Source organism: Thermobia domestica, chromosome 2 (assembly GCF_964235325.1).
Source record: "Thermobia domestica chromosome 2, izTheDome1.hap1.1, whole genome shotgun sequence".
NCBI lineage: Eukaryota > Metazoa > Arthropoda > Insecta > Zygentoma > Lepismatidae > Thermobia > Thermobia domestica.
Window position 1 is genome coordinate 188,941,332 of NC_137455.1, and position 65,444 is coordinate 189,006,775.

Sequence of the window (65,444 nt, forward strand, 5' to 3'; positions counted from 1 at the left end):
AACGTTGCCAGTTGGATTTCATTACACCAACAGTACGTCATTTTTGGAAAACGGACTCAAGGTTTTCTAGGTTCCCTCATACAACAATGTTCATTTTCTCCATGTTATTCTTGTGTGCCTTTATATTCCTTTTGAACAACCCGCTGGAGTGTAAAACTAGACTTCTTTTTTTATTAAGTTGAAAATAAGGTACCTTATAAGTGTGCAGCTCAAACGGCTGATGTACTTTACAACATTCACGAACTAAGATTGAAAACCATCTGTCATCTACCATCTATGATCTCATATTCCCAAAATTCCAGTTTTCCCCTCTTTCCAGTTTTTTTCGTATCCTTACTCATAATCTAGTTAGCCTACGGTCTCCGAGTTAGCATAGAGGCCTATATGTATGCTGATAGTAATCAAAATAATTTAATTTTATTCATATACTTCAACATATAATATTTACAAATTAATATTGTTCTTAGTAACCAATAATTGTTCTTCGAAATCATCACTGGGCAAGGAAGTAAAAAAAACTCTTCATTTTATAAGTAATGCAGGATTTATAGCCTATATGAAAAATATTAATAGGAATATAGTAGTAATGTATTAATAGTAAGGCAATCGGAATGGGCTCGAAACACCTTCATATATACGAATATAAATTGTTTAAAATTTCTAATATATATATATATATATATATATATATATATATATATATATATATATATATATATATATATATATATATATATATATATATATATATATAAGGCTTCATTAAAAGGTAAATGATAAATGCTACATTTACGAAAATTAAATAAAACTTTATATAACTTAAAATGTCCGAAATCGGACAGTTCAACAAGGTACATGAAAAATAATGGTGGATTAAATAAGGCTTTATGGGCTTACGGAGTACTGTGTGCAATAATTCCGATATTTATGGTTCAAAATTGATGCTTTTCTGATTTTCAAAGAGGAAAAGTGTTGGTTACGGATTAATTGGAAGAAATGCATTCAAGAGTTTTACTGTGTTAAAAGTATGGACATCGTCAGTGTCTGAAGTGATGACAGCATAGGGAACTTGTGGAATGACATCAATACACAAGAGGAATAGTGGGCGGAAAATCAACCAAGTAGTATTGTCCATGAGACATAAATTTGTCGTTTCGTCTCGATTCTCATCTCAAAAGGAGAACTACCTATTGAAATTCAGAACGAGACAAGAAATTCCACTACCATTGTGTGAAATACTTGTTACTCAAATCTTAGATCTCAAATACTATTTCAGTGTCACATGATTCATAGTATAAAACTATTAATTTGAAAAAGTGATTGTAAATATAGTGAGATACTCAACGTTTGAAGATACACAGGTCATTTCATGATACTTTCCAATAATACATATGTTTTACATGTTGTTATATCACACATGTGTGTACCTCCCATGATACGAAAGGATTCTGGAACGTCTAGATGTAACTCAGAAAAATCAATGAATAAAATTTGTACATAAATTTACAAAACAAGAGTAGAAAAAATTCTATACAAGATAAGAAAAGCTTTCTGCAAATCGTGAGTAGAAAGAATTATTGGCGACTGGAGACAATACTTCTACAAAATTTACGAGACAAAACAAGGAAACTTTGTTCCTCGTCTCGTGTCGTAGAGAACACTAGTACCAGGGTTGGAAGAATTGTGGAACATTGAAGAACATTGCCAAATAGAACCATAGATATAACGTCAGGCACAACTAACTGTAGAATCCAATAAGTATCTCAAACGACGTATTTCTACAATCACATACTGGAGAATACTGCATAATCACCATAGTCGGGTGGGAATTCTATTCTGAAACCTACTACCACATTACCAATACAATAAATAGTGTGAAAGATATGCTGTTGAGAACGTAAAACGTATCTATGCATATGACTGTTAATGGGAAAAGAGTACATGGCCTGATTGGTCATCTTTCTCTTTATTTTCAATAAATAGCAGAGTTTGAGTATGGAAAACCTCTAAAGGGTCGAACAACCTAATTCCTATCGTCAAATAAGGTGTTCTGTGTGCAATTCTCCAAGATGACAGTGCAATATTATGTACAGCCAGACCTGTTCAGGAATAGTTTGGGTAACATTAGGATACATTTCAGCTCCTCACTTAGCCCACCCAATTCTCCAACTTGAATATTATTAATCACTTGTCAACTAAAGAGCAGCGAGTCTAGTAGGTACTTTGTCTTCCATCATCACTCGTACAACTGAACGCTAACTGTATGAGAAATGACCCACTGTTAGCGAGAAAATAGGCTATATGCATCAACTTCATTACAAATATAAACTTTATTACTGGTTGAAAGTGTTCGAAACTTGAAATTTTGTGCTAATATTGAAAACAGGAAGTGAGACACAGAGGGACAGAATGGTTGATTTCTGTCTCTTATTAGTATGTAAAAATATATAGTCATTTACATACATAAGTTTTATAGAAATGTATATTACGAACTTCTGGTGGAGGTAACATAGGATTTTGCAAAATTAGTTTCTTAAGGGAAAGAGCCTTTAAGGGTAAGATGTGGTTGAAGTTTTCTCGCTTTTATCAAAAATACCAAATTGTTGAGGATAAGGAATTGTAATTTTTATAGCATTTCTGTTTCAACCATAGTCTGAGGATCACAACTTAATTTTGCGAAAGGTAATCTCTAAACGAAAAAGTGGGGGTTGAATGTTAACTTGCCTTTCATCAAATCTCCAAAACTGTTGGGCATAAAAAAAATGATGTTTCATGGGTCTATAGGTGTCCTAGTTCAACCCTAGACTGTGTATAAGACTGGACAATTTGAAACTAAACATCTAAGTGGGAATGTGGGATATTAAATAAAGGGTTGGTGCCAGAACCAGGTATGTCCACTTTCAGAAATCTTTCCAGAGCACCCTGCTTCTCGCTCTAACTTCACGATGAACACTGTATCTTCTTTTACATTATAACACTGAAAATAATCATCGGATCTACATGGTTCTTGCACACATGTAGAGTGGTTTTTCCTACTGGAACATGTGGAAATCTCAAATTCGCTATAAACAGGACTACCTGGCTCTTACATCCAACCCTTCAAATAGTTCTTTACCTTTCAATAGATCTCTGAAACTATTGAGACTAAGAAGCTGAAATACTATGTAAATGTACCTCATACTCCAGAACAGTTTCTCAAACTTGATACGCGTGCCACTAGTAAAACATGAGTCGCCCCGGGTAGTACGTACAACTTACGGTGGTACGCCAGTGTAAATGCTGAGAACCTCTATCCTAGACCATTTATTAGCAGAATCCCACTCTTTGATCTAAATGTTGATAATGCTTTTAATGTATTCCCACCAGGAATTAAAGCCGATGTATTTATAAGAAGGAATTTAATACATATTTGATTAGTTCAGGTCTCTTATTTTGCACCACTCAGTATATATATATATATATATATATATATATATATATATATATATATATATATATATATATATGTGGAAAAGTCTATATTTAGTATATTTTACAGTTACTTACACTCTGATTTTTAAAACCAAAACAATTGAGGATTATATTATAACGTACCTTGAGGGCCCAGCGTGAAATTAGTTTACCTATATATTTAGTTTGAAATATTCATATATGTACCTCTAAAAATACTATTTAGAAATTGAAACAATCAAAAAAAAATCAATAATGATATCCATCCACAAAAGAGGAAAGGTGAATATTTAGTGATGATTTCATTATCTCTAAATTTAAAAATATGATTCAGACATATTTAGAAGATGACATTTAGAAAATGTTACAATATAAATAACGCAATCTTATCACAAAAGAAAATCATTTTCATTACCTTACAGTCTAACGTCTAATAGTACTACATCATGGTCAATACCTATACCGTTCAACAGTAAGAAGTTTCTTGAACATTTTGGCTACTTTAGATTATAGTCTAAATGCTGATAGTTAATAAAATTTACCTAGATTACTTTTTCAAATATTTCGAATAAGTGTGTCAATACTTTGTAAAATTTAACGAATATTATTAATACAACTGAGAAGAGTTATTTTAGGAGAGCGTTGAAGATTAAATTAATCCAATATTCCATCAACCCTAACGGTCACGGCACAGCTGGTAGAAAGGAAAATATACAGAATAAGGAAATAACTACCCATTGTTTATTGCTCCATATCTTGATTAACAGCCACTTGATACTTTTTGGTATAAATACAGAACTAGCTTCAACAACGAAATCAGTTACTGCAGAGGACTCCAAGAGCAGATCCCAGCAAGGATATACAATGGCTACATTTAATGCAAGAGCTTTGGTAATCTAATTAATATTACTAATATTACTCTTGATACATATTCAGTAATATGATAAGTGGAATGCACTTTTAAAATAGTATGATTTCACCATGATAAGCGAAATGTTTATGAGTTGTTAAATATCAGATTAGGATGTACCCATATTATTTCAAACTGTAGCCTACTTTAATAATTTGAATTATTTACGTTTAATTGGTAATTTTTGTTCTTTTTGTTTATCTAATTTACAACTAAGTGTTTAAACATTGTGAAAATGTACATTCTGCTGCTTTGCTACTGCTACAAACTTGCAAGTGAGACAAAGGTAAATATTTGTTATATACAGAACCAACAATACTTCGGAGATAATTGCAGGAGAGAACACGAATTTCTTTCTCCTGATATCCTGATATCAGTGAACAATAGTTTGTAGATAACATTACAATTATTGTATATTATCACACGCACCAGAATGCATTTCAATTATTTCACTACTTTTAAACAGTTCTTTTGAAATTTCTTACGAAATTTTCTTAAAGTCTCATTAGAAACTACTGAAAATATTTCAAAAATTTAAAATTTGAATTGAAAGTTTGTGTGCATATTAACTAGCTTCATTCAACCTGATTCGCTGAGATAATCAAAGGGAGAAACAGTTCTAACTGAAAGTTTCCAAATTAGTTTGACAAAAACGAAAATTAACTTTACAAGGTGAAATAAAAAGAAATTTAAATAATAGGACGTAGTGAAAAGTGAAAATTTTATACAAAATGGTTGGTCTAATGATTGTCTTTTAGTATGTAGGTGCTCATTCTATTAAAATAAAAAAATGGGGCACGTGCACAGTAACTAGTCGCTGATTATCAAAGTGAAACAACAGAAAGAAATCTTGGTCAATTGAGGTTCAAAACGTCATTTGACATAGCTTTGATGTTTGGCTGGCCAAAAAGTCATAAATTTCGACAACAAAGCCTTTAAGTTAAATTAGCAACACAAATGAAAAATTAATATCAGGAATTTCTTGACAACATCAAAATCTAAGAGCAAATCGTTTACCAGAATTGTTTCCATTTTCAAGGTTCAAGTTTATTAAGGTGGAATGGAAAGTGATAACGGACCATTTTCAATATAACATGTCTTTCTTTTTTCTAGCTGCTGTGCATTTTAGTTCTTGGAGTCTTGGCAGTTACTTTTGGTGGTCACCTATGAGGAGTAAGTAGGAGTAAGTATCCCAGGAACATTGTGAAAGAGTGTTATAGAAGCATTCAGTTCTCACTTATCGACCTCTCAGGTATCGACCTTTAATCGCAGTTCTGTCTTCTAATTGTGTCCTCTTCAAAAACATGGCACTCTTATTCTTCTTTGGAAACCAAAATTAGCCTGTACTAGAATAAGATACAGAGTGTACTTATCCACCGAAGCAATATAATTGTCAATCTCATTCTCTATAGTCTATACCATTTTTAAGGCTTGTGTTTACAGAATGACTGGAAAGTTTAGAAACAAACACATCGTTGTTTGTTTATTTTGTTAGAAATTTATTTTTCTTTCTGTGCCTTTCTTATAAGAGCGAGTGTGCTGGAACGAAGATTTTGAGTAGCACTAAAGCTGTGTGATGAGAGTAGGAAGTATTGGCCCGGTGAATATCTTCTTTAGATTGATAACTGTTAGAAATTATAGCTGTGGGGTCATCATTGTGCAGAGTTTTGATCATTTATTAAAAGAATCAGTCGACAATATGTGCTTTTAAGTAAGTCTGTTGTAAATGTTAGGTTCAACACGTTATTTATCTCTCAATGGAATTAATTGCCAATTATGGTACATCAAACTAAACTATTTCAATTAAATTTACAACGAACAAATCACAATGGTACTACTCTCTGAGTTTCAACAAAAAATGTGTTATCTTTCCGGTAAAGCTATGTACGAGTTGCCTTATTAAATATATATATGCATACGTGGCTGAAAATTTTCTGAAGGTCAATCGTTATTCAACCTATCCAAATATGGTAAAATAGTGATTTGTTACCTCAAAGAAACGTTCAACTTTCTCATTGTATGACTTCTTCGTTTATTCTAGTTGGTTATTATTAGAATTCGTTTAACCTTAACTAGTCTCTTTTTTAGAGTTGTGATATAGCACTAAATTATTTAATGTTTAGAACTACTTATTCAAAAAATAAGACAAGAAAACTACAAAATATGGTTGTAAATAGATTATATATATATTTCGGTGTTTCAAAACAATACTGACAACGTTTGAGGGATGAATCCTGACACCAAGATAAGACGAAAAGTATAGACCAACCTGGGTGTACAAATGCTTCCTTTCGGAGTTACAGGCTGCCGAAAACATGCAAAATGAACTTTAAATGTCCATAGCTCCAGTACTATGGGACCTACCATAGTCGGGTCAAGACTTCACTTAAAGATCTAATATGTGCTCTATCCAAAAATCCATGTTTCAGAATCCTAAGGTAGTCACGCAACAATTTCTATAGAAGGAGTTTGACTACGAGCTTATAATTTGAAGTAGTCACGAACTACATATATATAGTAGTTTCGGCGATATAAAGTGTCGAAAGCGTGGGCAGAATGAACTTCAGAGGGCTGTAATTCCAAAACAATGCAACGTAGAGAGTGCGGTTTACAACATGACACTCGAAGTCATACCTGCTCGATTGAAAAATGTACGTTTCAAACCTCCACAAGATGTGTGCGAGGGATTTCCCAAAGGAATATAGGGATTACTTGCCAGATTATAGAGAATCCATAAGTTCCTTTAGGGAATACCTCACACATATCTTGCACAGGTTTAAAACATACATTTTTCAATCGAGAAGGTATGACTGCACTCTCTACGTTGCGTTGTTTTTGAATTACAGTCCTCGGAAGTTCATTTTACCACGATTTCGGCACCTCATACCGCCGAAACTATTCCTCACTGACCAAAGATCCAGAAGACTTTTTTGCTAGTCTCTGAATCGGGAATCAGCACGCGAAGTTTGTTCAAATAGTTTCTTACCACCCTGTATGAACTAATTAAAGCTGATATATATGATCAAGTTCAGTTAAGCTTAAAATATCATAAAAATACTGTAATGATGTTTAGACACGTGAAAACCTTTTCTCTTGTTCCATTTTTGATATAATTAAGATATTTTCATTACTAAATAATAATAATATTTTCTTAAATGAAAGGACTACTTCCAGAATCTTTTACAATGTGTGAATCACGCATTAATGTAAATTTGATTATTTAGGCCGATTAAGTTAAGATGTCATTGTCTTATTTCCAGACATAAGAAGCATATTCACCACCATCCCAAACATTATTACCACGAACATCCCTATCATCATCACCATGAACACAAACATGAACACAAACATTACGAATCTCACCACCATCTCCACCACAAGAAGAAGGAAAGCCATGAACATAAAAAGGAGCATCACCACCACCACCATAGCTGAGAAGAAACTCTAATAAACAAGTGAAATTTCAGGTGATATGAGAATCTTTATTCTTTAAACTCAATTCATCACTTCGTAACATCTCAAGTCTAATTTTGAATAAAAGTTAGGATATTTTTCTTAACTACGATCTATCCATATCAAATTGATTGATTTTTCTGGTTATAAATAAGGAAAGGCAACTATGAGTTACCAAAATATTTAAAATTTGATATTAGCCTTAAAATACTGGAAGTGTGATTAAAAAAACTTAGAAAATATTTTAGATTGATTATTCTTTTTTCATTTGAGAATATCATTATTAATTTAGATTAATAAAGTAGATTTATTGAGAGAGATAAGTTCGAAGTATATACGCTTTTCACGTCTAGTATTCGCTTCATAAAATACAAAACGTTAGATTTATATTTAACCTTCCAATAAATCTTCCTCAAATTTTCGTTTTATTTGTAATATTTTGACAAGATGTTTCCCTTCTAAATTATGACTTATAATATACTTATGGTATATAGCTAAAATATAATATCTTTATTCGCCTTTTCTCATTTTATTGATTATTTGGTTATTATTTGTTATTTTTTTCATTTATTTTAGGATATCCTACGTTTGAATGAAGAGTATGGATGTGTGGGAGCAAAAGAGATAAATATGTGAAATTCAAAGAATGTTCGCTGTTGAATCGGAGAGTATTGTTTTGTATTTTTAAATACCATTTTGTATTAAAAACAATTTGTTTGTACTTTGTGATTTTTATTAACAATAGTTGGTTTCTCAGCACTTCATAGCACGAAAGTGAAATGAAATCATTTTTTTATGTGCTATTCAGTGTAAAGAGGACAAAGAATTAACGAGAATGAATTACTGTGAACGAGTTACTGGTATAAAAATGTGAGAGGAAAATGAAATGTTCCGATAAAATCCAGGAATATAATATTGTTCACTGCCAATCATATTACTTGGAATCAACTAGAGACACAAGGGTGAGTGCTATACAACTAAGCTACTTGCCTCTCTCCACAAAACAATATTATTACTTAATGAAGAATAATTGTTTCAATATAGAGTATCTGCCAATTAAGAATGGGGTCCCTCTTTGTACAATGAGCAGTTAACATGGTTTCCACATGACTAGTATTACTACGTTAGATCGAGTTCAGTACCTTTCCTCGTATCCCAAACACACACACATATATATATATATATATATATATATATATATATATATATATATATATATATATATATATATATATGCAACCCACATTACACGTAACATTTCAACGAGTAGACGATAGTTGGTAAGATTGAGGAGTACTGAAACATACTTTTATTGAGCAGTTGATGCAAGTAAAATTTATCAACTTTAAGATGTATCTTCATAGTATGAAGCGTGCTGTCCAATGAGTACTATATATCAATGGCAATTTAATTCCTTTTATGTATAACGTTTTATATCACTACAAAATGTATGTGAAAGAAAGAAGAAAAACTGAGTAAACTTGAGATAGAAAAGCTTTGAAATGTATTTATTTAAAGTATCAAATCTGCAACAACTAAAGGAAATAAGTGTGTAAATTTTTGTTTCCATTTACGAACCTATGCCATTTCCACATCATGATCATATCTGTTTCCTTTCTCACATGGAAAAATTTTATGTATCATACTCAGTGTAGATTAAAATTGAAATTGAAGAATGTAAATAATTTCAAACCTACAGGGATTTGAATCCGCGTAGCCAGGATAAAACCCATAACGGCAACCACTTATCTGCGAGGATCGCTTATTTGATGTTGCACAAAAACATTGTTAGCTAGTTGAGAACCTTTAATGTAAGAATAGTCCTGGCCTAAGCCATATATGAAGAGATGATCATTAGTTAAGTTACACATTTTCCTCTTCTTCTCCTTAAGTTACACATCTCCTAACTGAACACTGAAACAGTCCAAATAGACCTTCCATCAGGCCCGTGTTGGCTCACCGGGACAAATATCACATTACAAATAAAAGCACTTTTTTATGTAATAAATTCTTACAGTAGTTATTGGTAAAGATTCCGTGATTTACATAAGGCGCCCTTTCGAAACCACATAGAAGATAAACGGTTTTATTTATTCGTTTTTTTATTTTAACGGTTTATTTAAACGGTTTTATTAAATGCGTTTTCAAAGTTTAGCTATTTACTTTACTAAACAAATTTGGTTTTAATATATAAATGGCGCCCGCACACACACACAGATATATATATATATATATCGTGTGTAATTTAATTAATATAACAAACGTCGGGAAGGGATTCCTAACACCAAGATAAAACGAAAAGTATAGACCAAAATGGGTGTAAAAATACCTCGTTTCGGTGCCTTAATCACCTGAAAATTTGTCAGAAAAATGTAAAAACAGACATAACTCAGGAACAAAACGTCGGTTTGAAGTCGAGTAAAAGGAAATGTCCATTATTTTTAGTCGTACATTCTATTAGAGTACAATCGGATATAGTGCAGTTTAGGCGCAAGGGTAACTCAAAGAAACTGGAGTATTCCTTCGAGTATTTTATCAAGCTTTGAAAGACGGAATTGAACACCAATCGAGTACAATATTTTTAACAACCTAGAATAATAGAACATCGTTCAAGTTAGAAGAAAACTTAGAATTCGAAACGTATTACAGTTGTATCTTCTAGGCTAATGGTGATGAATGATGAACGGTTTCCTGTCCAAGTTACGAGTATGTGAAAATGAAAAAAAAAAATAACTTTGATCCATATTAGGTTTAAAACGACTGTGTATATTACAGTCAGGCGACATGCAAAGAAACATAATATGTAGTATCCAAAAATGCAAAGATCGTATGTGATGAAGGAGTGTACAAGAGATTCTCCACATGATACAGGGATTTCCAAATATTGTGTGAATACATATTGGGCAAAAGGAAACTGCATTAATAGGTTTCTTTCTCGTATGTAATTCTATAGAATATGATACTTCTGTACTCAGAAGCATCAAACATGGACAAAACACGAGATGTTGTACAAGTTGCATAACGATACAAAGAAATGCGCTGGGACAGTATACTGAATTTATCCGTTAGGTAAATCTTTCAGGGTTACTTTCGAGGTCGTTTCTCCTCCCTTGGAGTTGGCAAACCATCCCTTACCCCTGAGTTACTAAACCCTACACGGCTTTTGTAAATACACCAAAATACAGTCCTAGTGTAGCCCACTTACATTTTGATTTTGTCAATGCTGGAGAAGCTTTCTAGAAGAAATCTCGTTGGAATTACAACCAAAAAATGGGGGAAGTCTTTCTTTCGACGTTCTAATGTACCTTGGAGCTGGATGGAATTCGTACATGGAAGAAAGAGAATGTTTCACATTTGAGTACACGCAGCAGCACGTACGTAGCTCATATTATTTTCATTAAGGGCATGATGCTTTGGTCGCAGACTAGAGAACTATCGTCCCTTGTGTGTCAATTGCGAGTGGCACGCAGAAGGCATCTTGCAGTGTTGTGGAATTGTGTCGATTAGCGTGGTTGTTTTGCAGTAGGCATCTATGCACCTTGTGAGTGATATACATAGTCCGATGTTCTGGTGTTACGTGTGGAATTGCTGTATAACAGGATAGGAAGTTTTGCATTCAACGCTAGAGGGTTGAGTCCAGGTATTCACGATCGTTAAAAAGTGTAGACATTGGTGTTTAAGTAAAATTGGTTTTGTTAATCTCTACATGCCTGCGCAATGGCAGATTACCTTGTCCACGAGCTGTCAGATATGCACCTCATTTATGGAGAGGAGAGGGGAAATAGCCCAAGGGCGAGGCGTTTACACCAAGCATGTTATAAAAAAGACGATCTAAACATACAACAAAATTGTGAAGACATACGTCACAGTTGCACCACTCTCACTTTGCCCGCTCCGCGCCAATTAGACCGCAATGTTTAGAGCCAACATTCATGGCGGAAAGTTGAGTAGCCAATCAGACTCGGTTGTTTTGCCGATGCTTGGTTGCTCTTGGCTTCTTTGAGGTAATAGAATGAAGATGCATATGGGCAGATCCTCTATTTTATAACATCCTTGGTTTATACCGTGACCGTCGCCCTCAAGGAGAGTAACTTTCCCTGTATTTTTCCACGCCTCCATATTTGCCTTCGAGATATAGGGTCACTTCAATTTCCTCTACATGAAATAGGAGGAAATTGCACAATGTGAACAGTTGAATTTGAAGACAGCATAGAGGGTACCCTCATAGACCGTTCTGAAACTAGCAGTAGCCACATGTAGGGCGTAAAAATCAACATGCAACTCTAGTGAACGATCAGCAGCAGAGATTCAATGTGAGCGTGCGGTGCCGTATAGTGGATAATTTTGTGGTAGGATCTTATTTATTATCGCCCCGCCTGTATGGAAGTATGATAAGTATCTTTTATTTTTACGTAATGGTCACCTAAAGTTGTTAGAACATGTGCCCTTGAATATAAGATAGCAGATGTGATTCACAGCATGACAGTGCACCTGTACACTTTGACAGGAATATGCAAACCTACCTAAAAGAAATATTCCCAGATCGTTGGATTGGATAGGACCTATGTTATGACCACCTCTTTCACCCTATCTCAAGCCGCTTGATTTGGGGGGGTACGAAATGCCTTGTGTACGCAATAGTAGCCATGGCAGCCGATGAACTTGTTTCTAGAGTTAATACAGCTGTGGCAGTCATCTACGAATTTTCGGGTGTTTGACCGCACGTGGGAACATTTGCTTCGCCGATGTTATCTTTGCAATGCGGTCAACGGTCGATAATATCAGTCTGTAAACTGTTCTACAGCCGTCTCTTGTACGCATACTGCTTGCGCAAATACTGTACAAGCTACCTGTGAATATTTGACAGTTATCCTATTTTATACGAAACAGAAAAACAGAAATCGGTAGTTTGAAACTGTACGAAACAATAAATCGGTAGTTCAATGAAACTTTGAAAATGTTTTGAGACAGATAACTTAACAAAATTAGTAATTTTTATATTATTTTCAGATAGCTCTGAGATATATATTTCTTTGCTAATTCCGTTCCAAGAATTAGCAGCAGCTATCCTATCTCCGTTTAAAATAGAAACTCGATAAATTAAATTTTGAAAATCCTAAGCAATTGGACACAGCGTGCCGAAGTTAAGTGAGAATAACAAATATCTCTCTCTCTCTCTCTCTCTCTCTCTATATATATATATATATATATATATATATATATATACCATGTGATTAAAAGTATCCGGACACCCCCAAAACATACGTTTTTCATATTAGGTGCATTGTGCTGCCACTTACTGCCAGGTACTCATTATCAGCGACCTCAGTAGTCATTATACATCATGAGTAGTCATTATACATCATGAATGGGGCGCTCCGCGGAACTCACGGACTTCGAACGTGGTCAGGTGATTGGGTGTCACTTGTGTCAGAATTCTGTACGCGAGATTTAAACACTCCTAAACATTCCCAGGTCCACTGTGTTTAATGTGATAATGAATTGGAAACGCGAATGGACACGTACAGCACAAAAGCGTAAAGGCCGACCTCGTCTGTTGACTGACAGAGACCACCGACAGTTGAAGAGGGTCGAAAAGTATAATAGGCAGACATCTATCCAGACCATCACACAGGAATTCCAAACTGCATCAGGATCCACTCCAAGTACTATGACAGTTAGGCGTGAGGTGAGAAAACTTGGATTTCATGGTCGAGCGGCTGCTCATAAGCCACACATCACGTAGTTAAATGCCAAACGACGCCTTGCTTGGTGTAAGGAGCGTAAACATTGGACGATTGAACAGTGGAAGAACGTTGTGTGGAGTGACGAATCACGGTGCACAATATGGGTATTTATATGGCGAATGCGCGGTGATTATCATCTGTCAGCTCGTGTAGTGCCAACAGTAAAATTCGTAGGTGGTGGTGTTATGGTGTGGTCGTGTTTTTCTTGGAGGGGTTTGCACCCCTTGTTATTTTGCGTGGCACTCTCACAGCGCATGCATACATTGATGTTTTAAGCGTCTTCTTGCTTCCCACTGTTGAAGAGCAACTCGGGGATGGCTATTGCATCTTTCAACACGATCGAGCACCTGTTGATACTGCACGGCCTGTGGCGGAGTGGTTACACGAGCATAACATCCCTGTAATTGACTTGCCTGCACAGAGTCCTGACTTGTATCCTATAGAACACCTTTGGGGTGTTTTGGAACGCCGACTTCGTGCCAGGCCTCACCGACCTACATCAATTCCTCTCCTCAGTTCAGCACTCCGTGAAGAATAGGCTGACATTCCCCAAAAAAACTTCCAGCACTTGATTGAAAGTTTGACTGCGAGTATGGAAGCTGTCATCAAGGCTAAGGATGGGCCAACACCATATTGAATTCCAGCAGTACCGATGGAGGGCGCCACGAACTTGTAAGTCATTTTCAGCCTGGTGTCCGGATACTTTTGATCGCATAGTGTATATATGGGGGAATTTCTATTTAAGATATTTAAGATATTTTTGCTTGCTTAACCCATAGAAAGACCAAGGGGGAGTCAATTTTGTTGGTGACATTTTTGTATTTAGTTTATATGGTTTAACATGTATTCAGGATTCTCTGTTTTTTGTTATTGTTCCATTTGATGATAGGTTCGTTGTCGTTTGTTTTTTTTTCAACTGGAATATGCTGCATTGTTTTTGTAAAAAAAATAAATATTCATGTTCTGCGGGCCGATTTGACCCCCTCCCCCTTGGTCGTAGATGATACCCATCATTGTCTTCCTCAAAATTCCTTTACTTTTTTTTCAGATATTCAAAATTTGTATTACTTTTAAGAATTTTACACATCTTCTTTATATAAACACTTAGGCTTTCACAGAACTGGTCCAATGTTAGTTATAATACTGTTTTTTGCTTAGTATTATAAGAAATTTGGTATAATATATAAGCAGTTTTACGCACTGTATTTATCCTCCTCTATATATATATATATATATATATATATATATATATATATATATATATATATATATATATATATATATATATATAAATGAAAAGCACAAATTCTTGAAAAGTTTCTCCTTGAAATTTAGTTCAACAATTTAACTCAAATTGAGCAAATATACTCTGGAAGTTATTAAAAACCAGCACTGGCAAATTTGACTCCCCCTTGATCCTTCAAGTAGCAGATGCGAGCAAGGAACTTCTAGGGTTAAACTACTATTTAAAAAAAAAGTAGTTAAGGAATATTAACTACTTTTTAGCAGCTTGAGGGCTCAGTGTGAAATTAGCTGACTCTCATCTTTATTTTGATATATTTATATATGCAACTCTAAAAAAAAATTAAAAATGAATCAAGTAGAAGACAAATGAATTTTTTGAAATATACTTCAGACACATCTAACAGAGGACATTTAGGTAATGCTACAATCTAAATAAAACAATCATATAATTAAGAAACACATCTTCATTGCTTTCAAATCGATCATCTAAGCGTACTATATCACGGTCAATACCTATCGTTCAACAATAAGGAATTTCTTGAATATTTTGGCTATTTTAGACTATCGTCTAAGTAGGCCCTACTGATAAATGATAAAATTTAACTACATTACTTATTTAAATATTTCGAATAAATGTGTCAATATTTTGTAAAATTTAACGGATATTATTAATACAAGTGAGAAGAGTTATGATTTTAAAAGAGCATTGAAGAATAAATTAATTCAATGCTCCATCAACCCCAACGGTCACGGCACAACTGGTAGAAAGGAAAATATGAAGAATAAGGAAATAACTGCCCATTGTTTATTGCTCTATATCTTGATTAACAGCCACTTGAGACCTCCTGGTATAAATACAGTACTAGCTGCAACATCGAAATCAGTTACTGCAGAGGACTCCAAGAACAGACCCAAGCAAGGATATACAATGGCTGCATTTAATGCAAGAGCTTTGGTAATCAAATTAATATTACTAATGTTACTGTTGAAACATATTCAGTAATATGATAAGTGGAATGCATTTTTAAAATAGTATGATTTCACCATGATAAGCGAAATGTTTATGAGTTGTTAAAAATCAGATTAGGATGTACCCATATTATTTCAAACTGTAGCCTACTTTAATAATTTGAATTATTTACGTTAAATTGGTAATTTGTTCTTTTTGTTTATCTAATTTACACTTAACTGTTTACACATAGTGAAAGTATGCACACTTGTACTTTCTTTTATCAAATTTGCAAGTAAGAGAAAAATATTACGAAGAACCAACAATACTTCGGAGACAGTTGCAGCAGAAAAACCTAATCTTTTTTATTTATATCTAGTGAACAATAGTGGAATACAAAGTAGAAACTGGATGCAGTTAGCTAAGGATAGAAGTCAGTGGAGAGCTTTTGTGAACGCGGCATTCAATCTCCGGGTTCCATAGGCCATAGAGTTAGTTAGTTAGTTAGTTAGTGAACAATAGTTTGTAGGAAAAAAATTCAATTAGAGACATGTATATATATGCCTTGGTTATAATTATTATGTGTTGGTTACAACCCAGGGCCATCAGACCTCGAATTTCAGGAGGCTATGTTGAGTGGGAGATCGTTATAGTAGGAAAAAGTGGAGGAAAATTCTAAATTAGTAAATTTGCATGTAAAAAAAATACTTTCTACTATTTTCTCGAGTTGAGTTCGAGTCAAAATGTTTTGGTCCAGTCAATGTATAACATTAAAAGTAAGAAATAAGAAAAGCCAAAACTGAAAAATTGCTGAGATAATGAGTTACAGGATTGCCATTTATTCTACAATTCATTTTCCACCTTGTATTTCATTCATTCTAATGTTAACTATCACCTTGAGGTATGCATAAAGCGCCTCTACCGTGATTGGGTATATACATTTTCACACTTCCGACCTACAGCTCAAAATATTCTACACAGCACGTGCCAGAACGTTCGCGTTCTCGCTATGTAACTACTCGAGCGCTGGCGGGGATCCATCCTGATTAGTACTAATTTTTTCTTAGATATGTCCATAATTTTCAATTAATAGTTTCGATAACATGGCTTTCGTTTCCTAATATATTTTGTTACCTAATATATTTTGTTACCTTATATGACCTTCGTGAGAAATTTTCTTAAAGTCTCAATAGAAATTACTCAAAATATTTCAAAAAATAAACTTTGAATTGACCTATATGTAGATCAGGAAATTCATTTACTGAGTTCATCAAAGGGAGAAAAAGTTATAACTGAAAACTGCAAAATTAGTTTAACGAAAACGAAAATTAATTTTAAAAGGCGAAATAAAAGTGGATTTAAAGAAGGGCATTGTGCAACAATGAAACTTTTAAACGTGGTTAGTGGTCTACTGGTTGTTACAATGTTGTTGGAGATCCTATTGAAAATATTAGGCATCGGTGGCTCAGTGGTACAGCGTTCACCTCTGGTGCATAGTTTGCATAGGGTCGTTGGTTCGAACCCAGCTCGCGCCAAGTGAACTTTGTGGTGGACAAACACCGTGTGTGTAAGTTTTCTCGGGGTTCCCCGTTTCCTCCTACTTTCTTCATTGCACCATTTTATAAATTTATCATCATCACCGTTTTTTATCCTAGCCAGCATAACTGTGGAACACAAAACATAAAGATTTCATTGTTCATATTGAAATTAAAACTACGGCAAATACGCAGTGCCCAGCCGCAATAATGAAAAATTTCCTATATTTTAAATGCAGTGAAGGGCTTAATAATAAATTATGTTAATTTATGTATAGTTGATTATCAAAGTGAAACAATAGAAACACATCTTGGCCAATCGATGTTCAAAACGTCATTTGACATAGCTTCGATATCTGGTTGGCCAAAGAGCTTTATGAACTTCAGCAACAAAACATTTAAATTAAATTAACAACACAAATGAAAAATTAATATCAGGAATATCTTAACAAAATCAAAATCTAAGAATGATTCACATATCTGCTCTGTTTCGATATTCAAGGCTCAAACTTATCAAGATGGAACGGAAAATGATAATGAACTATTTTCAATGCAACATGTCTTTCCTTGTTCTTTGCAGTTGCTGTGCATTTTAGTTCTTGGAGTCTTGGCAGTTACTTTTGGTGGTCACCATCACGAGGAACACGAAGAGTAAGTATCCGAAAAATATTTTGAAAGAATGATATAGAAACATTCCATCTTCATTTATCATTTTCTTTACTTTCGCAGGCACTTTACTATCTTTCATAGTTTGGTACTATATTTATATTTGTTTTATTTATTTTTTTTGAATACACTATATCTCAAAATTATAATGACACTTTTTTTATTTCAAAGATTACAAAATGACAGTGGTATTAATTTAAGAAATTCTTTGAAAAAAAACTTGATAAGCGTGCGAAACACTTTCCTGCTTTACGAAATTTAATACTCTGAGTTTTAAGTTGACGGTATCGGCATTCAACCGCAGTTCTGTTTTCCAATTGTGTCAAATACGTTTTTAACGTAAATAAGACAAATTTTAACATAATAATAATAAAATAAAGAATTGTGAATTCTTCAAATCTTTTAAATGCTCTAAGTAGTGAAATAGCTTATGGTAAAAATACTAAAATCTTATTAGTTGTTAAAAAGGATAAATATTTATCTTTTACGAATATTAAACATTGTGGAAAAGACTTTGAAAACTACAACTCAATACATTTCATTAAGTATCACGACTTAATCATTTTATTTAGCATACCGCATTATATTGTAATTTTAGAAACAAAAGTGAATATTAAAAGTTTACTTTGAATTTCTCCTTTTAACTTTCCCTATTTAATTAAAAATCGCGTTTTTATGTCAAATTGTATCGTCGCATAATTTGAATCGTATATAAAGGTAAATAATGTTTTTTTTTTTTGTTACGTATAGATTGTTTCAATTTGAGTCTATTAAGGGGATTCGTGGAAAATTGACGTACTAAGAAGAAAACGAACCTTTTATTTCTACATTTTATACGAAAAAAAAACTCAAAGTATCTAACAATAACCAATTAAATATTTTGCTGCTAATCCTCATACGCTATACTTAAGTCATTGTAAGAAAATTCGAACTCTATTTCACTGTCTTAATATTCCCATTTATATCATTCGCTTGACTCCGTTCTTCTTTATTTTCTTTAGACTTGAGTAATATCGCTAATAATTTACAATATAATATAATAGTATATTTAATGTTACCATATGGTAGGGTTCTTAACGAAATACATAGTCATATCTTCAGTGCACTTTTATTTTAATGCTATTTCATTCTTGAAAAATGAGATTCCTGTTCTTCTTAGCAAACCAAACTTAGTCTGTACTTACAATAATATACAGAATATTTTTATTCACGGAGACAATGTTAATCTCGTTCTCTATCTTTTATACCATTTTTAAAGTTTATTTTTATCGGATAACTGGAAAGTTTGGAAACAGGCACTTCATTGTTCGTTTATTTTGCTAGAAATGGATTTTTTTGCCTTTCCTATAAAAGAGAGTGCACTGGAATAAACATTTTGAGTAACACTAAAGCTATGTGATCAGTGTTGGAAGTAGTTGCCCGGTGAACATCGTCTTTAAATCCTTAACTGTTAGAAATTATAGCCGTGGGGTATTCTTTCTCACTTATTAAAGAAACTAGTAAATCATATGTACTTTTAAGTAGTTCTGTTGTGAATATCAGCTTCACAAGTTTACTTGCCTTACAATCGACTTAATTGGCCATGATGGCACTATAAAATTAACTATTGCAAAAAAAATTTTCTAAGAATAAACCAGTACGGTACTAACACTGAGTTTCAACACGATATATGTCATTTTGCTAGTAAAAGTTTGTAAGATTTATCTTAAGTTGTCTTATTAATATATGTATGCATAAGCGTTGTATTCAACTTGGTTCAAAATTTTCTGCAGGTCGATCGTTATCCAACCTATTAAAATATGGTAATGACTTCATATCTCTCAAATAACTTTATCATTGTACAGATTCTTTGTTTACTCGATTTTCTTACTATTCGTTCAATATTTTATTTTTTTTTCAAATAGAGAGGTAATTTAATAAAGAAACATTAATAATTGTTCATCTTGTATTTTATTTTCGGTATCTACATATTCGACTTCTTTTGTGAATTTGCTTCCTCTTACTTGTTATTCTGCATGCTTCAGTTTAGTTAAGCTTAGTGTATCATGAAAATACTGTAATGATGTTCAGACACGTGAAATCCGCCTCTTCTGTTCCACTTCATTCGATATAGTTTCTATATGTTCATTATCTAAATAATAATAATTTGAAAAAAATATAAAGGAAATACTTCACAACCTAATACCAAAGTGTGAATCACGAGTTAATGAGAATTTGATTATTTATTAACTTGAAACATCATTTTCTTTTTTCCAGACATAAAAAGCATATTCACCACCATCCCAAACATTACTACCACGAACATCCCTATCATCACCACCATGAACACAAACATGAACACAAACATTATGAATCTCACCACCATCTCCACCATAAGAAGAAGGAAAGCCATGAACATAAGAAGGAGCATCACCACCACCACCATAGCTGAGAAGAAACTGTAATATACAAGAGAAATTTTAGGTGATATGAAAATCTTTATTTTTTAAACTCAATTCATCATTTCGCAAAATTTCAAGTCTAATTTGGAATAAAACTTATAATATTTCTCTTAACTACGATGTATCTATATCAAGTTGAGTGTTTGATCTTGTTGTAAATAAGACAAAATCAACTGCGATTTACTAAAGTATTTAAATTTTAATATTGCAACTTTAAAATGCTAGGATTTTGGTTGAAAAAAACTTGGAAAATAATTTAGATTGATTATTTTCCATCTGTAAATAACATTATTAGTTTAGATTAATATAATAGATTTATTGAGAGAGAGAGAAGTTCAATATCTATACGATTTTCACGTATAGTATTTCTTTATAAAATACAAAAAGTTAAATTTATATTTATCCTTCCTTCTTAAATTTTTGTCAAATTTTCGTTTTATTTGTCATGTATTGACAAGATGTCTTTCTTCTAAATTATATCTTATCATATACTTATTATATTTATAGTGTAACTTGAATATAATACTTTTATTCGCCTTTTCCCATTTTATTGATTATTTGGTTAATATTTGTTATTTTTCACTTATTATAGAATATCCTGTTTGAATGAAGAGTGTACCTGTGTGAGAGCAAAAGAGGTAAATATGTGAAATTCAAAGAATGTTTGCTGTTGAATTGGAGAATATTGTTTTGTATTTTTAAATACCAGTTTTGTATTAAAAACAATTCCTTATTTTACGTTGCGATTTTTATTAACAATAGTTGGGTCTCAGCACTTCATTGCACGAAAATGAAATGAAATCAACTTTTTATATATGCTATTCCGAGTATAGTAAACAAAGCATTATTGGGAATGAATTATTGTGAACGAGTTAGTGGAGCAAAACTGTGAGAAGAAAATGACATATTCTGAGAAAATCCACCAATACTGTTCACTAAAAGTCATATTACTTGGAATGCAACTAGAAATATAGAAATGAGTGCTATACAACTGAGTTTCTCTCCACAAAACAAATATTATTATTTAATGAAGAATAATTGTTTCAATATAGAGTATCTGCCAATTAGAAATGGAGTCCCTCTTTGTACAATCAAGAGCTAACAATTACCCCTTAACTACTATTACTACATTAAATATAGTTCAGTACATTTCCTCGTACTACACACACCTAGATATATGCAACTCAAATTGCACGTAACATTTCAACCAGTAGACGATAGTTGGTAAGCTTGTGGAGCACTGAAACACGTTTTTACTGTGCAGTTGATGCACGTAAAATTTATCAACTTTAAGATTTATCTTCATAGTATGAAGCGTTATCCAAGGAGTGCACTATATCAATGACATTACAATTTGTTGTATGTGTAATGTTTTATGTCACTACAAAATGTATTTGAAAGAAAGACCAAAAACTAATTATACATGAGATATAAAAGTTTTGAGATTAATAAAAAAGTGAAATCTGCAACAACTGATGGAAATAAGTTTGTAAATCTTTGTCTCAATTCACAGATCTATAACATTTCTAGATCATTCTCGTATCTGTTTCCTTTCCCTCAGGGAAAGATCTTGTATATCACACTCAGTGTAGATTAAAATTGAAATTGAAGAATGTAAAAATATTCTGACCTGCAGAATTTCGAACTTGTCATCGGCTGGGTAAAAATTCAATACGACAACCACTTATCTACGAGGATCGCTTATTTGATTTTGCACAGAAATTGTCAGTTAGTTCAAAACTTTTTATTTAAGAATAGTCCTGATACTAAGGCATATATGAAGAGAAGTTCTTTAATTAAGTTACACATCATTTTTATTCTTGATTAAGTAATTTGATTATTGCGTTATTATTATTATGATTGTTAACAACCATTCCAAATCCTCATAGTTCACGGATTCAAACTATTTTACACAAGTTATTCTGACTTAAAATAAAATCCGATTTAAGTAAAAATAACTACATTTATAAGTTGCAAGAGTTGTAATCCCGATTTATTCCTTGCAAATTCAGTTATCTCTGACCGTAGGCCTATACAAAACCTATGCAATGCCCGATGATTAAAAAAGCCTGATGAACGACAAGAAAATAAGTTTCCAGATTTCACTGGAACCACATGTTTCATGGCCTCTAACTACATAATGAAAACTTTATTTTGAATATCCATTTGTCCATCCCAATCTAAAAATCTAAGAATAGTAGTTTATCAAGGCGGTTAATACTTGGACGATTTTCTCAAAACAGACTCAGTAGAGTTTCTTTATCTTTCATAAATATATGTTTCATTTATAACCTGAAAATTGATATAACTTATTTGTTCTGAACAAATCTACGATATGTAATGTTTTTGCTGCTCGGAAGACTTTATCAAAAACAATCCAGGTGACTTCCCAAACAATTAACAAATAGATCTTTCAATAATATTCTAACAAGAAGATATAATTAATTTGTTCTACAAAAATGATTAAGAGGAATATTCTACTTTTAAGTATGAGATTTTTGGACGATTTCCTGAAAACCAATTCAGGTGATTTTATTCATATTTCATAAATAAATATTTCGTTATTAAATTTTTAACCGTGAATAAATTACTCTCTACGAAAACGTCCACAATGCGTAGTTTCCTCTTTTAGTGAGTATCTTTTTCTCAAATACGGCTTAAATTATGCTCTGAAATTTACAGTTTATTTGTCATATTTGTAGTAAATCAAACACAAGAGAGTAAACTTAGTGGTGGTGAAAAATCACGCGTTAATGAGAATCACGTATTATTGGCAAGAAATTTGCTGTTGTAGTTCTGCTTATACGTAGTAATCATACTTAAGTCATTTCGGAATGATTTTTCCAAAGTTTGCAATTTATGCAGTCAATATACACCTTCCTTCTGCGACTTTATTTCAATGATTTTTCAAAGCTTTTTATTTTAAACAGGCTGGGTGAATCTCAGATCTGAAATGGAAAAAGATATAAGAATAAAACTTTCCAGTAAAGACCTGAGATCGGAAACACGTCTCCAAGTTGGTATTGAGGAGTCTTATTATATGCTACTGCATCTGGTTTCGAGACGAAAAGCTTGTGTTTTCTTATAAGGCAAAATTACTATTGTTCGTGGAAATGCAATTGGCTATCGTTCTTTCAGCGCTCGCTCCCAAGTTGTCCAATTGAGATTGGCATTTCTTCTACGGGTAAAATATTGCTGGATATCAATTGACCTCATTAGTGAGACAGTTCCTTCCTTGACTTTCCGGTCTGGTGTTTATGATATATTACATATAAATGGTTTGAAGCCGGTTAGGCTAAAGGAGACAGTGATGATGAGTAATGAATGAAATGGTGGAATGAAGAAAGTGGGAGGAAACGGGAGAACCCCGAGAAAACCCACGCACACGATGTTTGTCCACCACAAAGTTCACTTGGCGGGGGCTGGGATCGAACCCGGGACCCCAAGCACCAGAGGTGAACGGTCTACCACTGAGAGACCGCGGCCCCCTTTGTAGATATAGAATTCGTTCCTGTTAATGCCCTTGTTGTTACTAAAAATGGTCAAAGATATATATTAAGATAAGGTAGCCTCAGACGCTATATCCGTGTTGGATTATGTTCGTATAGAAACTCCATTTTTAAATATAGATAAAACAAAACGATTGCTTTTGAAAATAGAAAGGATAATAAAAATGTTACAAGACTTTACAGGACATATGTGTCCCTGCTAATAAAGATCATAAGGAATTTGACAGGTCAACCGGTATTATTCCTAAATACTAGTAAGTTGTCTAGTAATAGAGGTTGTGGTGATCAAAGGAATGACATAGGTGACATTCATTTCCGTACAATTTCTTATCGCTTGGAGAATGATATTGCTTTACCTAATAGGGGTCTTCCAATATGCACGAAGACTTTTTCAAATATCTCGTGTCTTGTGCCGGATTTAGGTTTGATTGGGCCCTAAGCTATTGAAGGCAATGTGGCCCTTTATTTTTCTAACTTTCTTTTTCAGCGATAAAATTTTGCATTTTTGGTTTGAATATATGTTATATGGTAATTTATGGACCTAATAGATATCTTAGTACGTTTACACGTAAAATATATATTTCGTTAACTTAACTTACTATGAAGCCAATAGCCGATCTTCTCTGTTTATTTTGGCGTCAACTATGACCAATGCTCCACTCCATGCATCTATATGTGGAGGTCGCATCATTTCTAATTTCAAGTTGTTTCTATTCAGTTTGGTAAAGTTTGAAACGTTTATAGGAATCCAATGTACGTAAATACTTGAGATGGCCACTTCTGGAATTTTTACTTTAAGGAATCCGGAAAGTAAAATCGGAAGAATTCCGACATTTCTACTGAATTCCAGAAGTTATCTGAATGCCGGAATTTTTCCGAAATCCAGATTCACAGGAAATTTTAGCCATCCGTAGTAAATAGAGTGCGAATATCATTCAGGTTGATAAGTACTACCTGAAGCTCAACTTCGCTCTCAAACAATCGTGTGAGCTTTTTCCAGGTCAGGTTACTAGACTAACTCAACATAGAATGTAACCCTCAAAGATTACACAAGGTGTAATACGACGCAAGTCACTGGAAACAGAAGCGAATCTAAAATAAAAAATGAGGGAGGGATCAACCAGAACTCAAACTGTGATAGGTGTATCGTGAGTTTACTAATAGTCGGGTCAACATGACGTCAGACTTTTCCAACAAAAGGTCTGTGAACGGTCTCTGTTTTTACCATATGTATTGATCAATAGAGAAAAAGTTTACCAAACTCTGACAACCTTAAGTGTGATTTTTCAAGATTTCCGCAGATAACCTAAAAATAAGCGAAATTCCTATGACTTCTTTATTTATAGTCTTAGAAGATTATTTTTCAACCAAACATCTACTTTTATATCTACCAGGTGTCCTAATCGACAGGAGAAAAGTCCAAACTAATCTGGAAACCGAAGTGGCTTTTTCAATATGGCTACCGACAGCTCGAAAATCAGCGAAATTTCTACTTTCTTGTTTTTAACTTTCTTATTTTTAATCCCAGAACAATTATTTTTCCAGCAAACTGACTGATTTAATATTAAAGAAATTCGTTTCTACCAATAAATGGTATCTATGTGATCAGAAATTGAAGGCGCCAATGATCAATATAGATAATTACCAGTTATTATGTCTCGTAGATACACAATACTAAATTGTCTATTTCATCGTCATGGCACCATTTGACTATATTGTATATATTACTGTACACCTGGTAGAGACAAATACGGTTTGCATACATGCTGCTCGAATTTGTTTTAGATTAGGGTTTTATTTATTTATTTATTTATTTATTTTTGCTAAATTTACCTGAATACATTACTAGTTTTCATTATTAGACACTACAATTTTCTATAAAACATCTATTTTACAAAATGCGTTTCTTGAAAATATGCAATAGATCGGTAGTAGAAAAAAGTTACAACTTTATTGTATAAATTTAATTGGGAAATGAATGAAAACTTACATCAATGAGTACATATCATGAAAGAAAGTTCCTTCAAATTTTGTTTAATGTTGGTAGACTTGAACGTGAGATCCATTTATGGCCCTGCACACGTCGAGACGATATTCCACTTCTTGCCACGTATTAACCAACATTTCAGGTGTAACTGTCCCAATCGCCGCGACGATTCTTTCCCGTAAATGATTTCATGAAATGTAGTCTCATCAGAAAATAGATTTTTTTTTTTAAATTGACATCATCATCAATTCTGTGTAGAAAGTCAGCACCAAACTTATATCTTTCGATTTTATCAGTAGATTAAATTTCATGTACCAGTTGGAATTTTGTAGGCGCGCAACTTAGGTTTTTTATGCACAACATCATACACAGTACCTTTAGGCACTCCTAATTATATAGTACGTCTGGCCAATGACTTTTTCGGGCTCCGAACACAAGAAACACTGATCTGTTCAACATCTTCAGACGTTCTCAGTCTAACTGGTGATTTTGCTTTTACTACCGGTTTCCTTTTAAGACTTTAGCCAATGAGGGATAGTTTTTGCTGTAGGTGGTTCACCACCACACTGAAGTCTAAAATTACGTTGCACTGTTATAACTGACTCAGTTTTCACAAGCCAAATAACAACTGCGCTTTCTGTTTGCGGAGTACACATTGTTGCTGAGTTGCTCTGCACTGCACGCCTGTCTGGACTCAACTGAGGAAACAGAGGAAAAAACAGTACTGATGCCGTCTCAAGGTCAAGTAGAATTGCCAACTGCAGGGAAGCCAAACTTGGAGAGTTGATGAATCAAACACCGCAAACTAGAATAGTGTATGTCACTTTGTACAAATTCTAGGACACATTAAAACTAGGGAGTTTTTTCAAACACACTGTCTTTTAGTCCTCATCCCTGTCCTCTAGTTCATCGGATACGCAGAGTGCGAAACTTGCGTGCAAAATCTATATGTTATGCAACTACACCTGTTAAAATTGGAGTTAGAATTAGAATTGCTGTGTGTAATTCCAATATTGGTGTTTCCAATACCAATTCACAGGATTCATTTCGCTAGCAATACTCGTCCATCTTATCATCTGACAGTACACTCTTAGACAATGGGATTTGTTGGAAGACTCAGTTGGAGGAAGACGTTCTGGATGAACAAATGACTTGGCTGTGACGACTTTATTCGTAAGCGTCTGGTAACAGATGCTAGCAAAGAACTTGTACTGTTACAACCGAAAATAACAGCTATCGCCTGACTATCAAGACTTACTATATCAGAAGGGTTCTTACCTGGTAAAGTGAATGCAGTTGCACAACAATGATGGACCCGATCATCTTTTAAAAGACTTCAAAATACCGAATTTTACCAACACCATAAATACTAGAGGTTGAAGTACATCCTGAAAATGTAGCTCACTGACAAGAATATCGTAGACTTCAAATTATTGATGTGATACACTTTTCAAATGCCTTTTGACTAATTATTCAATCGAAAATGCAAAGTTTTACTATTAGCTTCAGCATAATATAGAACAAGTATTAAAAGCTCAGTATCCTCCCCAATGAGCGTGGTAGAATGTTCCTCTGCACTGCTAACTGAAACTTTTGCAGTGTTAACATCTGTGTCCTCTTCTGTTTAAAAACAATGCAGGCTGTCATTACCATCTCATCGTTGATTAACTTGAATAGTTGCTGTTTATTATGTCCCACGGAAGGGGATTCTTCCCGCCTACCTTCGAATTCAGTATCACCGCTAAAGTGAACTATTGTAATCCTTCTGTGTATTTACAATTATACCACTATTTTATGGTAACTGTTGTGGTTCATGGGTATGACATATGTCCATCAATAAAGGATAAGTCTACATATACTCTTTCTATTTCACGATATGTATCTCCAATTTTCCACTTTAGTTTGTGCATCAAGTACACTTCGTCAATAAGGTACATATCTGTACATTGATCAGAATCAATTAATGCTCGATTGTTACACCGCTTATCAATGGCATGGGCTAACTGTGGTTTATCGACATTTCTTAGAATGTGGATGTCCTCAAAAAGTGATGCTGAGTATGCACTAAGTTCATACCTCATCACCTTCTCTAGATCTAGTTGTGCTGTCTTAGAGACTACAAGAAATTGCTGGAAGAGCAAGCCAGGATCAATGCTTTTGCCCTCAGCAACTGTTACTCTAGATGAACTACTTAGGGATTTTACTTTGTTGGTCCTCTCAAACGCCAAGAATAATACATTTTTCTACATCATACTGTGCATAACGCTCATCCCAACGGATTCGTACTCATGCGCATTGATATCTTCCTTTGTCACAATACCATTGATAATATTTCTCAATAAACATTCACTGTACCAAAGTAAACATGACGGGATACGGACAAAATCTAGCGGCCGAAGCATCGCCGACCAAAATATCGCCGGCCAAAACCTCGCCGCCCAAAATCTCTCTTGGCCAAAACCTCGCGGTACAAAATCTCACCGGGCCAAAACCTCGCGTGGGCAAAACCTCGCCGCCCAAAACCTCGCGGGACAAAATCTCGCCACCCAAAACATTGCGTGGCCAAAACCTCGTGGGCCAAAATCTCGCCTGCAGCTTAATAAATATTCAGTGTAGTATAACAATATCTGCTGCTTTTCTTATAAGTAAAAAGAAAAAAAAGGAAGGAAGAGCTTGGTGTGGTAAGAGTAGGGGCGCCGAAATCTCTAGCTACGGCTCTGGATATATATATATATATATATATATATATATATATATATATATATATATATATATATATATACCACTCCCTTTTGTTGTGCCGATAAAGTAAAATTATAAAAGACATCCTAGGCTCGAACCTCATCTATGTTGAAAATTTGATTGAGATCGGTAGGATGGCTCAAGAGGTACAATGTAACAAACATAGTCATTTAATTTTTATATATATAGATTTCCAAAGCATGCATTAGAATTTTTCTTGTCATTATTTTAATTTAATTATGCGTTATTACTAAATATATACATATAGTAATATATAGAACATTCTACATTGAAGAAATCGTCGTGAAGAGGTTTTATCCTGACGACATTTCTCCCCAGTCGACACTACGTCTTGCTTAATTTAGACCAGGCGAGATTCTGTGTCGCGAGATCATTACAACAAGGTTTTTAGCAGGCGAGATTTTGGGTATGGAGATATTTTGGTGCGCGAGGTTTTGGGCGGCGAGGTTTTGGCCAGGCGAGGTTGTCGCCGCGAGGTTCTGGCCGCGAGGTTTAGTACCCAAACCCAACATGACATCATCCTTTCGCATATTTTTGAAATGTCTGAAGTGTATCTTTCAATTCTTGAGGCACTAGACACTTAGTATCTCTACTTACTAGTAGTGTAAGGGAGTCCACTAAAAATCCTGCATGGCAACATTGTAATCAAACATGATGTGCGCGGACATACTCCACAACGCTCGCTGATCCTGTCATCTAGCTTGCATCAATTAAACTGCCCGAGGTTTTTTAAGTGATCTCATGTAAAATTTAAAAAGGGCCATAAAATTAACTAAATTAGTTAATATAAATTTATTGATTATTAAAACTGCAATTTTGTTGGACCAAATAATTGTTCTTCGATGAAAAATAAAATAGTTATAGGGATTTTCCGATCCTTCAGATTAGTGGTGACCATCTTGAAAAAAGCCATTTCCGGTTCCTAGATCACGGTAGATTTTTTTCTATCGATCAGTTCACTTGGTAGAGACGAAAAGCGTAAGTTTGATGGAAAAATAATTGTTCTATGGTTACAAATAAGAAAATTATAGGATGCTTTTTTGGGATTTTTGAGGTTATTGGCGGCCATCTTGAAAAAAGCACTTCAGGTTGTTAGATATTGGTAAACTTTTTCCCTATCTATCAGAGCATCTAGTAGAGCCAAAAACTTTCCACAGACCTTTTTTTGGAATTTGTTTGATGTTAATGCTTCCTGTTTTTGCTGAATTGACCCGACTATGATAGCTTCAATCATTTTTGTCACTCAAAAAACTGGGGACTGAGGCACCCCGGCCCCGGGCTATATCTGCTTCTGGCTGAAAATCATCAAAATGTCGTTGAGAAACTTACCTATTGCAATAGAATTATTATAACACCTACAGTATAAGTGTACGTAACTTCATTTTACTGCCTTGCTATGTACTGTCTTGATTGCCTTGCTGCTACGTACCTTGCCTTGCTATGTAGTAACTAGTTTCGATAGCCTAATGCATTCAGACTGCTGCATACTAACTTACATAGAATAAATTCACTTAGGCAGTTCCGAACGTAACAATATATAAAATACTTTTAATATATAAAAACGACCGACTCATGTACCTAGAACGAATGGGTCAAGTCACTATGATTTGTGCTCCTATCCTTTCCTTTAATGATCCATTATTGACATTATTGGCACTATAGATCACTATGAAAATCAGTGCAAAGGCTAGCAATTCTGAATGTTATGAAAATACTTTTGCATACTACTTCTCATAGTACAGCGAAATATCTATAATTTCGCGATATATAAAGTATTGACGCTTAGTGCTGTAATTCCTTTCAATTTTACCATTATTTTGCCAGATTATCGTTTCAGGTCGTCTTCTTATCCATCCACTGCTACCAGACTTAATTTCTTGTCGAACTGCAAAGCGTACGCGAAAAGGTAGCACTAGAGTTCTATCCGCATACATGTATATGATACCGTATTTCTTATAGGCCTACTGTGAAGTCTTATTAATGTAGCTAGTGTAAGTGTAATGGCTGGGAAACGGGGTCCCCATTATAAGCGGGGATCTGAAACAAGGAAACAGTTACAAGCTGAGCTGGGAACCGCGAGCTCCTTACAAGCAGAACTGGGAAACGAGGGCCCCATTACTAGCTTCATAAGAGGCTAATACGTAATAGTACATTACACCTTTGTTTTATGTGCATTTTATCTTATTTGCTTTTTCTTATTATTTGGAAATGACATTACAGCCAGTATTTTTTCTTTAATTTTTTGCGCCCCCAAAAGAGTAGGGCCCTAAGCTATCCGTCACTGTACTCGTATATTGTATACGAGAGCTCTCAGTGGAACTCTCATAAAGTTTACGTTTTTGTATACTGAAGTCTTTTAGTATTATTTGTTCCTTAATCTGTTTATCTATTGTCCAGTCCTTGAATCAAAAAGAAGTAGACGCTTTTATGTTCACCATTGATACAAAAATTCGTAAAGTCATGTCATAGTTCAAACATCAATCAATACATTGATTATTTTTCCGGATGTGATACGAATAAGTTTTATGTTCTGAAATTAACATTCTAATTACTTAATTTTCTTTCTTTCGATGTGGCAAAATATTACAGTTGCTTCCTTTAGATATACAAAAAAACAAATTAACTAGATCAGGTGAACAGGAATATATCCACAACAAGTAGCAGTGTTACAAATTATAAGAATAATTTGAAGAGCCATGGTTTAGTCTTGATTCTTGATCGGTGTAAATGAGATCGGAATTATTTATAAACATACTAAATGCAATTTTATAGTTTGACAACACTGTTTTATTAGCTGATACATTTTGGACTTGAAGTTAGGGAAATCCTCTACACAATATTTTAATTTCAATTTTCAACTTTTCTAGTACCCACACTATATAGAACAAATCTGTGGAAATTAGTCTCCAACAGACCGTTTCTTATATAACAAGGTTGCAAAACAATTACTTTGACAATGCTTGATCTTAGCATTTTATGATATTTCGTATGTCTTAAGTTTTTACTGTTCTCCAATATTGTTACTGGATGGCAATCGTAAACGTAAAAAAAAAAAAAAAAAAATGTTAATGTGGACAAAATTGAAAATTAACACTATGCAACAAACTTAAACTTCTTTTCTGTCCTTCAAATGAAATTATGTCATTTTAACAAAACGACAGATGCTGAATTCGTTGGTGGAAACCAAAATGTCCCATCATGTCACGTTTTTGTTTCACAGACCATAATACATTATACAAAATGTGCATATTTATATATATTTACTATCTAATGTAGGCAAGGACTGCGTATTATAAAATATTGAATTTTGTTGATTTACAATTTAAAATATTTTCTTTGGTCGCTCACGCTTGTAGGCATTTTCTGGAGTCTCTCTGATCATAGACCAGCAATACTCGGCGAACATACTTTCAGTCGATTTTCTACTGTAACGTTTTTCAAATGTGGCAATGTTCTATGAAGCCATTCTCCTCATTCATCACTTACTGCGCCTAGGGTTTGAGGGAAAAGGTCAAGCTGTAAATGCAAAATGTCTAATTTTAATTACATTTTGCACTTTATAAGTTGAAAACTGCGCACCATGTCATTAACAATAGCTTCATAATTTTTAGCTTTCACATTTCCAAGATAACCTGAACATACCAATTTAAATGACAGTGTAAAGCTATTTTCTCAATTTCAGAGAGTTCAGTTTCCAAGTCTTAATCCTGTATAACTGTTTTAATTTATGAATCAATAAATATTCCTTCTTTAATTTTTCCTTAAGGTGCGTGAAAGCAACACCTTCTCTATCTAGTACTGTAACAAAAATCTTCATTAACCGGTTAACGGTTTTACCAGAATTATTACGTTCATGGATAATATGTAAATCTTGATTATCCCGAGTTATTACTTTGAAACTACATTTTTCCGTTCGAATCTGTATTTAAGCGAAATGTTTCGTTGTGAGAAGAAAAGGTGCAGACAGCAAATCTTAACAAGCAAATTAACCGTCTTTTGTTTTGGTTTATTGACTTTTACACCAGGCTGCAGTGTATTACTCCTGCAGTGATCCAGTTTATATTTCTCGGTATTATCGTGGCCAGGACGCTGTTCGTAAGTTGTATTTCTTTCCTTGAAGAAAATTTGTGATTCAGACAGCATTGTTGTGAACGGTGTCAACAGTGAGCAGCGAAAAAGGAAGTTTCAGAGCAGTTAGTATAGATTCAAGTGTGACGAGTGACAGTGAATTACCAGTTTCAGACAGCGATTATAATAATTCTGGTCATGGAATTGCAGATCTTTCTGCTGGTCGCCAATGGACTGAAATTGTTGAAGAAAGGAGATATTGTAGGGTTTCAGAGGGGACAAGTGACTGCCATGGTGTGGAAAGATAAACGAAATGTTTCACTATTATCATCTGTGCACAACATACAAATGGCTGAAGTAGAAAAAGGAGAAGAGAAAAAGAAGAGAGCAGAATGTGTGATAGCGTACAATGATACAATGGGCGGTGTAGATCGAGTTGACCAGCATCTTGTAGACTATTCTACGCCAAGGAAAAGAGGGAAGAAGTATTACAAGAAGATATTTTTCCACCTCCTTGACCTTGCTTTGTGGAATTCATTCATCATATAGCCTATACAATGTCAGGTGATACAAAAAGCCCACTTATGCACCACCTGGCCGTAATTGAGAAAATCATGAAAAAGTACCATGATACTGACATGCATCCAAGAACAGGACAGCCAGGTGTGATACCTTCTCCACTGAGACTGACTGGCCGGCACTTCCCGAACTATATCCCACCAACAGCAAAGAAGGATCAATGCAGCAAGGCAGTGTGCAGTATGCAGCCGGGTTCGTGATGCTGAAGGCAAAAAGATTCGCCGTGAATCGCGCTTTTATTGTCCAGATTGAGACGTGGCACTTTGTGTGGTTCCATGTTTTCGTGTGTATCACACAGTGGCAGACCTTCCAACAAAGTGATTGATAAAGTGGAAAGCACTGAACTAAAGTGGAGACTAATTCAAAAAGAAAAAGCAAATCATTTTGATTATTTTTCATTTCTCACGGTGTTTTATATTACTCTCAGTTTTTTTCATTTAGCGTTCAGAACAAACATTTTGTGTAAGTGAGCTCATATTTGTACGAGGCTATCCCGCGCATATTTTATTTTATTCTTACAGTTTGTTTTGTACTTTTCAATGCCCAAAATATTTCGGGATAATCCTGATTGAATGTTTTCACGTTTTAAATAACCTAAACTTATAAAACGATAGAAATGTTGACATGATTCTCTTCTGGACTAAGCAGATAAAGCTTTTGTTTAAATAAAACATATTTTTTCAGCAAGCAAATTCATCCCATCTTACAATTATTTTATTTTCAACTGTGCCCGAAAAAACTCTGGATAATCCAGAAGTAGTATTTTGAAGGGCTATAACTTTCGAAATTTGGTTCTGAATGACAATTAAAATAGATCGTGTTAGCACGCATTTATGATAGATTTAAAATATGAAATAAAATATATGACCTTTTTGGGACGTTTCTCTAAAATAAATTCGACCGTTAAGCGGTTAACCCAAGCTTGATATGCAATAATAGCAAAAATAGATCTTGAGGGTTTACAATTGGTTTACCGGATATGTTCTTGGTGCCAGGAATGAAATCTTGTCTTTGAGGTCAGTACTTAGAGTCGTACTGGTTTGCTTTGTCACGGCTATCTCATTCACATAAAAAACAGCAATACTTGGTACAATGTACAAGTGTAATGTTCTGGACCTTTTGGTACTGGAAGATCTTCACTGTGGGTAACAGGTCAAATAGCTGACTAAATTAGGACACTGAATCTGATGTTTAGATTTAGAGGAGAAGCCTTTACATCTGTGAAGCAAAATTAACAATCAGTTACATGATTTATTTATTTGTGCCAAACCATATGAACAGCAAATTTCATAGAACTACGTTTTCCTAGTAGCCAGTTTCTCAAGTTCCTGGAACCCGTAGTGCAACATGTGTGTGGGGTCCAACTTTTGTCTACGACCCTACAATCAAAGTAAAGTTTATAAGCCTTTGTAACTAAAAGTGTAGGCTTGCTTTTTTTGAGTTTTAAATATAAGTTCATCACACATATAACAAAATAAGTTAGGTTTATTTTTACATACACGGGTCATTGCACTCCACTGCACGTTTCTTCACACTTTCTTGAAATCCAGATGCACAACATATATTACAGCAGAAAGACACAACGCGACAAACCTGACCACTCCTAACGAAACACTACTTAACAAATAACAATACAATCGCACCAAAAATTACTAAAATACTAAAATTACTAAAATATGTCAGCAGAGTTAAGCAACACAAATCTGAACTCGCTTATCACTAGATGTTAATGAGGTACTACCTTAATGAAGATAAAGAGTGAGGAAAAATACGAATAAATAGTATCCCCTATTATAACGCAGAAAGACTCTTACCAGTAGAAGAAAATTGCAGGGATGAAGAAGACCCCTCTTTAAACAGCGTATTCGTTCTGTAAACAAGAAAAATTGTCACTTGGGTGGTTTAAATGAACGTATATTCTAAGGTATGCAACAATTTTTATCTTAAGCACATTTCTGCCCTCCGTGGTGATCTAATGGGTAGTGTGCGCGCCTTCGGTGCACGGGATCTTGGGTTCCATTCCAGATAGGAAAACATGTATTGACACAGTGGCTCCGACTTCTTAAAACGTAGGCTCACATCTTATATATCCTCGCTGCTGAAAAAGTACTAATAACCAAACCAAACATTAATCATATTTCATCATCAACCTAAAAATACGTTATTTCACAGTAAAAAAATTCAAACTTTTCAATTTTTCACAGAATTGGTACGTGATACATAAAAAGTAATAACATATTCGATATTCTCATTCAAAAATACATAAGAAAAACACATTTCCATGTAAAGGACAGATTTCGTATTACACAGTGTAATCTTCTGTGTGGGAATCCGACACGTTAACGACGAGACTCTGTCGAGAACCGTAAAAGGTAGGTCATTTTTAAGATTTTCACCTCACATTCTCTTCCTGTCCTGATTCATTGATGATTTTTTTGTTTAATTCACTGTGATATTGAATGATTTGTATACTTGAAATATTTTAACATCAGAAATGTGTTGATTTTTGAAACTATTCCGTTTGGAATATTCATAACAAAATTATTGAAAGATAATATGGTTTGACACTGTTAGGTCATTGTACACATTTTCGCTCTTGAGGCTAGTATAACACTCTTTGAAACTACTTTAATCAGACTATTATCTGCAAACTATGCTTCAAAATATAGCAATAATTCTTCATATATATTTTAAAGTTTAGACACTGTTATGTATTAGACATATAATTTTATTCATCATTATGCAATCCTCTTGTATACCTAATAATATGATGTAATGTCATTCAAAGAAAAAGGTCCATACCATTTTGGTAATTCTGCATTATGTACAGCACTTAATGATGATCCTTTTGGATTTCCTCTCTTATATCAATAATATTCTAAAATTTCTTATAGATGGTGTTAATCAAAATTATATGCTAATCAAATTATTTTATTTGTCTTTCCCACAAGAAACGTGTAACTATGTAACACAGAGTCCAAGTAAACATTATACCAAACATATCTTACTGGACACAAAACTCACTATTGTAATCTAACTCAATAACTTAATCTCATTAACTCCATTTCGTACAAAGCCCTGAAATCTTGATTACGAATTAATCAATCGTCTTAATCGCAACCATTCTTCTTTTTCATTTTTACATACTAACGCCTCTTAACTTAGCAACGGTCAGTGCAATATTAATAAGCACTTTGTGCCACTCTTCAATTCCAACAACTCTCTCCCCTTTACGAAAAAAAATCTTACTTTCTTTTTACGTGTAACCCCATCGAACTGGAGGTCTCTTTATCCTTGTCGATCTTCTGATATTTTCTAGCACTTCATTGTCTCGTGTTTCCCCTGGTGAAACTGATTGAGAACCGTATTGTCGCCAGAGAGTCGGATATATTGGAGTGCTCCCTGGCCTCAACAAGTCATTTCTCATACTTTCGTTTGGACCTTCCCTGTATTTCTGCCGGTTTTCCAGGTCCATGCCAAATTTAACTTGATGAGCATGATACAGACGAGTGAAACCATTCACTAATACTTTATAAGTGTTATTTCCCGCTTTACCTAGTAATACTCCTCTAATAAACTTCGGTATGGAAGTTTGATGATTTTTAACCCAAATGGTTTGTCCATTAATCTTCTCCGTCTCATTTTGTGTTTTATCCAGCTTAATTCGAGGAATAGAAAACCAAGAACGAGGTTTGAAGGCTAATAACTTTTCTGCCGGCGTCTTGTTTGAAAACTTGGAATTCGTATGTAAATATACGTAATTGATATGATCAATCCATGATTCAAACATCCTTTTGCTCACTTTGTAGTTTGCCTGTATAAATTTTACTTTCAATATTTTTTTAATTGATTGTACTGCTCTTTCTGCTGTTCCGTTACTTTGCGGGTGGTAAGGTCGTGTGTGCATCTAATAAATACCTCTTTGTTCACAAAAATTCTTAAAATTTATGGATGTGAATGGTGGTCCGTTATCCGTAACCAGAGTATCTGGAAAACCAAATAATTGAAAAACCTCCTCTAATTTCTCCACAGTTTCCTGAAAATTCGTACTATTCACAACCCATACCTTGATCCATTTGGAAAAGACATCTGTTAATAATAACACTACAAATCCAAAGATTGAAAAATGATCTAGATGCACTCTCTGCCACGGTTTTTTAGTCGATGGCCAACTATTATACTTTCTTTGAAATGGAACGTTGGTCATGGATTGACAAAAATGACAAGTTTTAACAAAATTTTGGATATCCGAAATGAAGTCTGGCCACCATACTTGCCTCTTTGCTGTATTTATCATTTTTGCGCCAAATATGTTAATCAAAATTATATGCTAATCAAATTATTTTATTTGTCTTTCCCACAAGAAACGTGTAACTATGTAACACAGAGTCCAAGTAAACATTATACCAAACATATCTTACTGGACACAAAACTCACTATTGTAATCTAACTCAATAACTTAATCTCATTAACTCCATTTCGTACAAAGCCCTGAAATCTTGATTACGAATTAATCAATCGTCTTAATCGCAACCATTCTTCTTTTTCATTTTTACATACTAACGCCTCTTAACTTAGCAACGGTCAGTGCAATATTAATAAGCACTTTGTGCCACTCTTCAATTCCAACAGATGGTTAATCTGCATTTGAAGTTCTTTGAACATATCTAAACTTTTTCTGATGTATGGCTTCACCTTCTTTAAAATTTGACCGTGCCATAACTTCATTATATACGCGCACAGGTATATACAACTTTAATTTATGCTATATCATCTGAGAGACTATCTAAATTTGGTTTCAGATTGTCCAAAACCCATTTTAAATTTGAAAGTAGTCCTGGTTAGACTGAACAATGGATTTCGTTGTGACTACGTGGTAAGCGTAAATGCTTTCGGTCCGGAGGACCCTGGTTAGATTTTTCGATGCGAACTCATGTGGTTCAGATCCCACATGAATCTGTAGGTCCACGTCTCATACAGCCTCGGTGTTGAACGAGACGCAGAACTCCAAATCAGCGAACAAAGATTGAATATAGTCCAAAAGAGACAGAAAAAGTAAAATTCTAATGAATTGCGTATTACACTCTATAGTTGAGAATCTCGAAGTTTGGAAAGGATAATGCAACCATCTTTAAGTTACTATCCAAGCATTCAATTATACACAGAAAAGTATTTCTTGTATTAATTTAATCCAATATAAAATTAATTATAATTTATATTACTCTAACTCTTCACATGAACATTATTTCTACCCTATAGAAAGAAGTGCTTCCAGCCTTTATTGATATCTGCATCCTCTAATGTCATGGGCTGGTAAGTGTGCTGTATTCACTGCACTTTGAATGCGAAATGTAGACAATTCTATCTATTTCTTAGAAAAAGAAGTCTCTCTGAAGCCAAGAATTTACCACTGCAAAATTACTTCAATTATTCGTATCTATACAATTTTTTGTGGCAAGTACGACAGCATACTAGCAAGCGTATTTTAAAGCTTATAAAATACAAGAGTATAATGGAAGGCTAGTAACAGATAATATTTTTATTTTTTGCATTAACTAAAACTCATAATTTATTTATTTTTTCCATACTAGGAAATATATATATATATATATATATATATATATATATATATATATATATATATATATATATATATATATATATAGGTACAACAAAAAGAGCTAAATTTTTCTTGAGTAGAGGCATGCTTCCTCTGCATCCCTAGTTGCTTAGACATTTGTGTAAAGTGCTCTTCTGTATCATGCTATATTTTGCTTACAGCTCGGCATTCCTAAGTTAGGAGTAAATAATTGGTAATTACACCCCTTCAACCCTTGAATTGATAGTGATTTAGAATGTTCGTTAATAATAATAATAATAATAATAATAATAATAATAACAATGTGATAATAGAATAACAATATACTATACCTAAACAATAAAATTTTATGAAAATCAATAGACACACTCGAACCAGGGTCTGTCACTTGACTTTCCCTCAAGATACTACTAAGCTACGAGTCCTGCATCTAAAACTAACAAACGAAACTATTAGTTAACAAGAACGTACGTTTCCTTGGTATATTTTACTTTGAAATGTATAGCAAAGGACATTTACAAATGCTAATAGCAAAGGACATTTAGAAAATGCTACAATTTAAAAAATATAATCTTAAAACAAAAAAAAACTTTCTTTCCAATCGGTCATCTAAGAGTTCTACATCACGGTCAATATCTACCGTTCTACAATAACTAATTCCCTGAACATTTTGGTTATTTTAGATTATATTCTAAATACCGATAGAAGATAAAATGTAACTAGATTCCTTAATTAAATATTTCGAATAAATGTAGCAATATTTTGTAAAATTAACTGATATCATTAATGAAAGTGAGAAGAATTAAGATCTTAGAGGAGTATTGAAAATTAAATTAGTATAACGTTCCATCAACCAGAACGGTCACGGCACAGCTGGTAGAAAGGAAAATATGAAGAATAAGGAAATAACTGCCCATTGTTTATTGCTCTATATCTTGATTAACAGCCACTTGAGACCTTTTGGTATAAATACAGAAATAGCTGCTACATCGAAATCAGTTACTGCAGAGGACTCCAAGAACAGACCCAAGCAAGGATACACAATGGCTGCATTTAATGCAAGAGCTTTGGTAATTAAATTAATATTATTAATATTATTAATGATACATATTCAGTAATATGATATGTGGAACACACTTTTAAAATAGCATGATTTCACCATGATAAGCGAAATGTTTGTGAGGTGTTAAAAATCAGATTAGGATGTACCCATATTATTTCAAACTGTAGCTTACTTTAATAATTTGAATTTTTTACGATAAATTGGTAATTTGTTGATCTAATTTACACTTAACTATTTAAACATTGTGAAAATGTACATTCTACTACTTTGCTACCGATACAAATTTGCAAGTGAGAGAAAAGTAAATATTTGTTAGATTATGAATAACCAACAATGCTTCGGAGATAGTTGCAGGAGAAAACATGAACTTCTTTTTTCTGATATCAAGTGAGCAATTGTTTGTAGAAAATATTACAATTATTGTATATTATCACATGTATCAGAATGCAATACAATTATTTCATTACTTTGTCACAGTTCTTTTCAAATTTATTACGAAGTTTTAAGGTCTCATTAGGAACTACTCAAAATATTTCAAATACTTAAATTTTGAATTGAAAGTTTGTGTGCATATTAACTAGCTTTATTCAACCTGATTCGTTGAGATAATCAAAGGGAGGAAAAGTTCTAACTGAAAATAACAAAATTAGTTTGACAAAAACGAAATTAATTTTTCAAGGCGAATTAGAAAGAAATATAAATAATAGAGTATATTACAACAATGAAAATTTTAAACAAAATGGGCGGTATAATAGTTGTTGTCACTTACAATGTTTGTGCTCATTGTATTGAAATTGAAATTAATACACTTGCGCAGTGACAAGTTAAAATAATAAGATATTGGCTATATTGCAAATATAATGGACAGTTTGGTCATGAATTATGTTAATTTATGGATAGTTGATTATCGAACCAGATCTCGATCAACCGATGTTCGAAATATCATTTGACACAACTTCGACGTCTGGCTGACCAAGGAATTTCATTAACTTCGACAATGAAACGTTTAAATTGAAACACGAATGAAAAACTAAAACCTCCAATATCTTGACATCAACATCTCCAAGAAGATATCGTTTACCAGCATTGTTTCCATATTTCAGTTTCAAATTTATCAAGTTGGAATGGAAACTGATGACGAAATACTTTTAATGTAACACGTCTTTCTTTTTTCTAGTTGCTGTGCATTTTAGTTCTTGGAGTCTTGGCAGTTACTTTTGGTGGTCACCATCACGAAGAACATGAAGAGTAAGTATCCCAGAAATATTCTGAAATAATGTTATAAAAGCACTTATCATTTTCTTTACTTTCGCAAATACTTTACTCTGTCTAATAGCTTGGTTCTATATGTATATTTATATGTATTTATTTATACATATTTATATATGTATTATTTTATTGAATGCACTGTATATCAAAATTATAATATTACGTTTTACATTTCGAAAGAACAGATAACAGATAAGGAAATAAAAGATTTATTAATATAATAAAATCTTTGAAAAAATTGATAAGCGTAGTAAACCCTTTCCTTGCTATCTGTGATTTATTAATTTGTGTTTAGTTGGTGGTATTGACCTTTAATTGCAGTTCTCTTTCTAATTGTGCTCACTCTGTTCTTTTAACTTAAAAAAAATTAACATAATAATGAAACAAAGGATTGTGCGTCCTTCAAATCTTTTAAGTTTTCTTAGTAGTAAAATAGTTTATATAAAATTATTAAAATATTATTATTTGTTATAAACGATAAATATTTATCTCTTAAAAGTACTAAAGAGTGTGGGGAATACTTCAAAAACGACAACTCAATACATTTAATTAAGTATCAGATTTAGTTATTTTATTTAGAATACTGTAATGTATGGTAACTTTAAAAGCAAAAGTTAATATTAAAATTTGACGTTATAGTAAAAAATTCAGTTTGCCTTTTTAGCTTTGGATAGTTAAAAAAATCGTCTTGTTAACTTCAAAATATATCGTCGCATAACATATCGTATATAAAGATAGATCATGTCTTTAAAATTATTGTTGTGTACAGATTTAAGTTTTAGTGGAAAATTGATGTACTCAGAAGAAAAAACATATACTTCTAAAGTTTATGCGAAAAAACTCAAAGGATCTAATAATACCCAATTAAATATTTTGCTGCTAATCATCATTCTTTATACTGAAATCTTAGTGAGGAAATTCACATGATTATACAACTCTATCTCACTGTCATTGATATCCCCATTTATATTATCTGCTTCACTCCTTTCTCCTTTATTTCACTATTAACTTGAGTAAATTGCTAATAATTTACAATATAACAGTATATTTAATGTTATCACATGATTAGAATTCTTAACATAGCCTTATCTTTTGAGCACCTCTATTTTAATACTATTTCTTTCAAGAAATGTGGCACTCCTGATCTTATTGGCAAACCAAATTTCTTCTGTATTTAGAATAATATACAGAGAATATTTATCCACAGAGGGAATGTAATTGTCAATTTAATTCTCTATCTTTTATATCATTTTTTAAAGTTTATTTTATAGGGTAACTGAAAAGTTTAGAAACCAACAAATCATTATTCGCTAATTTTCCTGGAAATTGATTTGGTTTCTTGCCTTTCCTATAAGAGCGAGTAAACTGGAATTAAGATTTTGAGTAGCACTAAAGCCCTATGATGACCCTAGGATTTAGTTGAGTTGATTTTGAGTTTGACGCCCCTTTCAGTAGCGAGCCTATAAAAGAGGGAATCTACTGATTAACACGGAAACCAAACCACATGATCTCCCGCCGGGAATCGAACCCGGGTCTCCCACGTGATGAGGGTAGGAAGTAGTGGCCAGGTGTATATCGTCTGTAGATCAATAACTGTCAGAAATTGTATCCGTGGGGCACAATTACTCACTTATTAAAGAAATCGATTAATCATATGTGTTTCTAAGTATATCTCTTGTAAATATCAGCTTCACAACGCCATTTGTCTCACAATCGACTTAATTGTCAATCATAATACATAAAAATTAACTATTGCAATTAATTTTACAACGAATAAATCACTATGGCACCAACTTTCTGAGTTAGAATAGGAAATATGTTATTTTCTCAGTAAAACTTTGTGAGATTTATCCTTAGTTGTCTCATTAACATATGTATACATACGCGGCGTGTTCAATTTCGCTAAAAAGTTTCTCAAGGTTGATCGTTATCCAATGTATCCAAATATGGTAAAATAATGACTTGGTATCTCTCAAATGAACATGCCATAACTTTTCTATTCAATAAATTCTCTGTCTACTCGATTTGGTTACTATTAGAATTCGTCAACCTTAACCAGTCTCTTTTAAAAGATTTGAGACTCAGCACAACATTATTCTATGTTGAGATCACTTGTTCAAAAAGTTAGAGACGAGAAAATATAAAATTTAGGATGCAAATAGGATTTATATTTTCGTATATATATATATATATATATATATATATATATATATATATATATATATATATATATATATGTGTGTGTGTGTGTGTGTGTGTGTGTGTGAAAGTAATATTTTCTTTTAAATTTTGTTCAGCTTATATTGAGTCTTTACATATCCAAATTCTTTCTAAATTTTCTTGATTTACTATTCTTTAGGCTTAAGTTCAGTTAAGCTTAAAGCATCATGAAAATACTGTAATGATGTTTAGACACGTGAAAACTCTCTCTCTTACCTTTCATTCGACATAGTTTAGATATTTTCATTATATAAATAACAATGATTTTTAAAAATTAATACTTCTACAGTCCTTTACAATGTATGAATCACACATTAATGTAAATTTTATTATTTATTAATTTTAAATGTCATTGTCTTATTTCCAGACATAAGAAGCATATTCACCACCATCCCAAGCATTACTACCACGAACATCCTTATCATCACCACCATGAACACAAACATGAACATAAGCATTACGAATCTCACCACCACCTTCACCACAAGAAGAAGGAGAGCCATGAACATAAGAAGGAGCATCACCACCACCACCATAGCTGAGAAGAAACTCTAATAAACAAGAGAAATTTCAGGTGATGTGAAACAATTTACCTTTTAAACTCAATTTACCATTTCCTAAAATTTCAAGTCTAATTTTAAATAAAAGTTTGAATATTTTTCTTAACTACTGTCTATCCATATCAAGTTGATTGCTTTTTCGTTTTGTAAAAAATCAACTGTGACGTACTAAATATTCAAAATTTGATATTACCAGCTTTGAAACGCTGGTATTTTGGTTATAAAAGCTTAGAAAATAATTTCGATTAATATTTGTTTTCAATTGCCAACATCATTATTAGTTTAGATCAGTAATATAGATGTATTAAGTCAGAGAAGTTCGAATTATGTATTCTTTTCAAATCTAATATTTGCTTCATGAAATACAAAACATTAGATTCACTATTATCCTCTCAACAAATCTTAGTCAATTTTTTGTTTTATTTGTCATGTATTGACAAGATGTATTTCTTCTAAATTATAAATTATATTATATTTAATATACTTAGATTGTAATTAAAATGTGATATTTTTACTCGTCTTTTCTCATTTTGTTGATTGTTTGGTTATTATTTCTTTCTTGTCTATTTTAGGTTATCCTATGTTTGAATGAAGAGTGTACATGTGTGGAAGCAAGAGAGATATGTGAAATTCTAAGAATGTTTGCTGTTGAATCACAAAACATTGTTTTGTATTTTTAAATACCAGTTTTGTATTAAAAGCAATTCCTTATTGTACTTAGTGATTTTCATTAACAATAGCTAGTTTCTCAGAACTTCATTGCATGAAAATGAAATGAAATCAATTTTTATATATGCTATTCAGTGTGTAGGGAACAGAGGATTAATGAGAATGAATGATTATGGGAAAATTGGTAGAATAAAAATGTGAGAGGAAATTGAAATATTCCGAGAAAATCCAGGAATATAATATTATTCACTGCAAATCTTATTACTTGGAATTCAACTAGCGACACAAGGTTGATTGCTATACATCTGAACTACTTGCCTCTCTCCACAAAACAAATATTGTTATTTAATGAAGAATAATTGCTTCAATATAGAGTATCTGCCAATCAGGAATGAGATTTTTTTTGGTACAATTAACAACTACAGTAATTCCCCCTTGACTGCTATTATTACATTAGATAGAATTGAATACATTTTCTGCCATCATAAACACCTAGATCTATGCAACCCTAATTACATGCAACATTTCTACCAGGAGATGATAGTTGGTAAACTTGTGGAGAACTGAAACTAACTTTTATTGTGCAGATGATGTGGGTAATATTTCTCATCTTTAAGATTTATCTATATTGTGTGTACCGTCTTGTCCAATGAGTGCAATATATCAATGGCGTTATAATTCGTTCTAAGTATAATATATTATTTCACTACAAACAACATGTAAAACATATCAAAAACTGATTATACATGAGATAAAAAAGTTTTGAAATTCATAGAAAATATTAAATCTGCAACAACACAAGGAAATAAATTTGTAAATCTTTGTCTCAATTCATGGACCTACTTCATTTTTACACCATTCTCGTATCTGATTCCTTTCCCACAGAGGAAGACCTTCTTTATCACACTCACGAGGAAGGTCCATAAACCATGAGAGTTGAATTTTGATGAAAATTTGTGACAAGATTCAGTTCAAGTTGTTAAGTAATGTAATAATAGTCACTCGATGCGCAAATCCTTCGTTGAGCTGCTACATCGACGCCATCTTGAAATCCATTAGGCAATGTCCAAGAATACCCTTTTGGCACAAAAATGAAAAAGCTTTTAATAGATCTGATTTCAGTATTGTAAACTAAGGTAGAGCATCTTTATGTGGGAGTGCTTCCAGTGCATGATCGCCATCTTGCAAGCGCGCCATATTGAATCGCCATCAAATATGATACATGGCAAAGGGGACATGTGGGTTGTCCAATAGCACTGGAATTCTCCTCAATCCATTTCCGCAACCAACGTTTACATATCTGTTTCCACTTCAGAGTTAAGAGCTCTCTTACTCACAGGAACATATAAAACTGTGCGAGTTAGATTTCTGTTGTGAAACACGGTCATGCGAGCACTTGCAGGATTTTAACTAATGCAGTAGTTAATGCAGTACAATAGCCACTATACCAGTCAGATCTTGAGACTAGTAAGAGAAATCGTTAATTAAATTGAAATGCCTGTAGTGAAAAATGTAATAGCAGCATGCTAAGAGTTATACCTATTTCAAAGTGCGATGGAATAGACTGCTTGTCGATGAAACACATGCGTAATAGTACTGACGAGCTGAGAATACCAAAGGGATTGTTCGGATATATATTAGAAAAATGATATAAACTGGTGCATATTAGTTGAACGACCAAAATGGTTCGGATTCCACTATAATCAGTAGGTCCACGTCTCCTTTAGGGTAGCAAGCATAAGTGTGGTACGTTGAACTGTATCAAACCAAAGATCTATTTTAAGCAATTTTACATGATCCATTACAGTGTGTTTTCTTCTCCAATCTTGAAATCTTACGCAAAGACACTCGTTGTTGCAGAATATTGCGTTCTTTTCTAATACTCATACGTGACTACCTATAATTTACTGTGTATATTAAAACTAACTAACTAAAAAACTAACTAACTCTATGGACTATGGAACCCGGAGGTTCAATGCCGCGTTCACAAAGCTCTCCACTGACTTCTATCCTTAGCCAATTGGATCCAGTTTCTACTTTGTATTCCTATCTCTGCGAGATCCATCTTAATATTGTCCTCCCATCTGCGCCTAGGTCTTCCTAATGGTCGTTTTCCGATTGGTATTTATTGCCAGATTGTCTAAATACAATCGATTTATTGCTGCCGCATTGAACAATAAAGGGGATTTAAATTATCAGTTCACAGCCAATTATTAGAAGAAGATGCTCCTGAAAACTTAGAATTCACTTTTCTTGTGTCTGTTCTGCTACTAGTGATAAGAGAATGCATACACACCTGCTAAGAATAGATGGCAATAAAGATTATTATAAGATTCAATACCAAGTTGCAATCCATAAAACAAGCCTCTTTCTTGCTTTTTCCTTCAATATTAAATAATTAAATATCTGCATCTTTCCACCTTTAACGATAAAACATTTGCTTATAGTAAGGGCAAGACTAGTTTTCATATCAAAACAGTGATAAATAACTAATTGTGGCAGGTGTTCACTTGTTCGGAGTACAAGTTATATGGCAGAATTTTCATAAAGAAAATGCATTCTGTTGTGTATTACAACGACTCACCAAAGGTGGTCGCCAACCCTGGTTCGGCTAATAACATAAGTACATCTTAGTGGCAGTAATTGTTCATACCTTAAAATAACTTCCGTAATTATATCCGCTATTATTCTCACCTTTTATACTGAAATCACAAGTAGATGATGAGTAGTAAATAATTTATTCTTTGATTCTCTTTTAACGTATATTCATACAAACTGTTTTGCAATCAAACATGTTAATTATGTATCTATAAACAACTACCTAGCAACCAATTATACAATTAATGTATATTTCTTACATATATTAAAAACATTCTTCTTTTGTTATTTTTAAATTAACATTATATCAGGCATAGTGCTTGCGTAGAAGCACTTTCTGCCCAAAAATACAAGTAATTATCAATCGATATAAAGTATCTCGTGGTATCTCGTTGTAGTATCATCAACTTTGTGCGCCAGTCCTAAAGGACGTGCTTGCATATGCATGGCAGAAATGTGGGTACGTAACAGGAGCAATAGTTGGTTCATTTACAAATGTTCTGGAGACTAGTAGAAAATAGTGTCTGTGGTCATGAAGATTGTGACGAAAGTGCATTTGTTAAGTGTTCGCACTGCTCCATGATGCTGTGTGCTAATCACTTCGTTTTGGATCTGTATAATCACAACTGAAGAGCAAAAGGTTGGTAGGTTAATATTTGTTTATGTGCACCAGTTTATATTATTTTTCTAATAATTTTTCTAATAACTTCTTGTAAAGTCATATGTGCCGTTGCACCGAAATTATATTACAGCATTTAGATGTGAGCGAGAGAGCTCTTGACTCTAAAGTGAAAACAGATAAAGGAAATGGATTCAGGAGTAAATGTCAGTGCTATTTGATGCCCCACATGACCCCCTTGTCATTTATCATATTTAACTGCGATTCAATATGGCGCCTTTCAAAATGGCGAACATGCACTGGAAGTACTCCCACATACAGATGCTCTACCTTGGTTTACAATACTGAAGTCAGATTTATCAAAAGCTTTTTCATTTTTGTGCCAAAAGGGTATTCTTGGACATTGCCTACTGGATTTCAAGATGGCGTCGGTGTAGCAGCTCAACGAAGCATTTGCGCATCGAGTGACTATTACTACGTTACTTAGTAACTCGAACTGAATCTTGTCACAAATTTTCATCAAAATTCAACTCTCACGGTTTATGGACCTTCCTCGTCAGTGTAGGTTAAAATTGAAATTGAAGAATTTAAAAAAATCTAACCTGCAGGAATTTGAACCCGCAGGAATTCAATGCGGAAAAATACAAGGATCGATTAGTTGATGTTACACAAAAATGTTAGGAAGTTGAGAATTTTTCATGTAAGAATAATCCAGATGTTAAGGCATATATGAAGAGACGATTATTAGTTAAGTTACTCATCTTCTTCTTCCTCAATCTGAAACAGGTTAAATACACCTTTCTCAATCAAGAAAATGTCCTGAAACCTTCTTTAAGTTAATTCTCAGGTTTAAATATTGATTCCAAAGCGTAGAGACAGAAAAAATAACAAAGGTTACTTCCTTAAATTGTATCAAGGTTTACAGGAATGTTACTTAGGTTTCAAGACATTTAAAAGTTATATACGTTTATAAAACGTATATCTTGCGTAAATAATATTTTCGTCTATCAGGTTTACTTTAAGTACTTGTAGCGGAGTGGTACTATACGGAAAAGTTAAGTGACAGATCCAGGTTCGAGTCTCTTTTGCCTATTGATTTTCTACATCCAAACTTATTGTTTAAGTAATTGCTATGTAATTTGATTATTGCTTATTATTATTATTATTATTATTATTATTATTATTATTATTATTATTATTATTATTATTATTATTATTATTATTATTACTAACGATAGTTCCGAACACCTATCAGTTCACGGATTTGAATTATTGCTTTACATAAGTTCTTGTGAAGTAAAATAAAATTTTACGTGAGCAAAAACTACAATTATACGTTGCAGGAGCTGTAATCTCAATTATTCGCCATAAACTCAGTCGTCTCTGACTATAAATGAAACATAGTGCAAAACAGAAGAGAAGACCACGAAAAAAAAATCAGATTCGAAGCTTAAAAGGATTTGAACGTTTTATGGCCTCTTCATAACGAAAAATTTATTTTGAATATCCATTTATTCATACAAATCTAAAAATCTACGATTAATAGTATATTCATCGTAATTAGTGCTTGTACGATTCTATGAAAACTAACTCATACAATTTTATATATCTGATATATATATATATATATATATATATATATATATATATATATATATATATAACAATTTCACTTATTTGTTCTGAACAAATCTCCAAGGGGTAGTAATGTTGTCCGAAAAATATTCTAATAAAACAAGTCAGGTAATTTTGTTCACAACTAATAAATATATCTCTCATTAATTCTAACAATATGGCACAAATAACTTGTTCTGGAAAAATGTCCAAGACATGATTTATTCTTAGGTACAAGTTTTTTTAACGATTTTCTGAAAAACAACTCAAGTGATTTTGTTCATATCTCACAAATAAATATTCCATTATTAAATATATAGTGCGAGTAAATTACTTCCTACGAAAATATTTACAGTGGGCAGTTTACTTTTCGGGCCACGTGTTTTTTTTTTCCTCAAATACAACTTATGTGTTGCTATGAAATTCGGGTGACATCCAGAAGTCCTAAACGGCAGAAGTCCTAAAAATATAGGCACTAGTCCTAAATTTTAGGACTTCTGCAGTTTAGGACTTCTGCCTTTTAGGACTTCTGCAGTTTAGGACTTCTGCCGTTTAGGACTTCTGACTTTTAGGACTTCTGCCGTTTAGGACTTCTGCCGCGTCCCCTGAAATTCATGGTTTATTCGTAGCGTTCGTAGTAAACTATACACCAGAAAGAAATTTCAGCGTTTCTGAAAGATATTCGTTATTGGAGAGCAATATGCTGTAGTAGCTTTCTAGATTCACTGCTCTAGAATTTATGAGCATTTTCACAGGATTAACATCAGTTTTATTCCATTTCACCTATCTTATTTCTTGCTCATTTTTGAACAGCCAGTTTACTCTGTCCTGGTTGTAGTAGTCAAATCTCGGGCAGATCCATATGACTCTTTCAGACTTTGTAATGTATGTAGTCAATACATTCATTATGCACCATTATTTAACTGATTTTCAAAGATTTTCATTTAAAACAGGCTGGGTGAATCTACGATCCGCAACGGAACGAAGTTATAAGACAAACAGTTTTAAGTTCGCCCTTGGATCGAGCTAAGTCTCTAACTTGGTAGTTAAGCGTCTTATTAACTACGCTGCTGCATCTCCTTTCAATACGTTAAGTGTCTTACTAACTACGCTGCTGTCTCTCCACAAAAAAAAACTTGAATTGGAAATATAGAGTTCTACGTTTTACATGAGGTACAAAACTATAGCTAATACAATAATAAATTATTTGGAATGCATGTCAGATTCATCCATTGCTCGCTTCAATTATTAAACTCCCTTTTATGAATCATAACTCACTTCTTCATCAGTTGCTTCCTTGCTATACTCACTATGATTTTCTTTAGAGTTTGATATTTTGTTCTTCTCAGAAGCAATATGTGCCTGTCTATCTGTGACCTACCAAACATCATGATAAAATTATCTGTTAAGTATTGTTACATGATGAGAGATGTGCAACAGTATATTTGATGTATATGGTGATAATAATATCACGACATTTAGCTTTAAAGAATGCGTATAGTTCCAAGACACACATCGCAGCTGAAATGTATTTAATCGCAACAGAAGAGCGATGATCCTCTGTCAAAGGGAATTCACTGATGTAAAGATGAACTTTGAAAAATTCATCCTCGATTTCTTGAAAGATCACTTGACGATTTCCTCTTTGGTTTTGGGAATCTAACCTGTTACCAATACTTTATAAACGTGTGCAAAGTTGAGTCATATATCAATTGATAGTAAACATCGACTTCAAAACAAGATGATTTAATTTAAATTTCAATACACAGTTTTCTATGTCACTAAATTTATGTCGTTTGTTGCCAATAACAATTATTAGCTTTTTACTGTTCATATGGATTGCTCATTCGTGTAATGTATAGGCCCTATATAAAGAAATAAGCTGTTAACTTGAAGAAAGTATCCATTATTAACGGTGACACATATAACCATAACAATGACACAGATATTCCTAACAGTTACACACATATTACTTGAAGTCATCAAGGAATCAGGTAGCAAGAGAGAATGAGATGAAAATTATCAACATGAACTGATTTTACCAGTTCTTAGCGTGATGTGGTAGTTAGCGTACCGAATTCCTACGAAGTAGAACATGGGTCGAATTATACTCACACCAACTATATGTGCGTATAATTTTACTGCATTGTTAAATTAATAAAGGTAAAAATGTATGCTTGTTTTTGAAAAAGACATAAAATATAGTATCACAGTAAGAACTACACATAAGCTGTTCAATTAACAAAATTAACAATATTCAGGAACCTTACGTAGGTGACAAATAAGGAAGCGATTTACACTTCTTAATATACAAGGATGTAAATCCCGTCTGAAGCCTGGATTCATGCAAGAAAGTAGCTAAAACGCAGGAGAGAACTAGATATAAACCAAGATAAGATCTTCCTTTTGCGTTGATATACTTCATATGGGATTTATTTTATGGCCACGTAGTAGGGAATGGGCTTCAATACATTTGAGATCACTTTAAAACCAATATCTAGTGGCTGTATCATAGCAGTAGAATTCTTAGAGAAATTCAGTTTGTGTATGTTAAAGTCTTAGATCCTTAATCTCTTCATTTTGTTTTCCAGTCCTTGAATCAAAAAGAAGTTAACATTTTCGTGTTCACCATTGGCACAGGAATTCATGAACTGATGTAATTGAAACATCAATCAATTCATTGGTTGTTTTCAGGATATGATATGAAAAAGTTTAATATTCTGAAATTAAGATTCTAGTTACTTAATTTCCTTTGTTACGATGTGGCCGAATATTCCCATTGCTTTCTTTATAGACTAGATAAAATGAACAAAGAATATGTGTACAACATGTATCAAAGTTGCAAAGTATAAAAGAAATTTAAAGAAACATGTAACTTCAGCCTTGATTCTTAATCAGAATTAATTGAATCGGAATTGAAAACCTTGGGGCAAAAACTAGGGATGCGCACGAGTCGAGACATGTCTTGAATCTCGACTCGACTCGACTCGAATTCGAGTCCAGATTCGAGTCGAGACACACTTTGTAAAATTCGAGACGAGTCGAGACAAACGTATTTCTCGCCTCGAATTTTCGAGTCCAGACACGAGTCGAGTCGAGACAGCTCCTAAAAATCTCGACTCGACTCGAATGTCTCGAAAGTCTTTCTATAATTTAATATTATTTTGAAGGAAAAACTCATTCAGAAATACTAGGCACGAGAATTTCGGAAACTGCAGGACATGTCAGGTGTTCAAGAAGTGTTGTGGTGAGTGTCTTCAACAAGTGGCGAAACTAAGGGGAAACGACGTCCAAACGTCGAGGGTTTGGGCGCCCCCCACCTCATTACATTTGTCCGACGTCATACTCTGGGCAGACTGGTAAAACAGGACTGCGTCGGAAACAACACCAGAGTTTAATGCTGGGCAAAGTACACGTGTGTCTGAACTAGTGTTGTAAAATTTCCGGAAAATTTGAACATATTGGTAAAAAACCGATTTTTTCGATTTCTTTCTTGAAATATTGGAAAAATTGAAAAAAAATATTTGTATTAGGTTAATTTTACTAGTAATCATATCTTTTTTCTTCAAACGCGTGAAAAATATAAGTTCAAAAATTTCAATATTGCGAATATTAAAAAATAGCACTCGAAAATAAAACTATTCCAGTCATTATCCATATATTAAAATACTACATTTACGCGTATATGTTTGTCCCCACAGAAAAGTTTATATGTTTGTCTCCGGTCTTTTCGACAATGAGATCTTGAACCCAAAAGTGCTAGAAACGTGCCGTTTTCATTGGCCGATTCCAAATTTTGTGTAAATTGTCCAGTTCTATTTGAATGTTAAAAAAACATGGACAATAGTTCTTTATTACATTTTTAGGGGTACAGTGGAAGTACTGAAATTTTTGAAAAAGTAAAGCATCATACCCTATGAGTTATATATTCTAACATTGCATAGTTGTATATAGGGGTTGTATATCCCTCAGACGTTTATTTCGTGGGCAAATTATAAGAAAACGAGGGATAACCATTTCTCCAGTCTAAGATGAATCTTCATTGTTTGGGGAGTTTCTTTTTCACAATGAACTCAGTATATCTCTGACATAATTAATTGTGTGTGTAATTTATTTACTTATTGCATAATGCATGCAAAAAGAAAGGAAACACTGGTCATATATGAATTAGAAATTCGAACTATAAGTGGGCTCAAATCTTACAAACGGTGCGAAATATTAAAAAAAAAATCGAAAAAATTCCCGTTTATGATACCCCTTGCCGATTTTTATGAAGGCTTCCTCCACTTGTATCTGTAAAGGGATATGTACAGATATGAGTAGAGGTCTGTGCGGATGAGGATATCCGCGGATATCAGCATCAAAATGGGTATTTGCGAATATATATCTCTTTTCTGTGCGGATAGCGAATAAAGTTGCGGATAATGTTTCCAACATTTTTTTCTACCTAAAAAAATGCTGTGAATTTTCTGATAATGGTGGAAAGAGCACTAGAAACGTTCGTTTTGAATTAAAAGTTTTAAAACAGATTGAAAAATACTAAAATCAAAATACAAGTGTGTTTGAAGCTTGTGACTGAGTGACAGCAAAAGGACGAATAATGACACGAGAGAGTTGTCCTTTTATTGATATTTTCAATATTTTTAGCAACCGTTTTGTAGGTGAATGACATCTGTGACCTAAACAGAAAGAAACGACAGACCCTATCGCTACTCTTCAAGTACCGTTATTTGCTGTAAAAGAGAAAAATAATTGCCGCCAAAGCCCCTCTGATAAAGCTGAATATTTTCAGACCATTCCCCTTGAAGAGGAAGCAATGTCTTCAAATAAAGTCTTTCTAGCCTGAGAGGTCAGGAACCAAAACCCTAATTTAAAACACCGCATCCCCTTTCATAAACTGAAAACTGGTCAGCAGAATTATCTTTGCCTTTTGTGACAAACTGAGGAAGCGTGTAGGTCACCGAAATAGTAAACAAATAACATCATACACTTATCTTTCTCTCTCCCTCTCTCTTAAAAAAAAGAAATAGAAAAAGAAAAAATCTTCTTCACTGTTTCCTTTGAAGTACAGCAGATACTGAATGCACATTATTTGCGACCCCACAGATTTCTCTCTTCGGAGAGGTGCCAAGGACCTCAATGAACATTCCGAGGGATTGGAGTTTTATAACAGCAATTGTTTCTCTCTCTCTTTCTTCTTGTGTGTATGTGTATATATATGTATGTTCTGGGCCTCTGGCAAAGAAAGAAAGAAAGAACAACTAATGCGTTTTTTCTCCTACCCTAAATGTGTCCAACAATGAGTGGAGGCTGCAAAGAAAAGCAGTAAATTCTAAATTTCCTCTATTGCATCTTCCCGAAATTAACGGTATAGACTTCCTATTTGTATTCGAAGTTATTTTCACTTCTAGTTTCGGTAAAAGCGGGGTCGTGAAAGCTTGAGTTGATTTTCAGTTTAACGTCCCGTTCAGCAGCGAGGCTATATGATGCGTGGACCTACTGATCGATGTGGAATCCGAACCACATGAGCTCCCACCGGGAATTGAACCCGGGTCTCCCACGCCAAAGGTGCGTACGCTAACCGCTTAGCCACGAATGAGCTTGTTCGAGAAAGCATGCATTGTATTGCGTTGTTAGTTTCGTCAATTATTTTTTTAAATTTAGTGCAATTACTGGGTCTAGTGTCAGTTCGGGATATGTGGATGTGTTTGCGGTCCTGTGATTAATTTGTATTTCTTAATAACGATTATTTCTATTTCGCCTTTGTGTTTAGAACAAATGCCCTTTTTCTTAATGAGTAATAATGAAGTTTAAAAACTTAATAACGTGCTCTAAAATAAGTCAATTGAGGAAATATTACCTACGTGGCACTATTTTGGTCCGGTATCTGCATTTGAAGATCTTGGGTAAGTACATAAATCGTTCATTAATTTCTAATTTCTATCTGCACTGTTTATATTGCATTTTATTTATCGTAGTTGGTATTTGACCACGAGGAAACTTATATAATATATTCTTTCGTTTGATTCAGAAAACTACATGTATTATAGAATGTGTAAGTTGTATATATTTGCTATCTCATTATCTGAGGGTGCGGATAAAGATGTTGCGGATGCGGGTGCGGATGCGGATAGAGATGCTGCGGATGCGGTACGGATGCGGATGCCATATTTTGTATCCGCGCAGACCTCTAGATATGAGGAATGACAAGAAGATTCATGCTCATATGTGAATGATGTGCTTTGTAGAGAGCCCAGGTTCAGCTAGATGAAAATTAATAGTCTGCACTTATTTCTATAATTTCATTTATTCTTCTATGTGCATTAATTACAGAACTTTTACAGTTACATACAAGCCTACTAACATGAAGTGTTTCTGTTGCAACAAATAGGTCTCTTGAATGATTGAATGAAACTAAGTTTTTAACTTGCTCTTTGATCTAAACTAAGTTTTTAATTTGCTCTTTAACCTAGCGAAGTTTTGTTAATTTCAAGCAAATCACTTCTTAAGAGAAAGAGCAGTAGGCAAACTTCACTAATACTAATGCACTAAAACATATAATTACTATTATTTAATATTTAATATAGACACTTAAATAAACTTTATGTACAAAATCCTGTATGTAAACAAGCATGTTTTCTAGTGAGACAGATTTTCTATTACAATCAAAATAAAAGTGACTATGTTTCTAACTTAATAACTCCTGAATCATCAGACCGACCTTGATAAAATTTTGAACATAGATGAGGTTCGGGATGATTTTTATCATTTCACTTTGAAGGTGCAACTTTAGGGAAGGGGAGAGGGGGAAATGACAGATATTAGTGCCGAATCCATAATTTTCGGGATCGCTGAAATGAACAATGACACTTCGGATGCCCTTTAAATCAAAATTTGGCCCCACAACTTGGATGAGGGAGATATATAAGATTATTGAAAATGACCGATATTACTGTCGAATCCATAGTTTTCGGAGTCGCTGAGATGAACAGGGACTTTTCCGGCCGTTTAAATCCAAATTCATATATAGGGCCTCCCTCTCTCTCTCTCTCTCTCTCTCGTCGAAAATGGCCGTCGAATCCATACTTTTCGGGGTCCCTGAGATGAACAGAAGATGCCGTTTAAATCCACAAATTCAGCTCCATTAGTATTCCTAAGGGGGGACGGGAACATGTAAAGGTAACTGAAAATTACCGACAGTAGTGTCGAATTCATAATTTTGGGGCTCTATAATTTCGTTAGTGGCAGTTTTGGTGCCCTTTATGTCCAAAATGAAACGTATTCTCCTCGTGCAAGGTATTCGGCTAGTCTGAAATAACGAATGGAACTTTCACATATTCAACCCTTTAATATATTTGTCGCTGCTCAAATTTACTCACTTGTGCGGTATATGTGTATATGTGTAAATAAGATCATTTCTCTTTTTAAGTTATTCGAAAAATATACAAATAATGAAGAGGGAAGATTTTACGAGAAATTAGGAAACTAAAATGTAAAATTAAAACTTGTTGCTTTAAGTATTTTTCCTGTTAGCACAATACATTGTATATATGCTGCAACCATGTTAGAGCAAGTAAGATTAGTAGCATCGACGAAGAAATAGTTTTTATATTATAATTTCCAATTTTTGCTAATATTTCCAAACAAGTTATTTTTTATTAATGGGTTCAAAATTTTTGGATATTTTACTGACCTTGATAAAATTTTCAACATAAATGAGGTTCGGGATGGTTTTTATTATTTCACTTTGAAGAAGAAACTTGAGGGAAGGGGAGAGGGGAAAATGACAGATATTAGTGTCGAATCCATAATTTTCGGGGTCACTGAAATGAACAATGACACTTCCGATGCCCTTTAAATCAAACTTCAGCCCCACAACTTGGAGGAGGGAGAAGATATATAAAAAGTATTGAAAATGACCGATATTATTGTCGAATCCAAAGTTTTCCGGGTCGCTGAGATGCATAGTGACACTTCCGGCCGTTTAAATCGAAATTCAGTTCCATTAGTACTCTAAGAGAGGATGGTGACATGTAAAGGTAATTGAAAATTACCGGTATTAATGTCGAATTCATAGTTTTGGGGCACCATAAGTTCATTGGTGACAGTTTTGCGCCCTTTGTGTCTAAAATGAAACGTATTCTCCGCGTGCGAAGAATGGGTATTCTGCTAGTCTGTAATAATAACGAACGGAAGTGTCACATACTTAACCCTTTAATATATTTCTCGCTGCTCAAATTCACTTATTTGTGCGGTATATGTGTGTATGTGTAAATAAAATCCTCTCTCTTTTTGAGTTTTTCGAAAAATATAGAAAGAATAAAGAGGGATTTTACCAGAAATCAGAAAACTAAAAAGTAGAATTAAAACCTGTTGCTTTAAGTATTTTTCCGTTAGCGAAATACATTATATATACACAGTAGGACGTCGATAATCCGAACCCGGTCATTCATATATAATTGTTTGTCATACATATTTTTATTTTTATTTTCTCTTAGGCCTATAAGATTTAAGTGTGACTTACAAGATCAGTGTAATTTAGTGTACGAGCAGGTTCTTCAGAAACATTAAATGTAAGTAGTCCTACGTTCGGTATTGTATTTAATTTATGTACTGAATAACCACTGTATCGATTCATGAACATACCGTACGGTATATGTAAGCCTAAATGGATTTTTTTGTCATTGTAGAAAATCCGAACTACCTGTGGTCCCAATTAGTTCGGATTTTCGACTTCCTACTGTATATGCTGCAGACATATTACAGCAAGTAAGATTACTAGCGCCAGGCCAAAAATAGTTTTAAACTATATTTTCCTGTTTTTGCCAATATTTCCGAACAAATTATTTGTTTCTAATGGATTCAAAATTTCAGGAAATTTTACAAAGAACAAGGAAGATATATCTATAAAATATATGTTTGATTTAACATATTAACTAAAATGATTCTGGTCCCGTTATTTTAACACTTCCCTGCCATCAAGGGGGAACTTCATAAGATTGCTCCAGATAATTTTAATGCGTGTATACTAATTAAGCTAAATAGGATTATATTTTAGTTTCTTTTGTAGCCATAACACTATTCTATCACGGTGCGAACTTTGAAGTGTTTGGATGAGTTGTGCACAAAATTTCCCTATTCTAATACAAGAAATATAAGTATTCAATTTTCTTAACTCTAAACTAGTAAATATAAAACACTTTTAATTTTGAAAGCCTAATATAATAATATATTCGAAAATTTCAATTTTACCCAAATTTTCCGTTTTTTTCCAAGCTCGGGAGAACCGTGAAAAAATTGTTCTTTTAAATCCAAAATTTCCGCTTTTTCCAAGGCTTTCACAACAATAGTCTGAACATACACTGCACCTAACACTCCTAACGATGGACCTTCGCAGTCGATGACCCATTCATGTGCGAATGTTAACACCACTACATCGACAACTACGACTGAAATGAACACGTGACAATCGCCACTGGACCTTGGCACAGTGGCAGAGCGTTGCATTATCTAATGAATCCCATACTTCTTCATCATGACGATGGGAGGGTGCAAATCCGTCGTATCCGTCTGTCCGGAACAGCTCCTTGACACTTTTACTGCAAGACGGAGACAAGCGGGCTGCGGCTTAATTATTATCTGGGGAACATTCACGTGAGCATCCATGTGTCTAGTGGAGCTCGAGCAAGGCATCATGATGGCCGAGGCGTATCGTACACTGCTTGCAGACTACGGACACCCCTTCATGACGATCATGTTTCCCAACGGTAGTAGGAGTTTTCGACAAGATAATGCACCATGTCACAATGCCAGGAATATGATAGAGTGGTTCTAGGAACACAGGAACGAGTTCCAAGTGATTTGCTGGCCCCTCGACTCGCCGGATCTGAAAACAATCGAACACATCTGGAATGTGATTGAACGTGACGTCACGGCACATTGCCCCTTCCCCGGAATTTACGGGACTTAGGTGACCTGTGTGTGCATATGTGGTGTCAACTCTCTCCGGCGACCTACCAAGGATCATTGGGTCCATGCCAAGACACGTCGCCGTTGTTATCCGTTCCAAAAGTCGACATACTGATAATTAGGTAGGTAGTCATAATGGTCTGGCTGATGTGTGCGTATATTTTAACTCGTACATTTTGTCTCGACTCGAATTCGAGTCGAGTCGAGACAGAGACTGTCGAGTCGAGACACGAGTCGAGACAGAAACATATTTTCGAGTCGAGACTCGAGTCGAAACAACATTTTCTTGAGACGAGTCGAGACAGGCTTAAATCTCGACTCGACTCGACTCGTGCGCATTCCTAGCAAAAACCCGTCAAGTCTAAAAAGTGAAAGTGTAAATGAGATAGCTTCACAAGGGTTTCTTTACATCCGATTTTCTTCAAACTTGGCACACATATACTAGACCGAAAATAAATCGACACGTATTTTTTTTTTGTTTCTTTCGAAAAATAGGTTAAGGAGGGCAAAGGCACCTTTTCAAAAAAGGGTCCCCCTTGATTGAAAGGGCCACTTTATAAAACGAAATTCTGCCGATTCAAAGATGACTTCAAAGTAGGAAATATGGACTTTGTCGTTTTCGCGAAGAAAGGGTTGCAGGGACAAACGCCCCCCTCGAAATGACAAAGGACTCCGCACAATCCTTACGGAAATTGGATTTCGGTGGAATTGCTTGAAACCGTAATATGTTGTAGATATGGTGTCCTGAGAAAAAGTCTCAATAGGCACAATCACAAATCACTGACCGTTTGGCTACTACAGAGCCACTTTTTTGAAAATACCCAAAGATAACGACGTTCTGTATTTCGGTAAAACTGGCTAAAAACGTGGTATGTTGTAGATTTGCAATCCTGAGAAAAAGTCTTAAGAGGCATAACCACCAGTGATCGTTTCGCTACTACAGGGTCACTTTTTTGAAAACAGCCGAAGACAACAACATTCTGGATTTTGAAGACAATGACTGAAACTGTAATATGTTTTAGATGTTGTGATCCTGAATAAAAGTCTCAATCACTGGCTGTTTGGCCACTACAGGGACAAATTTTTGAAAACAGCAGAAGGTAACGTTATTCTGGATTTCGGTGGAATTTCTTGAAACCGTGATATCTTGTAGATATTGTGATGCTGAGATAAACTCTCAGTTTGCACAAGCATCCATCACTGACCGCAATATTGTGATTGTGATCCTGATAAAAAGTCTCAATGGACACAAACACCAATCAGTGGCCATTTAGCAACTACGCGGCATTTTTAAAACAACATAAGGTAAGGATACTCTGGAATTTTTGTAGAATTGTATGAAACCCTAAAAAGTGATATTCCACAACCCGAAAAAGAGATTGGGAGAGTATCGGCCAACATCATTTAAGCATAGACAACATTCAGATATTCATCTTGCGTGACAAATGGAAACCCTGGAAAGGCGTGTATAATTTTTATCGGGATCACTATATCTACAATATATTACAGTTTTTTTTATTAATTTACATCGAAATAAAAAAATATCGTTATACCCGGCTACTTTCTCATGATGAGAAGATCTTCAACATATCTTAGTTTTACTCAATCATACCGAAATCCAGAACTTCGTTATACTCGGCTCTTTACAAGAAAGTAGCCCGGTAGTGGTCAAACGATTACTGATTTGTGGTTGTGTCCATTGAGACTTTTTATCAGTATGGCAATATCTATAACATATCACAGTTTCAGTCATTTTCATCGAAATCCAGAACATCGCCATCTTCGGTTGTTTCAAAAAAGTAGCCTCGCAGTAGCCAAACGGTCAGTGAGTGGTAGTTGTTCCCTTTAAGACCTTTCCTCAGGGTCACCATATCTACAAGATATCACGGTTTCAAGAAATTCCACTGAAATCCTGAATATCGTTATCTTCTTTTCCTAAGAAAGTGACCCTGTCATGGCCAAACGGCCAGTGATTGGCAGTTGCTCATATTGAGACTTTTACTCAAGTTACATATGTGCGTCTGCATGAGAGATCCTTACCGCCTAAGTAAAGTTCCTTCGTTCGTATGGAAAGCACATTTATTCGGAACACTCATATAAAAATTATGTTTAAAAAATATTTTTTCAGTTATACGTTTAGTGCACGTTAAGTCCAAAAACTACAGGATTTACACATGTAACCTACGTTATTACGTACGTCACATACATTTTTCTCAGTGTGCGAGTAAAACAACTGAAACCTAGTAATAAGTAGTTAAGCATGTTAATGAGGCACGTTCTGTCAATCCGTTAGCTTTTAAGAAAACGTGGGCTATGGCACGTTTATACTTCTGTAAATTTTGTGGTTGGAAACCCAGACAAGGAAAGCTAATATTTTTTTCTTTTTTCCGTAAATATTTTCCTTTATTAGTCATTGTAGTAGGGTAAAAATTTTCACAAACAACGCTTCAAAACGCAATCCGTAGGCTTTTCTTTGCTACAAGTGGCAACTATTGTTTTTCTATTCCTCATAACCAATTTAAGGAGAAAATCATGTTTGCCACCCGTAAATTTCATGAAGTCACCAAAAATTCAAGATGGCGGACAATATGGCAGTCCGAAAACAAAAACAGATTTAGTTGTCATGTAGTGTCAAGTTTGGTATCGATTTCTATGTTTTTGTAGTTGTAGAATTAAAAATTGTTATCAGAAATAGCGTCAGATGCATACAGAAAGACTTAGAGAAATTTTACAAACAATAAAATTACTGTAAGCTTAAGGAACATTTATTTAAAATGATATATTGCCATTTAAGATGACTGGAGTTCTGTTCGTCCAAAAGTTTACATCTTTACATAGATTTCTGTTAGAAAGGATCTTTTCCCCATAATTTAAACTTTCTGTTTTTTATCCTCAAAAAAAAACAGGTTCTGTTTTTCTTTTGATGGTAATTAGATTGTAACTATTATAAAACCTACATAATGGAGCCTGTGGCAACAATTTCTCATCCTACCAAGAAACCTTGTTTTGAAGAAGATAATCCTGTATTGTGTCTCGTATGTGACAGTAGTGACAACAAATGAGTTAATGAAAGCAACGTTAAATGGTGTAAATAAAGTGAAGAAATGTTTAGAGAAGAGAAAAACGTTATCATCTCTTGACACTGAATTAAAAGACTATTGTACACCTAGGAAGATGCATTGTTAGACTGCCTTTATAAGAGAACACATTTTGGCATTTGAAAAAAATGCTACAGTCAGTTCACACACCAAGACCATATTGATCAGTTGATGAAGAAACAAGAAAAGATGAACACAAGAAAGGCAGAGGTAGAGAGTCAAGATGATAGGCTTCTATCTACAGGTGAAGAAGTTTTCTAGTCTGCGAAACCACCTATACGGTCATTACTCCGTAAATTTAATTGGCAGCTTTGTATTTTCTGTCAGAAAAGAGAAGATGGCAAATATCTCAAGATTTAACATTTGAATGTGCTTCTACTATTAGCAGACTTGCAGACTCCAATTAACTATTTCGATGTCGAATAAGTGCAGAAGACCTGATTGCAATGGAGGCACACTAACATCCAACCTGTCGAAGGAATGAAGAGAGGGCATTTAAATTGAAAAATACTGTGGAAACTACTTGTATTTCACATTTGGTACTCCCTGGTACTCATAAAAACCCAATATTATCTGAGGTAGCTACTGAGCTGAAATGAAGATTTCATTTTGGAAACATTTACAGAATAAAATAATTATCATACAGGTATAGACAAATGACAAAAGAAAAAAAACTTGTCGTTTGTGTGACAGTTAGCAACAAAGATATGAAGAAAATGCTTCCAAATATTTGGAAACAATATAAAATTTCACCTCCCTCTACTCGTCTTCCCAAGAAAATGAAGTGCAATCGAAGCTGTAGGTGTCATGGATCAAGATAGCTCAAGAATAAATTTTCAAGAAATTATTCCTGATACTAAGAACATATTCTATGCTGGAAAAAATCATTTCTACGTTAAAACGAAACTTCTGCAAAGAAAATCCTGTATACGTTTCTTCGGATTCTTCTATCTGATAAAGATGACGATAAAATTTTTGAAGATGAACCTCCCACAACCAAAATTAACATACAGATGCTTAACTAGATCAAGATACTCTTTATGCATCTTCGAAAAGAAAAAAAATAACTCCAAAACATATTAGCACATGCCTACTTGTTCATCAAGCAGATCAAAGCTAAGTAACATACTACATGCTACTGGAAGTTGTGTTACTTACGATGTGATTCGGCGCATTGACACTACTATTCCAGAAAAAAAACTGAACAGGCTTTTAGAAAATAATGTAGGGGTTTCTCAAAATCTTGTACCAAATCGGTTTATCTATTATGCAGCAGATAATATTGACATTTTAGAAGACACATTAGATGGAAGAGAAACATTTCATGCCACACAAATTGTTGCATATTAAGAAGGTTCACCTAATGTTGTCTCTGTCTTTGCCACTGGGAAAAAATAGCACTTTAAAAAGTGTGTCTGGAGACTTTAACAAACATTTTCAAAATCAGAGCACACAATTCCAAAGAAAAATATTAACTTTCCTGTTAAAGACTATGGGCCTTATGAATAATCGTTTTAACGCGTGATTAGTGCCATACTAAAGAGTTCGAGTAACATATGTTTCCTGCAGTAGTCAGGCCTTTAGTATGACTAATCATACGTCAAAATGACTCTGCATAAGGCGTTGTATATCAGTGTTTCCACCAAATCAGGACTTGGCTTTTCTATTAAGTCGATTATGCAGACACAATGATGTAAAGAATGTAGTGCCATCATGGACAGTAATTAACCAGTGTATTGCAGAAGGTAAACAGCCCAAAATTACCCAATAATCTCTAATCCAGCTCACAAGTATGACACATTATGGACTGTCGTTACCAGGTATAAGATGATCTCTAAGAAACGAAACCAAAATGATGTTATGATAACCTTTGGTGAAGCTCTTTACTCAAAATAAAAAATGTTCATGTGACTCCCATCAAATGAAACAAAAAATGTTATTCCTTTACTAGGTAGCTTTCATTCGATACTGGTTTATTTGACCGCCTCTAAGGACCACTATACCAGTTCAGGCTTTGAAGACTGCTGGATAGAGGATGGTATAGTGTCAGAAACAACAGCAGCTTCTGTGTTGAAGGGAAAGCACTACAATCGTTGTTTGCAACTGCATAAAATAACTTTTGAAGCTGTATTGGGACCTTTAATGACCATCATTCAAAAATTGGCTTCTATACCTATGGACTTTGTTCGAATCTCTTACGTATCAGCCTTTTCATCAACAGTGAATTTCGTGCATTTGCTCTTCATATTTCCTGAATTTGCCAAGCTGCCAGCTCCGGGATTACGACAAAAAAACATTTTCGGATTCGTTATAATTAACAAGTCTAGAAATAAATAGGTTGCTTAATTTCTGTCACCCTCGAACACAAAATACAGATGTATGTCAGAATTACGGATTCACCTGGAAAAGTGCAAGTTGCCGTAATAATATGGCACTGTACTGCCTTTCGACCTAAGGATAGGTCTTATGTGACTTTGAACTGAGTCATAAAATTCGGAAATGTTAGGGAGTGGAATATTGCACCATTACGCGTGCAGTGCATCACTTTATTCCATTAGAGAAGATCGAAGCAGAAATCTGCACCGGATTCGTGTCTGAAAAGAACGGAATATACATGATTAATTATGTACAGGTTCGGGGATGGGACGAGCTAGAGAAGTTGTTTAATTTCATTTCAATGTTTTTCAAACCACACCACAGCACCTGCTGCTGTGTAAAATGGGCTCATTATTATCCTGGGCGTAATTATCAGGAGACATCTGAATCAAACGATGTACATGGTCCTCTAAAATTGCGACATAATCGCGGTCAGTGACGTGACCAGTAACGAAGGATAGGACTCACTGAAAACCAGGATTTGCAGC

The 65,444-nt window shown here is 33.9% G+C and overlaps 3 long non-coding RNA genes across 3 annotated transcripts; all 3 read left to right on the plus strand.

Annotated features, from left to right (window-relative positions):
- The first annotated feature begins 4,256 nt into the window (after positions 1 to 4,256).
- LOC145679782 (uncharacterized) lies at positions 4,257 to 8,579 on the plus strand. Its single transcript, XR_014130531.1, has 4 exons — positions 4,257 to 4,341; positions 5,474 to 5,543; positions 7,621 to 7,827; positions 8,390 to 8,579. It is a non-coding gene; the product is annotated as an uncharacterized LOC145679782 (long non-coding RNA).
- Positions 8,580 to 15,703: 7,124 nt separating this feature from the next.
- LOC145679783 (uncharacterized) lies at positions 15,704 to 21,097 on the plus strand. The gene is made up of 4 exons (XR_014130532.1): positions 15,704 to 15,760; positions 17,870 to 17,940; positions 20,212 to 20,418; positions 20,989 to 21,097. It is a non-coding gene; the product is annotated as an uncharacterized LOC145679783 (long non-coding RNA).
- Positions 21,098 to 39,910: 18,813 nt separating this feature from the next.
- LOC145679784 (uncharacterized) lies at positions 39,911 to 45,321 on the plus strand. Its single transcript, XR_014130533.1, has 4 exons — positions 39,911 to 39,971; positions 41,142 to 41,212; positions 43,821 to 44,027; positions 44,586 to 45,321. It is a non-coding gene; the product is annotated as an uncharacterized LOC145679784 (long non-coding RNA).
- The last annotated feature ends 20,123 nt before the right edge of the window (positions 45,322 to 65,444 follow it).